Source organism: Sorex fumeus, unplaced genomic scaffold, assembly GCF_029834395.1.
Source record: "Sorex fumeus unplaced genomic scaffold, SorFum_2.1 ptg000019l, whole genome shotgun sequence".
NCBI lineage: Eukaryota > Metazoa > Chordata > Mammalia > Eulipotyphla > Soricidae > Sorex > Sorex fumeus.
In genome coordinates this window covers 31,853,246-31,911,897 of record NW_026606076.1, presented here as the reverse complement: position 1 = coordinate 31,911,897, position 58,652 = coordinate 31,853,246, and the positions used below count along the sequence as shown (strand labels likewise).

Genomic DNA, 58,652 nt, shown 5'->3' with positions numbered 1-58,652 from the left:
GGGTTGGCCCCAAAGCCAAATAAAACAAAACAAACATACACAAAAGCAGCTTCAAACACCAGAATGGGACAGTCCGATCAGAAGTCTCATCTTGGAATCCGTCCAAAAGAAACTCAAAACAGAAGGCCCAGGAAACCTGGGCACTCCTGATACTACCTCATGTCATTCTATCCATCTACTTCTACCTGCGGACGGTTTATCAGAAGCCGTGTCACCATCTTCTACTGTCACTATTGTTCTGAGTATCAGCAGGAGGCTCCGTGCAAAGACCTGGAGAAAACAGAACAGTGAGCACCAGAGAGGAGCACCTCCTCCCAATTCTGAGCCAGACCAGCCATACCCTCGGCACAGCCTCACAAATCCACCTCTGGGAGACAATGGAAGAAGCTCCTGTCTCCGCTGGGGATGCAAATTTTGTTGGCATCTGTGCTGTACTTCAGGAGAGGAGCCTGGGCCCAGGCTACAAGGGAGGAAAAGACAGCCTTCTCTGATTCCCGGATTCTTCTCTGGCTCCCACAGGAAAGTCCCAATAGGCCCTGCCAGGGGCTGACTCTCAGTCCAGGAGCTCCCAAATACTAGCGCCCCCCTTCAGGCTGGCAGCAGTGCTGCCCCCAGGGAACCGTAGCCTGGAATGTGGCTCCACCATGTGACTTAGACTGGACAAATCTTTGACACTCGTTTACAGGGTGGACAAGGACATGAACCTGGGCACTCTGTCCCCGGGACCTCAGTATTTACCACAATGTCAGGTGTCGTCTGCTCAGGGAGAGATGAAGAGTCAGGGTTGCTTTGCAGCTTGATGTGAGGGAGCTGAAATTCATGAACCTAAAAAAGATATACAAGTATTGTGGTTAGATGGCAATAATGTGAATTGGGCGCTTGACTAGATGAACCGATCAATCCTCTGCATCCCATATGGCCCCTAGCAGCGCCAGGGACAATACCTGAGCTTAGAGACTCGAGTAAGTCATGAGCATCTCCGGGTATGTGCCCTCTCTCCCCCCTTAAATATAAAGAACCAAAATAGCCCTGCCCAAATACATTTTCATTGGCAAACCTCAGCCACCTGCAGGCCAACTTCCCCCTCACATACCCCGCATGATCGCGGCTCTCATGGCAGACAATGAAAATGACCAGCAACAAGTCTCCTGCCATTAGGTGGAGGGGCTGAAGCTCTGCCCCTCAAATCTGGAGATTCCGCAGAAGCGAGCTTAGGGCCGATGGTTCAACCATGGGACTGCTGGGACGGTTGGAACAGCCAAGCCCTCGGATGATTCCCGCATTCAGCCACTGTTGCCCCATCCCGGAGCTGGAGACGATCGTGGCCAAAGAGGCACAATAGAATCACGAACTCAAAACTGTCACTCCTGAACCCTGAGAAAGGCCCCCTGCAACCCCAAAGCTCTGCGTCCCCCTAAATCCTCCAACACACCTCACGATCCACCTGGATGTTGGCTAACAAGTGAAAAACCAGTGAAAAAGTACCCCCCAAGTTGGCTCGGCCCCTTGTCTCAGAGTTTGGAAAAGGGAAGGCGCGGGGTGCACACAGGAGGTTGCTTGAGTCCTGCAACTAAATCCTTCTTCAGACTCCCCCTTCCAGGATGGGGCACAAATTTACTTGTCCCTTGGCAAGTGAGCAACAGTCCCAGTGTCTGATTCAGGGATGGAAAATGAACCATGACATTTATGACATCACTTATGACATCACTTCTGTTTCCATTAGGTACCTTAAAGAGCCAGAGTCTAGGCCCTGAGAACCTTTCTGCCACCCAGGTGAATCTGTGCTGCAAGGGGGATGGACTCGAATAAAGGAGTGGAGAGGCAAATGCTGGACTGGTCAGTCACACAATGGGGGCCTAGGGGTAAGGAGAAGTCCCCTGATCCTGCATTGTCACCTAACATTGAACCAATGATATCTAAACACAGAATGTTACCCTGACTCTTGTCAAATGATCCCTGAGCTCATAGACAAGAGTAAACACTGAGCACTGTAGGCTGTGGTGAAAAATTTAACAAGAAAAAAAGGCAAATTCGACCGAAGTGGGGGGAATGATGTACAAAGACAAATTCGAGAATGAAACATTAAAAGAGTCAAATTTCTGGTCCTTAAAAATCCCCTATTCTTGGGGCTGGAGAGATAGCACAGTGGGTAGGGCGTTTGCCTTGCACGCGGCCAACCCGGATTCGATTCCCAGCATCCCATATGGTCCCCTGAGCATTGCCAGGAGTAACTCCTGAGTGCAAAGCCAGGAGTAATCCCTGTGCATCGCCAAGTGTGACCCAAAAAAGAAAAAATAATCCCATATTTTTGATCTATCCGTGCTACAGAAAGTCACAGTTTCTCCTGAATCCCTGTTGTTCTTTCACCATTGTGCATATATATGTGTATATATAAGTGTGATTTTGTTTGATTTTTGTTTCGAGGCCACAACCGGCAGATTCAGGGCTTACTCCTAGCTCTACACGCAGGAATCACTCTGGTACAGACCATATGGGATGCAGGGCATAGAACCTGGGTCGATTGCTTGGATGGTTCCTTACCAACTGTACTATGGCTCCGGGTCTAAGTAAACGTGCTCCTAGCACACCCAGTGGGATTCCTGAGCAAATGTACTTACTCCTGGAAAACCAAAACTTTCTTGCTTAAAAAAAAAACAAAATCCTTTACCCTGGTTGGATTGTAGTTCTAAACAATTTAGGTTTAACATTGGTTCATCATTTCTCCTCTGCTACAAGGAGCTGAGGCTTACTGAGTAACACCCATCCCAATCACACCCATTTCCTTAGTATTCATCTTTAATTCCCTGTGCTCTGCTTCCCCTATACATTATTCACCCATTTTCCCTAATCACAACCTGTGAATTGTAAAGTCAGATTCTCCAGAGATCTCTGGATTTTGTATTTGTAAATAAAATGTTGACTTTCTCTTTCCTTTATATCCTCTACAGTTTACTTTAGAAAAATATCCTTTTTTGCTCCTGAGCAAGGACCAGTGCAGTCCCAAGTTGGGAAGATTGTGCTGGGAGGATTGGGATGGCCATGCCCCCAGCCCTCAGCTTTGTCTAGACAAAGGAAGGCAATATTATGCTTTTGTAACTTCAGAGTTAATTAACTGCAGATACTATATACTCCTGGGCAGTGTCATGTATATGAGACTTAAGCCTCATCTGCCCTTTGTTCTTAGCACCCCAAAAGCAAGAGACTGGATGGACCCAGGAGAGCTGTGAGCTACTCTGGCATCAAAAAGGGACAGGTAAGCACCATACCAGAGGGGTGACTGATCATTTACGCAGATAAACATTTGGCAGAGTAAATTCTCATGGGGAGATTTACCCAAGGAGACACTCTGTCTCCCAGGGACATCTACGTTGCTTTTATCTTTTCCTCTAGTTGTATAAGTTATCAACACTTGTAGTTGTTTGGATAAACACAGTAAGAGACAAATATCCCAACACTTATTTCTCTGGGCTTTGACAGCAAATAAGGCTTTTTTTTTCCTTTTTGCTTTTTTGGGTCACACCCGGTGATACAAGGGGATACTCCTGGCTCTGCGCTCAGGAGTTACTCCTGGCATTGCTCAAGGGACCATATGGGATGCTGGGAATCGAACCCAGGTTGGCCGTGTGCAAGCCAAACACCCTACTCGCTGTGCTATCTCTCCAGCCCCCAGAGCAAATAAGGCTTTTAACACTTACTTCTCTGGACTCTGAGAGCAAGCAAGGCTTTTACTGTAAATCCCAGACTAAGTCTTCAGGCCAGTTCACCTTGTCCTTCCCCATGGGGATCCTGTCTCTAATGTTGTAACTGTTTGCACCAAGACCATGCACACGTGCTTTCTAGAATGTTCCATTTCGAAGCTGGGGTAGTTTTCCCACTTGCCCCTGGTCCATACAAGTTCCACGGCAGAACCTCCCTTTTGGGGTGTTAGGAACTACAGTAACTGAAGCCCGAGTCAAGTAATTATGACCAAGCAATTATGCCCAGGAGTAGATATACTTGAGTCCATCTACTCCGAAATACTAGGAGTATAAGCATTGATGGTCTTTCTGTGTTTAACCAAAGAACAGTGCTGTAGAGTGAAAAAATAAAAATGCTATAGGGGAAACAGGAAAGCAGGTACAAATCCACAGCCACTTCAACTACAAAGCAGTACAAATACAAAGTTGAGAATATCCAGAAAGTTATGGCATATAAGTAATTAAGACTGGCCTGGGGAACTGAGACAACGCGAAGAAAAATACAAAGGAAATGTTAAAGATAAACTTTAACTAAATCAGGGATGTTAGCAAGGACATGATAAGCTTCTCTGGGAGGAGCAAAAGGGGCAATTCACAGATGAAGCCTAAGACACTTTGGGTTAATATCCAGCAGATCACCAACAGCCTGGCCCGTTTCCTTCTTTGATCCTCAGTTACCCTTCACCGGCCAGGGTGGGGAGACCAATCATAGCCACCAAAGGCATGCAGCGCATGTCCAGACATTATTTGAACACAACTCTCAGTGTAATAGCCGGGTTTTGCCTAATCAGGGAGAGATGAAGAGTTGGGGTGCAATTTTCAAATTGATTTTAGGATACAGAAATTCTACGTTAGAAAAAACAACAATGTGTAGTCAGAGATATTAAGCTGGGAGGGGCGTTTCCCATGCTGACCCTGATTGATATTCAGCATCTCACATGAAACCTAAAGAACTTAATATAAAAAGAATTCCAGAGTGCTGCTCCTTAAGGAAGCCCCGAGATTACATATTTGTGCCCAAATACAACTAAAAATAGCCCCAAAGTAAATTTTCAGTTGCAAACCGCAACCACCCCTAGAACCCCACCCAAGGGATGGTCTGGAAATTAAGGCTACTAATGAATAGTGACTGAGGGCTACAGTGTCATTTGCCATCAGGGAGCTGCCCCTCAAAAATGAACAGTCCTTTTATAGTTTTGGAGGCACCACCGGCGATATGGACGAGAAACTTCTAACTGCACTCAGGCACCCGTCCTGGTCGAGCTTGGAGATCGATCTTGGGTGGGCCAGATGCAAAGCAAACGCCCTAACCGCTGTGCTATCTCTCAGGTCCTCTAAGTGAACCTGCAGCTTCTACAGCAGTGAGGTTGGGGCCAAAGCGTCCAAGACAGGGCCCAGCGCAGTCCCGAGCTAGGAGCGTAGGGACGGTCCAGCGCCCGCCCCACCCACTCGGCCCCGCGCCCACCTGCCACCATCCCACGGCGGAGCTGCAGGGGATCCCCAGAATCACACACTCACACCCGCGACCCCTGCGCCCCAGCACAGCCCCCACTGCACTCACCAAAGCTCCGAGTTCCCCACAAAACCCCGCCGGGCGGCAGGAACCAGGAACCCCGTGGATATCAGTTGAAAAAGCTTAAAAGTGTCATTAGAACTGGCTTGGCTCCACCCCTCAGTGCAGAAACTGGGAGGCGCGGTGCGGGGTGCTCACGGGAGGCCGCTAGTGTCCCGCCACGAAACCGGCCTTCACAGACACCTTCCACGACGGACAGACAGCCTCTTTTCCCTTCACCTGCTTAACAAATGGAGGCCTGATCCAGCATCTTGCACGCAAACATGTAAATGCCCTGCTGTGAGGTCACTTCTGCTTCTGCAAGCAGCCTTAAAGGGCCAGACACCAGCTGTGCAGAGAACAACTAGGAAAATACAGGTAAATGTGGAAGGCTAGTTGGCTGGAGCGAGAGCACAGTGGATAGGGTGTTTGCCTTGTACGCATCTGACTCAGGTTCAATCATCTGGATTCTATATGGTCCCATTTTGGTGTATAAGAGATTGTTAGGATTTTACTGCTTCCAAAGTGTAAGTCTCAAAACATTTACCCTCAATGTTTGTGTAAATCAAATGGAAAACTGAATACAATGAGTGCAGATATGCTACAGCGAATGAAGTGCTTCCTTGCATGTGGCTCTACCTGGACACAAATTATGGACAGCACTGTGGGATGTGACTCCCAGAACATAACACAGAAGGGCCTGAAGAATAGAGGTTTGGCTGTGTATACAATGGCAAAAAAGGCTAACCACAGCGTCCTGGTTGATCTATGCCATGATCTATGCAAAGCAGGGCCTCTGAGCCAAGTCAGAGTCACAGCAAACAATGAAACCATGGTGAGTCGTGACAGTAACCAGCAAAATGCAATGTTAGTACCTATTTATTTCTTATTTAATTCCTTCCACCTTGCCTTATCACTAAGATCCATTATTTACCAGTTAACATACTGGGAAGTCCACATGCCAGGACATTGTCATAACCATGGTGCAGGGGATAATCAGCAACTACCTTTCATTTATGGTACTAGTATCACAGGAAACTTTCACGTATAACAGGATTATTTCCTTCCTTACTGTACTTTTGTATCTATCCCCCACCTACTTGTTGAAACTAAAATTGTTTTACCTAAGGGCCCTGTTCTGACTCCAGTCATTGTTATCATGGAAGTGATTGATCCAAGATAACTTTTAGATTTACTAAAGCTTGAGGGAACATGCAAGCTTTCCTATATTCCTTACATACAGGATTTTCTCCAGGATTGTCTTTAAAGTTACAGGTGAGAATAATTCCCTTTCCACGTTCTTACATAAATATATATATTCTTACATATATAAATATGTATATTTATATATAGCTTCTCTCCATTGTGAATTCTCCTATGCATAAGGCCCAAGGATCCAGGAAAGTCCTCCCCACAGTCCTGAAAGATGTAGTTTTTCACTGCAAAATGACTTTTCACATGCGCAGTAAGGGCTGGAGACAAACTGAACACCTTTCCACATTCCTTACACTTATGAGAGTTCTCTCCACTGTGAATTTTCCTGTTCAGAAAGCTATGCCAATTGCATCAAAATCTTCCTGCAGTCATTTCATATATAAGGCCTCAATCCAGGATAAATTTTTCTCACACAGCAAAGCTTGAGGATTGAGTAAAAATCTTCCCACACCCCTACATACGTCTTCGTCGAGAATGAATTTTCCTATGTTTAATAAGGAGTTAGGGGAAAGTGAAGGCTTTGCAAATGTCATAACAAACATCAGGTTTGTCTCCTAGCGATAGCACAGCGGGTAGGGTGTTTGCCTTGCACGCAGCCAACATGGCCGACCCGAGTTCGATTCCTCCGCCCCTCTCGGAGAGCCCGGCAAGCTACCGAGAGTATTCGATATGCCAGACACAGTAACAACAAAGTCTCCAATGGAGACGTTACTGGGCCCGCTCGAGCAAATCGATGATCAACGGGAGGGCCTTTACCTTTACCTTTACCTTTACCTTATGAAAATTTCAGTGTCACCAAAGGGTTGTGAAATAAGCAAAGGCCTTGCCACACTCCTTACATATATACATGGATTCACTGCAATGTGCGTTTTCTTATGGACAAAAAAGTTTGAAAAGTGAAGACCCTCCCACAGTAGTGACACGAATAGTGTTTCATTCACCTGTATGAACATTCCTATGCTCAGAAAGACCTTAGATGAAAGGACTTTCCACCAACCTCACATATATAAGGGTTTTCTACAAAACAGAATTTATGAAAACTAAGACTTCAGGAAGAAGCAAAGGCCTTCCTACATTGCTCCCAAATACAAGTTATCTCTCCAGTGTTCCAGTGTGAGTTTTTCTGTGTATTAAGGCTTGTGGAATAAGCAAAGACTTTCATTCTGTATATGCATATGGTTTCTTTCCAGTGTGACTTTTTCTGTGCATACTAAGATGTATGAGTCAGAGAAAGGCCACAGCACATTCCTTACATGCATACGGACTCTCCAGTAGGAAATCTCCTATGTATAAGGTATGAGGATCCATCAAAGGCCTTCCCACAGTGCTTAAACAGTTTCTCTCCTGTGTGGATGTTCACATAGTCCCACCGGGATCATGTTGCACTCAAAAGTTTGTCCACAGTGCTTACATTTCTGGGAATTCTGTCCAATATGGGCTTCTATGGGAAAGTGATAGTGCTGAGGACATGGGAAGAGTGATCTTCTGATCACCCTCAGAACACATCCCACCTGTCTCGGCATCCCTGTGGGGATGAGGACCAAATTGCTCACTTTATCACAGTGTGCAGGAAGAGACATTGACCAGGGCTGGCTACTGCCATGTAGAAGTACAGAGGATTGCACTCATTAGTCTATGCCATGAGAGTTTTCATGTCAAATTAAATTAAGCTCTGTAGGTAGGTAGCTGGTAGGGTTCGGGACAATGAGTTTCTTGGGGAAATAATAAATCCAGATGGGGATGAAAGCAGTGACTCCGAAGCCAACCCGGAGGATTCAGAGAGGAACTGGCTTAGTAGAAACCCAGAGAGCTGGAGACATGGAAGAGGAACAAAGGCTGGTAAGAACATCAGAGAGCAAGGTCTGGCCAACGCTCTACCCCTTGACAACACGCGAGCAGTGGACTCTCAGCTTCAAGGAAAACCCCAGGAGGCAGTTTCAGAAACATGATTTCAAACTGAGAGTATCACGCTAGTACAGTGCGCTGCATGCAGTCAATCTAGGTACAATGTCCAGAATTCCAAAGGGTCCCCTGAGCACCATTTGACTAATAGATGAATGGAATTTTCCTTTATCCAATCGTAAATGTTTCCTTTTTACCTCTATTATTTGTAAAGTAACATGGGTGGGATCCAGGAATGTGACCATCCTTGTGAGAAATCACAGGTAAACGGAATGGTCTCCTGGGATGTAGAGAGCTTGGGACCTGACCCATATTCCCACTTATAAAAGATTTCATCAAGGCGCCCCTTCTATCCTTTAAAACAACATTCTGTGCACAGTTACATGTATCTAAACTCTCCAACTGAGACCAGAGCAACTGTAGATCTGGGTAGGGCGTTGTTTGCACATGGCCAACCTAGGTTCAATCCCCAGGATCCTGTAGTTTCCAGGAACACCATCAGAAATAATACCTGAGTGCAGAGCCAAGAGAAACCATTGAGGATCACCAGGTATTGTAGTATAATAGTGGTCTGCCCTTGCTCCCTGGCAGGTGAGATCTTATGTTTCTTGATTGCCCATAACCTTTCAATTACCTTTGTCAACTGATCAGACTTTGACTTGTAAATATTGTCTTTCTCTTCTCCTTAGTGTCTTTTGCATGGGTAGCTATTTCAGAGCAATTGTTTTTTGTATGGATACAGGAAGACAGTTACAAAGAAAAGCCTGAGCTTGAGAGTTGGTCTCCAGATAATATTACCTCCTGGACATCTGCTCTCTATACTGAAGCCTCAGCTGCCCTTACTTCCTCAATCTCATAAAGAAGGGTCCGATGAGGAACTAGATTGACCCAGGGCAAGTGGTGAGCTACCTATGCTGGGATCGAAATGGGCCTGGACAAAGTACCATAATGCTTATCTATAAGAGCCTGGTCATGGACAAATTTTGTCACGAATCAAAAAGTAATAACTAGACTTGGACGCTGCTGGGATTGGGAGTGATTGATCCGGCCTGAGTCTGAATCTGTGGTGAGAAGTCCCCAGGAGAGTCACCAACAAGTCTAAAAGTTTCTATGACTATGTCCATACAGAATGGTAATCATTAGGAAGTAAAACTAAATATGTCAATTAAGTTGCTGGTCGAAGGAGAGGAGTAACACACCTTTAGGGCTGCTTTTTCTTCATGGGCTGCAGGTAATGGGGAAGTCTAGAAAATCATTTTTCATTGCGCTTCCCGTGGGGAGGCATGGATTGTGGTCGTGGTGAGAGAAGAAAAAGAGCAGCTTCAGGGAGACAGGGGGAATGAAGGAGACTGAGAAAAGAGATGGTCCTCCTCCACCCAGATCCCCTGTCTTCCAGTATATAGGCGTTACATCCACCAACTGCCCCCGGTGCTGTGTAATCCCATCAATGGCCAAGACCCAGAGACTATAAAACCCTGCTCCTGAAAGAAAACACGCAGTCTCCTGCCTCCGTGTCTGGCTTTCTCACTGGTGCCTTTTGGAGGAGGGTGTGCTGAGTTTCCCTCCCAACCCCGAGCAGAGCCCTGGCAGCTCACGACCTCTGGTTCGAGCCACAGCCATGCTTAAGACCACTCTCCACAAGTTCGGACAAGCCTCACGCATGAAGGAACCGGCAGAGGAACCCAGGTGTGCAGGACCTGGGGCTGAGATCTCCACGCTGCTCGTATTGGGACTGGGCCTCCTCCACCCAGATCTCCCATCTTCCAGTATGTAGGCGTTACACCCACCAACTGTCCCCGGTGCCGTGTAATCCCATCAATGGCCAAGACCCAAAGACTATAAAACTGTGCTCTGGGAAGTGCACGGTCACACAATTTTTTTTTTTATCTAGTCTTAATCTGGAAAAACTGGCAGGCTACCAGAAGTATCCTGCCCACACCGCAGAGTCTGGCAAACTCCCCCATGGTGTATTCAATATGCCAAAAACCAGTAACAATCATGGTTCTCTTTCTCCTGACCCTGAAAGAGCCTCAAATGTGGCACTTCTTAAAATCTCAGGGAGAGGATGGAGACATTACTGGGGCTTGCTTGAGTCAATCGATGAACAATAGGATGACAATGATACAGTGAGAGAAGAAGAGACACAGAGTTAGAGGACACGGCTGCGAATTAGAGAGAAGGCTGAGAGCTGATAGTAAGAGTGGCTGGGGAGATTGGAGAGGAGTCACAGAGAGCACTGGAGAATGAGTTAGAGAGAGGGTTGGATAGAGCTGGGAGAAACAAGAGATTGAATAAACTGCAACTAATCAGCAACCAGCCTGGTCCTCGTTCTACTTTCATTGTTCCAAAGCAACTGCTGTCCAGGGTGGAGAGTGCTGGGACACTGGCATAGGAAATAGTAATCATTACTATTATTATTATGATTTGCTATATAAGGTAACTCAGGAAGTTAATTCAGGTTCATAAGGAACTCAGGCCTTAGTAGGCATATGAAAATGCACAGTGGCAAGAACTCTTAAGGGTGTACAGAATGGGAAGATCTTTGTGTTTTCCTGAATTGCAATCATCAGCAATTCCCTTTCCCTCATAGTACTGAATTTACCAGTTTAATTTGAACGTGAGAACTGTAACATAAAGAATGAAATAGGAGTGTATATTTCAGACATCAAAAGGTTGAAGCCGAGTGTTTGCCGTAGGATCCCCCAAGCACCACACTCCCAGAGTAATTCCTGAGTGCATATTCAGGAGAAACCCCTGAGCATCACCCAGGTGGGACACAAAAATGAAAAAAATGGTGAAAGGGCAAACCATGAGGAACCCAGAGATAATGGAGGTATTGTGTATCCCACCCAGAGGCTGGGGGAGATTGAATGATGCATTCAAGGTAAATTGAAATTTAGATTTTAGGGACTACTGGGAGTTTGTCTTGCAGGGGATGACAGGATATAATCCCTTTCCCTCCCAGGCCCACCTGGAATTATCCTGCCTGGGGAGCCAGAAGTAACTCCATTTCTGGTTGTGCCTTATCCCCACCCCTACAAAAAAGTACTTGTTTTGTGTATTGAACAGAAAGCGCTATGTCAGGGGGATCAGGTTTATAAATTACAGATGTGAGTGATTTCAGTGATCCCTGTGATCAAGGCTTTCTCTGCCTGTAGATGGTTTTTCTGGGCTCACCTCCAGTATCACATGGTCCCCTGGTACCACAGTGAGTAATCAGCTACCTGGGAAGCACCGGGAACCTTAGGATTTGCATCTTTGGGGAGGGAGACATAGTCAACAGTGCTCAGGGATTATTTATTCCTGCCTCTGCACTCAGGAGTCACTCCTCTGGGGCCAGGGTTGAGGGCTCCTAACGTCCTAAGGTCCAGCAACTCCTAATGGTTTGGAGGGAATTGATGTAGGCATGCAGGCAGATAGGGATGGCTCCCCCTCCCAAGGTAAAGGCAGTAAATTTCCCGGGAATAGCTCTGAAGTTGTGAAGGCCAACCTTGAAGAAAACAGAAACTAAGGCCTGATCACACCCTCACCTATGGCCAGTAACAGACCCAGAGAAGCTCCTGCAGAAAAAAAAGGCCAGGAAAGGAATTTCAAAGAAGATCATCACCACTCTCAACCTGCCTAGGCAACCTCCTTAGCAATGGGACTTTGACCTAGGTAAAAGCCTAGATTGGATTCCCTTCTGTTCCAGGGAGACTTCTCATTGGCTTTCGCAGACATTTGCGGGAGCAGGGCAAGTGGAGGTTCCCTGAGTGTGGGAACCAAAGTCGAACTCCAGAAGGATGTGGGGCCCCCCAACACTGCTTCCGACCCCCTCACTTAAATAATATAGTCAGATCAGGAGGTGTGGACCAGGTGGGGTGGGGTGGGGATTGGGGGATGACCCCAGACGTCAATGGTGCTGCTTCATTCTCGTGGGGTCCGTGTGCCAAGAGCCACCTCTGATGGATTCAACTCTCATACACCCGCAAAGTAAGAGAGGGGATGAGAGAGTCCAGCATTTTCCGGCCCTGGCCGCGTCTGACTGGGCCTTGGGTCAGGGAATAAACTGGGGATCTGTGTCCGGGTGTCCCTGCTGCCTGAGGCTTGCCCCACTCACTCTATGTGTGGAAGGATACCCAGTTAGCAGTGCTCCAGAGCCAGCTACCCGAGAGCGAACAGGGTGACACAGGAGAGGCTTGCCTTCCTGCAGTACGATGTGTCCAACCAACTCAGTTCTAAAGGTCTCCAAACCCCACTTCCACATATCACAGCACCCCACATTGCTGAGAGTGCCATCTTCTGTCCTGAGTTTTGAGGTTCTTATACACATGAGAAGTCCCATTTCTTTTGTTCTCCATGGAGGAGAAGCCAGATTCAACTCCAGCATCTCCAGATGTCTGGGGAAAAGGTAACAGCAATCAGAGAAAGTAGGGTGTGTTAAGGAGAATTTTAATTAACATACGTGGGGAGAGGGTCACACCAGCATTGCTCAGAGATTCCTGCTGCTGGGACTCTCGGGGCCGAGAGAAATAACCACAAAAAAACTGCCTTTCTTCGAACACTCTTGAACTTATTCGCTAATGTGGCTTGGCACATGCCTCAGGCAACCGCAAGCGAACGTCCAAGCTGGCAAAACAATGCAGAGAAGCCATAAAGGATGACCTCAAAGACAGGAGAACAGCGATGCTGGTAGATGCGGCAGAAGCCATGAAAAGCCTTCATAATGCCCGCCTGTCCTTCACCAACTACAAGACCAAGATGACTCCCCTTCGACATCCTGATGGATCTATCACATCATCCAGAAGGGAAATGGAGAAGATTATTCATGACTTCTACTCAGATCTCTTTAATAGCCACGTCCACCTGCCCACATACCACATTCTGCACCATGGATATATCATTCTGAATGTTCTCCCTTCAAAATTCAACATGCTATCTCGTCGGTAAAGAAACAAAGAGCACCTGGCCCAGACAAGATCAGACCTGAACACTTGAAGAACTTACCATCAGTACTCATCAATACACTGGCTCGGCTCTTCCCACACTGTCTGAATGCAAGGTTCCATCCCAATGGAAAACCAGCAAGACCATACTACTATACAAGAAGGAAGGCATCCACGACATTGGCAACTATCACCCAATCTGCCTATTGTCTCTCATCTACAATCTGTTCACTCGAGTCATCCTGAATAGGATTAGCAGAATACTAGATGAAGAACAACCATGTGAACAAGGTGGGTTCCGAAAAGGATTCAGTACCATCTACAATATCCACACGATTACTAAGCTCATTGAGGTTTCTCAGGAGTTCAAGAAGCCGCTCTGTCTAACGTTCATTGATTTAAAGAAGGCCTTTGCTTCTATGGAGACGGAAGCGGTCATAGAAGCCCTAGCCAATCAGGGTGTACAAACTCAATACATCAGGATCCTCCGTGAGGTCTATTATGGATTCACTACGAGGATCTGATCACTCTACAAAGAAGTAATTATCCATGTCAAGAGAGGGGTTCGGCAGGGTGATACCATTTCACCAAAACTCTTCAGTGCCACCCTTGAGAACATCATGCGACGACTGGAATGGGAAGAAATGGGAGTGAAGATAGATGGTAGGCAACTATACCACCTCTGCTTTGCTGATGACATCGTTCTAATAACACCCAACATCAGCCAAGAGGCAGAAATGATGACTGACTTCGACCGTGGGTGTGGAAAGGTCGGACTACAGCTGAATTACAAAGCATCACAATTACGAAGACAATGTTTATGAGAAACAACCTCGTTTCTGATCCTCCATTCGCTTTCAATGGAACCACCATCTCCGAATGCAAGTTATATATACCTAGTTCGAGAAAGAAACATGATGAATGACCTGGCACCTGAGTTTCGCAGGAGGATGAGAGCATCTTGGAATGCCTTCAAGAGCGTTGAAGAAATAACTAAGAGGACAAAGAACCTCCAGCTTCAAGCACATGTCTTCAATTCCACTGTTCTTCCTGCATTAACATATGCCTTAAAGACCTGGGCCCTATGAAAACAGGATGAGAACGCTACTTGGGTCTCTCAAAGAGGAATCAAAAGAGCTATGCTTGGAATATCACGTATCACTCAAATGAGAGATAGAATCCGGAGTTCTGATCTCCATCAACGGTCAAGAATCAGGGATGCTGTCTGATCTTCCAAGGTATCAAAAATCAGATGGGCTGGACACGAAATGAGGTTTACAGACAACCACTGGCCTAGACCCATTACTGACTGAATTCCATGGGACGTCAAAAGACTGCGTGGATGCCCACCTACAAGATGTTCAGATTTCTTCCTCAAGACCCTGAAAAATCGGTTTGAGGCTCTCCATGTTCCTAGAACAGATGCCATTGGGCTACACTAGCACGCAACAGGCATGCATGGAGACGTTACTGACACCCACTCGAATAAATCGATGAATAAAGGGAGATCAATTGATATATTTTTTAGGTTTTAGAATTACTGCTTTTATGCACCAACATGGTTGGAACTGGAAGATACTGTCTTGAGTGAAGTTAGCCAGAAAAAGAAACAAAAACAGGATGCTGTTCACTCATCTGTGGAATACCGAACACTGGATGTGGAAATGTAATGTAAAGGGGCTGCTTAAATCATCCCTGATTCCAGTGTTTAGAGAGAAGCCGGACAAAGAAGGAAAGAAATTTGGGGCGGAAGAGACCCGGAAGTTTACAGGGATCAGGGATTCATTGATGCCAGTGACATGAGTGAGGGGTGTAGCCATTTACCCAAAACACAGATGCAACAGAACTGAAAACAAGAGATCTAAGCTGTAACCACTGAAACCTAGTCATGTGCTTGTCCAGATGACAGGTGGGGGCAGAGTGGGCAGCTGGGTGGAGAGGGAATACGGGAACACGGGTGGAGGGAAGTTGATGCAGGAATTGGTGGTCAATGACTGTACGCCTAAATACAACTATCAATAACATTAAAAATACTGGCATTTTAATGAAGACTTTAAAAAACAATACAATAAAATAAATTTCCAGATTTCAGCACCCACTGAGGTTAAAGACCCTCTAGTCCAGGCATTAGGCTCTGATATTTTTCCTGTGATGCTGAGACCATAGATGTGGTTGTGGGGATGGAGCTGGACCCCACCTTTGAAGTCGCATGCTCGGTCCACTGAGCACTCCAATGGCATAATAGTTTAAACAAGAGAATCTTACAGCACACTTGTATGCAATACCCCTGTTCCCTAAAGAAATTGCTGTAATGTCACATCATAAACCTGTGATTTGAGTTCTGAAATCAAACAAAATGCACAATGAGAATTAGTCTAATGTTGAATGGAATGCAGTTGAATAACCAAGCGGGTGGAGGACATCTCCATAGTTCTCACAGTCCAAGCAAGCCTACAGAAAGGGAAAATCTACAGGAAGTGTTGCTGGGAGGAGCTCGGCAATCCCAAAAAAAGCCTTTTGGGTTTTGTTTTTAATCAGACCCAGTGATGCTTGGGATACCATAGGGGATGCTGGACATCGAAGGTAGGCACCATCTGTAAGGCGAGAACCCACCGTGATGCACTGCTGTTCTCGTCCTAATTAACTTCACTATGGGCTCACAGTCACAATTTAACATACACACAATAAAACAGTTTTTGGTGCGTACAAGCGTACAGTAGGTAGGCATTTGCCTAGCATGAGGCTGACAGGGTTTGATCCTTGAACACTGCTAAAAAGCAACTTACGAGAACAACCAGAAATAACTGCTGAGCATCCCCAGGCCCCATAACAAAAGAAAACTCAATTTCTTCCCAAATTCAAAAAAACATGGCAATGATCCAAAGGCAAAGATATGCATGGTGTCAGATTGACTGAGAGGAGTCCAGAAAGGGCACCCGACCCTTTAGGTGTACAGTCTGGCCAGTTATACAACTGGGAAAACAAGAGCCTTGAAACACATGGACTACTTGACATACCTGACAGATAGGGAAGAATCACAATAAAGTCAAGAAAGGAAAGCACTGGATCTGTCCGTAATGAACAGCTCCAGGGAGAAGACACCCCTACCCCATGCCACACCCCCACATTACATGTTCTAGGAATGAGAAGGGGATGCTCAATGTCCAATGAGCAATGAAAAGATGTTGTGGACTGGAGGACTCCTGGGTTGGCCACATGCAAAGTAAGCATCCTACTTGCTCTACTATTACTCTGGCCATTTCTAAATAAATGGGAGAAAACAGGGGAAAATGGGAGAGCACTTAGAAAGCTTTCAGGTTTAAGTCTCGATCATACAATGAAACACCTGTCCCTTCACCGTGCCCATTTTCCATCACTAAAAACCCAAGTATAACGCCATTCCACAGCCTTCCTCTACCTGTGGGGCAGATAATTTCCAATTATTCTCTCTACTTTGATTACATTCAATATTTTGACACAAGACCCACCATTATTATTTGGGATTTTATTCCGGCACTTAGATCTGGTGAAAACGCAACAGTAGACAATTCTTTTTCAATTGCTGGTTATAAATAACATATGATTTTGGAATTATGAAATTTTAACAACAAAATCTGGAGGAATTTCTGCAAAAACCTGCTGGGTTCTGAGATTTGTTCCTGAGTCTCTGGGATTATGGCCATTAAACAGCTTTATCACGAGCCAGAGAGGTGGTTTGTGGGAATGACTTAGGCTCTTGTTGGGGTGAGGAGGAATTGGCCAGCTCCACACCCATCCAGCAAGGCCCCACGTATCTTCGTGAGTGTGGGCCCAAACCTGACTTTCCAAAGGCCTTTGGCGGATGGAGGCCACCGAGCCGCCAAGGAGGAGCAGTTGGGGGAATAGCACCAATTCCCCTTGGGGTGGACCTGGGACAGTAACCTACTGCAGGATCCAGATGCTTTTCTGCTAAAAGGCACTGGGTTTCGAGATTTGTCTCTGAATCTCTGGGATCATGGCCATTACTCCCCTTGATCACGAGCCACAGAGGTCAATCGTAGACGCCAGACAACTCGGGGTTTCGTTGGGGCGGGGGGAAAAGGGCCGGCTCCACCACCATCCCATTAGGCCCTGCATGTCTCCTCACTGCAGTCCCAAACCTAACCGTCCAGAAGCCCTAAGAGATGGCGGCCACTGAACCGCCAGGCACAAAACCTATTCCCACCTGAAATACCCAGCTTTGGTAACCTACTGTGGGGACAGAACACATTTCTTCTGAAAGCCACTGGGTTCCGAAATTAGTTTCTGAGACTCTGGGATCATGGCCATTAAACAGAGTGATCAAGAGCCAGAAAGTTCGTACATGGGCTGCGACTCAGGGTCTCATTGAGGTGGGGAGGAAAGTGCAGAGTCCAGCCCAATACTATGAGGCCTTGCATGTCTTGTCACTGCAGGCCCAAACCTGTCTGTCCAATGGTCTATGGAAGATGGTGGCCACCAAGCCACCAAGTGGGATCTGGCAGAGACACACACCCTTTCACCTTGTGGTGGTCTGTCGCTGGTAGCTCATTGCGGGTATCGGGCACATCTCTGCAAAAAGCTGCTGGGTTCCGAGATTTATCTCTGAGTCTCTGGGATCGTAGCCTTTAAGAGGTTTGATCAGGAACCAGAGAGACCTTGCCTCCAATTATATAGCTGAGCAGGAAATGGTTTGTTGTTGTGTCTTGCACATACCTAACTTTGGCTGTTTACTTTCTTGGAAGACTTTGCCCAAAGTTTTTGTTGTCTGGCCAAAGGCACAACATCTATTTCGGAGTATCTGGAAGTCTGATGGTGCCATCAGGCTGCTGATGCAGTCGCCTTACAGGCACAGATTGACCTGCTGGCGGTACCATAATCCCGTGTTGTAGAAATTCTATATATGGGACAAAAACACCAATAGTGGGGTTGGAATCATTGTGAAGGGACTAGGATGCTAGCCTCCCCATCCGATAGGTACCCAGCAGCACCACAGAATAATTCCTGAGATGCAAAACCAGAAGTAAAACTTGTGCATCAAAGAATCCCTTCCAACACCCCCGAATAAAAGCAGCTATTAAAATTAATCCAAAGAGGGGCTGAAGTGATAGCAGAGCGGGTAAGAGGTTTGACTTGCACGTGACCAACCCGGGTTCGAATCCCAGAAACAATATGGTCACCTGAGCTTAACCAGGAGTAATTCCTGAGTGTATAAGTCAGGAGAAACCCATGCGAAACGCTGAGTGTGACACAAAGAGCAAAAAAAAAATATAATCCAAAGAGTAAATTTTCAAGGCATATACCTCTCACTTGTCTAAACACACCCCAAAGTGCCAAACCCAGCACTGAATCCAATGAAAATGACCGACGGCAAAAGTGTCCCTTTCCTTTGGGGACTGCCCGTGAACATATCTGGAGTTTCGATAAGTGTTATTTCCAGTCCAAAGGCTCCAAACAGGGTCCTTCACAGTCTCCAGTAGGAAGGAACGAGATGACCAAGACCCCCACTCTTTGCAAGCTCCTCACACCAAGGCCTGAAGTCCATGTGCCCAACCTCCAGTGCCGTCTTGGACCTGGATCGATGGTGGCTGCAGGGGCCCTCAGGATAACGCACCTTCACGCATGGCACCTGAGCGACAGAACAACACCCAATGTACCCCTAAAAAGTTCCACATCTACGAAAGCCTGGATATCCAGAACAAGTAAGAAACAAGCTTGAATGCACCATACAAGCTGGCTAGACCTGGCGCTCAAGTTGCCAAACCAGGGTGCTCAAGCATTCCAAATCCTAACACAGGAAATACTGAAGAATGAAGGATTACCTATTTTTCCATTTTCAAAGTATTCAATGCTGCATCTTGGTTGATTTCTGCCATAATTCCCACTAACCAGTCCCACTGGGCCAAGCCAGAAGCATAGCAAACAATAATAGAGTAGTGAACCATGACAGCTCTGAGCAGGAGGTTGTTTCTGTACCTGTTTATTCAGTCAACTTCGTCCTTATTTTCATCACCATGACCCATTGATTACAAGTTAACACACAAGCAATTCCAAGCACAAGAATACTGGCATAGGTGCAGCCCGGGTGAAAATCAACAGGCTTCAGCAAAGTACTTCCCACATTCCTTACATATATACGGTTTCTCTCCACTGTGAATTCTCCTATGTATAGTAAATTGCGAGGATGAAGTAAAGGCCTTTCCGCATTCCTTACATATATTATGGTTTATCTCCAGTGTGAATTCTCCTATGTACACAAAGGTTTGAGGCTTCAGCAAAGGACTTCCCACATTCCTTACATATATTATGGTTTATCTCCAGTGTGAATTCTCCTATGTACACTAAGTCTTGAGGCTCCAGCAAAGGCCTTTCCACATTCCTTACATATATACGGTTTCTCTCCAGTGTGAATTCTCCTATGTATAGTAAGGCTTGAGGATTTAGCAAAGGCCTTCCCACATTCCTTACATATATACGGTTTCACTCCAGTGTGAATTCTCCTATGTTCACTAAGTCTTGAGGCTTTAGCAAAGGCCTTCCCACATTCCTTACATATATACGGTTTCTCTCCAGTGTGAATTCTCCTATGTACACGAAGGCTTGAGGATTGAGCAAAGGCCTTCCCACATTCCTTACATATATACGGTTTCTCTCCAGTGTGAATTCTCCTATGTACACTAAGTCTTGAGGCTCCAGCAAAGGCCTTTCCACATTCCTTACATATATACGGTTTCTCTCCAGTGTGAATTCTCCTATGTACATTAAGGCTTGAGGCTGTAGCAAAGGCCTTTCCACATTCCTTACATATATACGGTTTCTCTCCAGTGTGAATTCTCCTATGTACATTAAGGCTTGAGGCTGTAGCAAAGGCATTCCCACATTCCTTACATATATACGGTTTCTCTCCAGTGTGAATTCTCCTATGTACACTAAGGTTTGAGGCTTCAGTAAAGGACTTCCCACATTCCTTACATATATACGGTTTCTCTCCAGTGTGAATTCTCCTATGTACACGAAGGCTTGAGCCTTCAGCAAAGGACTTCCCACATTCCTTACATATATACGGTTTCTCTCCAGTGTGAATTCTCCTATGTACACTAAGTTTTGAGGCCAAAATAAAGGCCTTTCCACATTCCTGACAAACATAGGGTCTCTCTCCAGTGTGAATCTTCCAATGTTCACTAAGTCTTGAGGCCAAAGCAAAGGTCTTTCCACATTCCTTACATATATACGGTTTGACTCCAGTGTGAATTCTCCTATGTTCACTAAGTCTTGAGGATTGAGCAAAGGCCTTTCCACATTCCTTACATATATACGGTTTCTCTCCAGTGTGAATTCTCATATGTACACTAAGATTTGAGGCTTTCGCAAAGGCCTTCCCACATTTCTTACATATATACGGTTTCTCTCCTGTGTGAATTCTCCTATGTTCACTAAGATTTGAGGCTTTCGCAAAGGCCTTCCCACATTCCTTACATATATACGGTTTCTCTCCAGTGTGAATACTTCTATGTATACTGAGGCCTGAGGATCGAGTAAAGGCATTAGCACACTCCTGACATATATAAGGCTTCTCTCCACTATGAGTTTTCATAGGTCTATTAAGACTAGAGGTCTGAATAAAGGCCTTCCCACATGTCTGACATTCATGAGGTTTCTCTCCTATATGAATTCTCCTATGCATAATAAGATATGATGATTGATCGAAGGCCTTCCCACATGCTTCACATGCAAAAGGTTTCGCTCCTGAATTTATATTCATATGGTCATGATGGAGTAACCCTTGACTCATACTTTGTTCTTGGGGCTGACATTTCTGGGGATTCTGTCCACTGTGGTTTTCTAAGGGAACACCACAGTGATGAGAACATGGGGAGGCTCCCCCACATTCCTTACACGTATATGGGTTCTACTCATGGTGACTGTGGTTGAGGGTATGTTGCTGTGAGGGACTCACTATAAACAGTGCTTCTCTCCATAGCAGGTGCCCAATTGGGGAATTTTGTGTCTGTGAACTGAGAATAACACACTCCAAGGAACTTTTTCCAGGAGAGGGCTTCTTCAGAGTGAGGTAGCTCTCACCATTCTGATCACCCTCAGACAACATCCCGCCTGTCTCGGCGTCCTCATGGGGCTGAGGGCAGGATTGATCACTCGAGACATTATCATACAGTGCAGGATCAGAGACATTCCACTCGAGGTGGCAGCTTTCCTGTAGAACAACAGATGATTCTAATTATTGACTTATTCACTGAGTCTTCCTGTCAAAAAAACTGAGACCTTCAGATGTAGTTTCACACATATGCACCGCAAAAATGCAATTACTGACATATGAATTGTCTTACTATTGAATAACTTCATGTTACCGTAAGTTGGACGCACAACATTGATGGATAGAGAGTAAATTCTGTGACTTTCCCCCCTTTTAAATTAATGAAGGAATACAACTAGAAATAATTCCTTCTATAGAAAACGGACACATCCATTTCAGGAGAAAATGAATAGATCCACATGTCGGTTTGGTTAAAGTTCCGTGGGGAACCTGTGATGCAGTGGTGAAGACTACACTGCATCGTAACGCAGCTGAAGCAGACCACCTGGCCATTGAAATTCTCTCACCACAAGTGATGCCTTTCAGGATCAATGAAGTTTTTTTTCTTTCTTTTTTGTTGTTTCTATTTATTTGTGGTTGGGTGGGTGGAGAGGCACACCATGCAGTGTCTAGGATCAGTTCTGTGGGTCTATGCTGTCTATAAGGCGTGCTGGGTAAGGACCATCCATCCCTAAGCAAAACAAGTATATTTCTCACTGCACCATCTCTAGGGCGCAGAAATTAGCTTTCTAAACAACTACCACTGTCAAGCCAATCAAAACTCACAGTACTTTTTATACATGGTGAATTTCAGCACCTAGCAAAGCTAAGAGTCCTCTACTCCAAGCATCAGGTTTTGGAATTTCTCCCTGCCAATCCCAGCCTTCCACCTTTACAATCACATACTTGGTCCACTCCTGCTGGCATAATAATATTTATTCTGTATTCGTGAATCTTACCAACTCACTCGTACTTGCTGACCCCATTCCCAAATCAAAGTACTGTACTGCCAAATCCTGAAGTCGCGGTTTCAGTTCTGTAACTGAAGAGAACATGCAATTCACACATGTCACACATGTCACAATATGTAGCAAAATGATGCCATGTAGTTAAGAGTGCATCTCTGTGGTTCTCAAAGTCCAAAGAGTCCCACACTAAAGAAAAGATTCGGATAGTGGAAAACTGTGAGGATCTTGGCAATTCTACACTAGGTTATGTTTTTGTTTTTGAGCAGACCTGTGATGTTCGGGGAACCAGGTTATTAAACAGATTATTGAACAGGTCACATTCAGGCACTGCAAGGCGCTCCCTGCTGTACTATCGTTTAGATCCAAACTATCTCTGTTATGGTGTTATTTATTCGAAAGCCATGGAAGCAAATTACAGGATCATTCTGTGATTGACAGTCCAGGGAAATGAAGAGCAGCTTGAGTGCGGCACAGACCCAAGGATCCAGGACACCAAGGCCCCGGCCTCAGCAGCATGTTTCACACATGCTCAGGGCACCCATACACTGCACAGGGCCTGAGCCAGGAAGGGTCCTCAGACACTCACCCGCACACACGCCTCTCCAACCCGACCTCAGAGCTCCTCCTTCCAGCCAGGAGATCACTGCAGGCTTCATTCCAGTGTGCCCTGCCCCAACATAGACAGAGGCATGGATAAGTCACAGGGAAAAGGTGACAGGTAAATGCCCATGTTTTCCTGATATAAGTGGGCATATATCTGAAAAGCATGAACAGAATGTCCATTTCCAAAATTCCACATATTTCTAGTTATTCGAGAGTTATGACCCAAGAAAATATCACAAATACTCTAGACCTGGCCTTGTGTATGGCCGACAGGGGGTTGATTAGCACAGTATGTTTTTGTTTTTTGTCTTGTTTTGGGTCTCACCTGGCAATGATCAGGGCAGACTCCTGACTCTGTATTCAGAAATCACTGCTGCTGGTGCTCGGGGATGACATGGGTTGCCGGGAATTTAACCCACGTGCGCCGCTTGCAAGAAAATCACTTTCCTCCCTGTACTGTCTCTCTAGGCCCAGCAGCACATGGGGTTTCCTGAGCCCCTCATAAACTTTTCACGGATTTCAGTAAAACTAAGTGCATAATAAATCTGGAAATGACCAAGGGTGACAAGAGACCCTTATTTTTTAAGCTAAAAATGTATCCAGAAAGAGAGCACAGCAGGAGTTTCTCACGGACAATCCAGTTGCGATACCCGATATCTCCTAGGGTCCCTCATGCCAGCCAGGAGCGATCCCTGAGTGCAGAGTCCAGAAGCAAAACCTAAGTCTTGCTGAAGTCTCACAAGAACCATTAGAAGTAAATCAAAGCACTGAAATAGGGCTGCGTCTAATGAGTTGAGAGACGAGATATCAAATACCCTGTGGTGTGAAAGAGATAGTACAGCAGATAAGACAGAAGCGCTGCACACACATGTGGGTTTGATCCCAGGCAGCCCATATGGTCTTGGAGCAAGTCCAGGTGTGGATCCTGAATACAAAGGCAGGAATAATCCCTAATCCCTAAGGAAAAAAGAAAATGCAAAAACCGTCTGACTTGAGTGACTGGTGCAAAAGTACGGGGGATGAGGCACCGACAGTTTAACTTGCCAAGAGGTTTCAATATACGGTTCCAAATGGCCCCTGAACACTCTTAGGTGTCATCCTTTAGCACAGAGCCAAGAGAACTGTGGACTGTGCCCCCCAAACAAAGGAAACAGCAAAACCAATTAAACACACACAATTTTGTGTAGTACACAAAGTAAATTGTTGCACCAATGGATGGAAGTATTTAAAGGGACCTGAGTGATAACTGAGCAGATAGGGATCTTCCCATGGAGACAGTCGAAAACGGTTGATCTGAATCACCCCATACGGTCTGGCTACCCCACAAGAGTAATTCCTGAAGACAAAGCTGAGAGTAAGCCCTGAGTATCCACAGGTGAACCATAAAAAAAACGAGGGAGGGAAGAGCTACTGCACGCCAGTCACAGAGCTACTGTTGGACACACAGCTGCCGCCCAACCCCAGGGAGCCAAGCGGGTCTGTTCAGACATGGTTGGCTCCACACTGCTCTCACCGACAGCCTGCAGATTCTGGTAGGTCTCCAGCATCACGTCCCTGTAGAGCTTCCGCTGAGAGGCCTCCAGGCATGACCATTCCTCTGGGGTGAAGTTCACAGCCACATCATGGAAGGTCACTGCGTCCTGAGTCAGCACACGAAGAGGGTGGGAGTCAGAGTCTATCTTAGCCTCATTCCCACTACTCTGAGGCCAGGTCCCAGGGTCCTATATTGTCGCTGGGCCTCTCCACTTCGAATGAACCAGCCTCCATGCTCACGCATGACTGACGGGCCCCAAAAATCACATAAGGGAACTGGATCTGCTAAAGTGGGAGGACGTTATACAGAAGGTTCTTGGATGTATCTGCCTTTCCTGGTAACCACCGGCCAATTCGAGCACCACTGGTCCAGTGAGCACTGTAGAGAGGATCACCTGAACACAGACTTGTACGATCCAAAAGACTATCCCTGGGTGTAGCAAAAAACACTGCACGCTCACCGCTGCACCCTCACAGCTCATGACCACTAGGATTTAGAACTCGACAGTCCGTATAGACAACTACTCAGAGCAGTGCATGGCATGTGTGCCTGTAGGAACTCACTGCACTGTACCGCCCCAAATCCCGCTCAAATAAGGTAGAAGTTTCTTGACCCCAACATCTCTACTGGCCGCAGAGATCCTTGGCTCTTTCTCCTTGGGATCAGCGCATGCCCAGAAATCCACACACAAGATTATGTGAACGTAAGACTATATGACCAAGCAGGTAGTCTCTCTAAAGTAGGAAGGACAAAACAGGAGAAAAGCAAGTCTGGGTGCCCAAGTCACTGTAGTTGCCAGGGCGCAAACGGGGCCAGCACACCCCAGGGTGCTTTGAGGCCAGTCAGTTGTGAATCCAGAGCACAGAGTCAAGAGGACAGCTGATGACAAAAACAATGCAAAAGAAGCTGAAGCAGCAGGTTGGCGTAACAGGACAGCTGTTCCAGGGACAGCATGTAGGACTGGCGGTCCCCAACATCCCATATGGTCCACAAGCACTGCCAGGGGCAATGCCAGAGTGTAGCACAAGAAATGATTGCAAGAATCCTTGCTCTGCCACCCCAAAGAAAACAGAAAACCCAAGATGAAACCTTTGGACCTCCAGCATCCCACTGGTCACCTAGACCTTTCAGGAATGAACATTGAGCACTGAGATTTGAGTACTCCTCATGCACCACTGGGTCGCCCCCAAGGCTAAATAAAACAAAATAAACATACACAAAAGCAGCTTCAAACAGCAGAATGGGACGGTCTGATCGGAAGTCTCATCTTGGAATCCGTCCAAAAGAAACTCAAAACAGATGGTCCAGGAAGCCTGGGCACTCCTGGTACTACCTCATGTCATTCTATCCCTCTACTCCTACCTGGGGACAGTTTATCAGAAGCCGCGTCACCATCTTCTCCTGTCATTGTTGTTCTGAGGATCAGCAGGAGGCTCCGTGCAAAAACCTGGACAAGTAGGAACATTGAGCACCAGAGAGGAGCACCTCCTCCCACTCCTGAGCTGAGACCAGCCACACCCTCGGGCACAGCCTCACAATTCTGCCACTGGGAGACAATGGCAGAAGCTCCTGTCTCCGCTGGGGATGCAAATTTTGTTAGCATCTGTGCTGCACTTTTAGGAGAGGAGCCTGGGCCCAGGATACAGGGGAAGAAAAAACAGCCTTCTCTGATCCCCAGATTCCTCTCTGGCTCCCACAGGAAAGTCCCTGTAGGCCTTTTCAGGGGCCGACTCTCAACCCAGGAGCTCCCGAATACTAGCGCCCCCCTGCAGCTGGCAGCAGTGCTGCCCCGTGGCAACCGTAGCCTGGAATGTGGCTACACCATGTGACTTAGAGTGAATAAATCTTCGACACTCTTTTGCAGGGTAGACAAGGACATGCACCTGGGCACTCTGTTCTGGGGACCTCAGTATTTACCACAATGGCAGGTGTCGTCTGCTCAGGGTGAGATGAAGAGTCAGGGGTGCTTTGCAGCTTGATGTGAGGGACCTGAAATTCATGAACCAGAAAAAGATACACTGGTATTGCGTTTAGAAGGCAATAATGTGAACTGGGTGCTAGACTAGATGAACCAACCAATCTTCTGTATCAGATATGGCCCCCAGCAGCACCAGGGATAACACCTGAGCTTAGAAACTCGAGTAACTCATGAGCATCTCCGCATATGTGCTCTCTCTCCCCTTAAAATATAAAGAAGCAAAAATAGCCCCCGAAATACATTTTCATTGGCAAACCTCTGCCACCTGCAGGCCCCCTTCCCCCCCCCATATACCCTGCATGATCGCGGCTATCACAGCAGAAAATGAAGATGACCAGCAACAGGTCTCCTGCCATTAGGTGGAGGGGCTGAAGCTCTGCACCTTAAATCTGGGGATTCTACAGAAGCGAGCTTAGGGCCGATGGTTCAAACATGGGACTGCTGGGACGATTGGAATAGCCAAGCCCTCGGATGATTCCCGCATTCAGCCACTGTTGCCTCATCCCGGAGCTGGAGACAATCGTGGGAAAAGAGTCACGCCAGAATCACGAAATCACAACTGTCACACTTGAACCCTGAGACAGCCCCCACTGCACCCCAAAGCTCTGTGTCGCCCTGAAACCTCCATCACACCTCACGATCCACCTGGATGTTGGCAAACAAGTGAAAAACCAGCGCAAAAGTGCCCCCCAAGTTGGCTCAGCTGCTCGGCTCAGAGAGTGGAAACGGGAAGGCGAAGCGTGCTCACAGGAGGCTGCTCGAATCCTGCAACTAAATCCTTCTTCAGAGTCCCCCTTCCAGGATGGGGAGCAAATTTACTTGTCCTTTGCCAAGTGAGCAACAGCCCCAGTGTCTGAGTGAGGGATGGAAAATGAACCATGACATTTATGACATCACTTGTGACATCACTTCCGTTTCCATTAGGTACCTTAAAGAGCCAGAGTCTAGGCACGGAGAACCTTTTTGCCACCCAGGTGAATCTGTGCTGCACGGGGGATGGACACGAATAAAGGAGTGGAGAGGCAAATGCTGGACTGGTCGGTCACACACTGGGGGACTGGGGGTAAGGAGAAGTCGCCTGATCCTGCATTGTCACCTAACATCGGACCAATGATATCTAAACACAGAATGTTACCCTGACTCTTCTCAAATGATCTTTGAGCTCAGAGACAAGAGTAAACACTGAGCACTGTAGGCTGTGGTGAAAAATATAACAAGAAAAAAGGCAAATTCTACCGAAGGTGGGGGGGAAATGATGTATAAAGACAAATTCGAGAATGAAACATTGAAAGAGTCGAATTTCTGGTCCTTAAAAATCCCCTATTCTTGGGGCTGGAGAGACAGCACAGCGGGTAGGGCATATGCCTTGCACACGGCCAACCTGGGTTCGATTCCCAGCATCCCATATCGTCGCCTGAGCATTGCCAGGAGTAACTCCTGAGTGCAAAGCCAGGAGTAATCCCTGTGCATCGCCAAGTGTGACCCAAAAAAGAAAAAATAATCCCATATTTTTGATCTATCCGTGCTACAGAAAGTCACAGTTTCTCCTGAATCCCTGTTGTTCTTTCACCATTGTGCATATATATGTGTATATATAAGTGTGATTTTGTTTGATTTTTGTTTCGAGGCCACAACCGGCAGATTCAGGGCTTACTCCTAGCTCTACACGCAGGAATCACTCTGGTACAGACCATATGGGATGCAGGGCATAGAACCTGGGTCGATTGCTTGGATGGTTCCTTACCCACAGTACTATGGCTCCGGGTCTAAGTAAACGTGCTCCTAGCACACCCAGTGGGATTCCTGAGCAAATGTCCTTACTCCAGGAAAACCAAAACTTTCTTGCTTAAAAAAAAAACAAAATCCTTTACCCTGGTTGGATTCTAGTTCTAAACAATTTAGGTTTAACATTGGTTCATCATTTCTCCTCTGCTACAAGGAGCTGAGGATTACTGAGTAACACCCATCCCAATCACACCCATTTCCTTAGTATTCATCTTTAATTCCCTGTGCTCTGCTTCCCCTATACATTATTCACCCATTTTCCCTAATCACAACCTGTGAATTGTAAAGTCAGATTCTCCAGAGATCTCTGGATTTTGCATTTGTAAATAAAATGTTGACTTTCTCTTTCCTTTATATCCTCTACAGTTTACTTTAGAAAAATATCCTTTTTTGCTCCTGAACAAGGATCAGTGCAGTCCCAAGTTGGGAAGATTGTGCTGGGAGGATTGGGATGGCCATGCCCCCAGCCCTCAGCTTTGTCTAGACAAAGGAAGGCAATATTATGCTTTTGTAACCAGAGTTAATTAACTGCAGATACTATATACTCCTGGGCATTGCCATGTTTATGAGACTAAAGCCTCAGCTGCCCTTTGTTCTTAGCACCCCAAAAGCAAGAGACTGAATGGACCCAGGAGAGCTGTGAGCTACCCAGGCATCGAAAAGAGACAGGTAAGAGGGGTGACTGATCATTTACGCAGATAAACATTTGGCAGAGTAAATTCTCATGGGGAGATTTACCCAAGGAGACACTCTGTCTCCCAGGGACATCTACGTTGCTTTTATCTTTTCCTCTAGTTGTATAAGTTATCAACACTTGTAGTTGTTTGGATAAACACAGTAAGAGACAAATATCCCAACACTTATTTCTCTGGGCTTTGACAGCAAATAAGGCTTTTTTTTTCCTTTTTGCTTTTTTGGGTCACACCCGGTGATACAAGGGGATACTCCTGGCTCTGCGCTCAGGAGTTACTCCTGGCATTGCTCAAGGGACCATATGGGATGCTGGGAATCGAACCCAGGTTGGCCGTGTGCAAGCCAAACACCCTACCCGCTGTGCTATCTCTCCAGCCCCCAGAGCAAATAAGGCTTTTAACACTTACTTCTCTGGGCTCTGAGAGCAAGCAAGGCTTTTACTGTAAATCCCAGACTAAGTCTTCAGGCCAGTTCACCTTGTCCTTCCCCATGGGGATCCTGTCTCTAATGTTGTAACTGTTTGCACCAAGACCATGCACACGTGCTTTCTAGAATGTTCCATTTCGAAGCTGGGGTAGTTTTCCCACTTGCCCCAGGTTCATACAAGTTCCACGGCAGAACCTCCCTTTTGGGGTGTTAGGAACTACAGTAACTGAAGCCCGAGTCAAGTAATTATGACCAAGCAATTATGCCCAGGAGTAGATATACTTGAGTCCATCTACTCCGAAATACTAGGAGTATAAGCATTGATGGTCTTTCTGTGTTTAACCAAAGAACAGTGCGGTAGAGTGAAAAAATAAAAATGCTATAGGGGAAACAGGAAAGCAGGTACAAATCCACAGCCACTTCAACTACAAAGCAGTACAAATACAAAGTTGAGAATAACCAGAAAGTTATGGTATATAAGTAATCAAGACTGGCCTGGGGAACTGAGACAACGCAAAGAAAAATACAAAGGAAATGTTAAAGATAAACTTTAACTAAATCAGGGATGTTAGCAAGGACATGATAATCTTCTCTGGGAGGAGCAAAAGGGGCAATTCACAGATGAAGCCTAAGACACTTTGGGTTAATATCCAGCAGATCACCAACAGCCTGGCCTGTTTCCTTCTTTGATCCTCTGTTACCCTTCATCGGCCAGGGTGGGGAGACCAATCTTAGCCACCAAAGGCATGCAGCGCATGTCCAGACATTATTTGAACACAACTCTCAGTGCAATAGCCGGGTTTTGCCTAATCAGGGAGAGATGAAGAGTCGGGGTGCAATTTTCAAATTGGTATTAGGATACAGAAATTCTACGTTAGACAAAACAACAATGTGTAGTCAGAGATATTAAGCTGGGAGGTGCGCTTCCCATGCTGAGCCTGATTGATATTCAGCATCTCACATGAAACCTAAAGAACTTAAACTAAAAAGAATTCCAGAGTGCTGCTCCTTAAGGAAGTCCCGAGATTACATATTTGTGCCCAAATACAACTAAAAATAGCCCCAAAGTAAATTTTCAGTTGCAAATCGCAACCACCCCTAGAGCCCCACCCAAGGGATGGTCTGGAAATCAAGGCTACTAATGAATAGTGACTGAGGGCTACAGTGTCATTTGCCATCAGGGAGCTGCCCCTCAAAAATCAACAGTCCTTTTATAGTTTTGGAGGCACCACCGGCGATATGGATGAGAAACTTCTAACTGCACTCAGGCACCCGTCCTGGTCGAGCTTGGAGATCGATCTTGGGTGGGCCAGATGCAAAGCAAACGCCCTAACCGCTGTGCTATCTCTCAGGTCCTCTAAGTGAACCTGCAGCTTCTACAGCAGTGAGGTTGGGGTCAAAGCGTCCAAGACAGGGCCCAGCGCAGTCCCGAGCTGGGAGGGTAGGGACGGCCCAGCGCCCACCTGCCACCATCCCACGGCGGAGCTGCAGGGGATCCCCAGAATCACGCACTCACACCCGCAACCCCTGCGCCCCAGCACAGCCCCCACTGCACTCACCAAAGCTCCGAGTCCCCCACAAAACCCCGCCGGGCGGCAGGAACCAGGAACCGCGTGGATATCAGTTGAAAACGCTTAAAAGTGTCCTTAGAGCTGGCTTGGCTCCACCCCTCAGTGCAGAAACTGGGAAGCGCGGTGCAGGGTGCTCACGGGAGGCCGCTAGTGTCCCGCTACGAAACCGGCCCTCACAGACCCCTTCCACGACGGACAGACAGCGTCTTCTCCCTTCACCTGCTTAACAAATGGAGGCCTGATCCAGCATCTTGCATGCAAACATGTAAATGCCCTGCTGTGATGTCACTTCCGCTTCTGCAAGCAGCCTTAAAGGGCCAGACACCAGCTGCGCAGAGAACAACTAGGAAAATGCAGGTAAATGTGGAAGACTGGTTGGCTGGAGCGAGAGCACAGTGGATAGGGTGTTTGCCTTGTACACAGCTGACTCAGGTTCAATCATCTGGATTCTATATGGTCCCATTTTGGTGTATAAGAGATTGTTAGGATTTTACTGCTTACAAAGTGTAAGTTTCAAAACATTTACCCTCAATGTTTGTGTAAATCAAATGGAAAACTGAATACAATGAGTGCAGATATGCTACAGCGAATGAAGTGCTTCCTTGCATGTGGCTCTACCTAGACACAAACTATGGACAGCACTGCGGGATGTGACTCCCAGAACATAACACAGAAGGGCCTGAAGAATAGAGGTTTGGCTGTCTATACAACGTCAAAAAAGGCGAACCACAGCATCCTGGTTGATCTATGCCATGATCTATGCAAAGCAGGGCCTCTGAGCCAAGTAAGAGTCACAGCAAAGAATGAAACCATGGTGAGTCGTGACAGTACCCAGCAAAATGCAATGTTTGTACCTATTTACTTCTTATTTAATTCCTTCCACCTTGCCTTATCACTAAGAACCATTATTTACCAGTTAAGATACTGGGAAGTCCACATGCCAGGACATTGTCATAACCATGGTGCAGGGGATAATCAGCAAGTACCTTTCACTTACGGTACTAGTATCACAGGAAGCTTTCACATATAACAGGATTATTTCCTTCCTTACTGTACTTTTGTAATTATCCCCCACCTACTTGTTGAAACTAAAATTGTTTTACCTAAGGGCCCTGTTCTGACTCCGGCCATTGTTATCGTGGAAGTGATTGATCCAAGATAACTTTTAGATTTACTAAAGCTTGAGGGAACATGAAAGCTTTCATATATTCCTTACCTACAGGATTTCCTCCAGGATTGTCTTTAAAGTTGCAGGTGAGAATAATTCACTTTCCACGTTCTTACATAAATATATATATTCTTACATATATAAATATGTATATTTATATATAGCTTCTCTCCAGTGTGAATTCTCCTATGCATAAGGCCCGAGGATCCAGGAAAGTCCTCCCCACAGTCCTGAAAGATGTAGTTTTTCACTGCAAAATGACTTTTCACATGCGCAGTAAGGGCTGGAGACAAACTGAACACCTTTCCACATTCCTTACACTTATGAGAGTTCTCTCCACTGTGAATTTTCCTGTTCAGAAAGCTATGCCAATTGCATCAAAATCTTCCTGCAGTCATTTCATATATAAGGCCTCAATCCAGGATAAATTTTTCTCACACAGCAAAGCTTGAGGATTGAGTAAAAATCTTCCCACACCCCTACATACGTCTTCGTCGAGAATGAATTTTCCTATGTTTAATAAGGAGTTAGGGGAAAGTGAAGGCTTTGCAAAAGTCATAACAAACATAAGGCTTGTCTCCTATATGAAAATTTCAGTGTCACAAAAGGATTGTGAAATGAGCAAAGGCCTTGCCACACTCCTTACATATATACGTGGATTCACTGCAATGTGCGTTTTCTTATGGACAAAAAAGTTTGAATAGTAAGTGAAGACCTTCCCACAGTAGTGACACGAATAGTGTTTCATTCACCTATATGAACATTCCTATGCTCAGAAAGACCTGAGATGAAAGGCCTTTCCACCAACCTCACATATATAAGGGTTTTCTGCAAAACAGAATTTATGAAAACTAAGACTTCAGGAAGAAGCAAAGGCCTTCCTACATTGCGCCCAAATACAAGTTATCTCTCCAGTGTTCCAGTGTGAGTTTTTCTGTGTACTAAGGCTTGTGGAATAAGCAAAGACTTTAACTCTGTATATGCATATGGTTTCTTTCCAGTGTGACTTTTTCTGTGCATACTAAGATGTACGAGTCAGAGAAAGGCCACAGCACATTCCTTACATGCATACGGACTCTCCAGTATGAAATCTCCTATGTATAAGGTATGAGGATCCATCAAAGGCCTTCCCACATTCCTTAAACAGTTTCTCTCCTGTGTGGATGTTCACATAGTCCCACTGGGATCATGCTGGACTCAAAAGTTTGTCCACAGTGCTTACATTTCTGGAAATTCTGTCCAATATGGGCTTCTATGGGAAAGTGATGGTGCTGAGGACATGGGAAGAGTGATCTTCTGATCACCCTCAGAACACATCCCACCTGTCTCGGCATCCCTGTGGGGATGAGGGCCAAATTGCTCACTTTATCACACTGTGCAGGAAGAGACATTCCACCAGGTCTGGCTACTGCCATGTAGAAGAACAGAGGATTGCACTCATTAGTCTATGCCATGAGAGTTTTCATGTCAAATTAAATTAAGCTCTGTAGGTAGGTAGCTGGTAGGGTACGGGACAATGAGTTTCTTGGGGAAATAATAAATTCAGATGGGGATGAAAGCAGTGACTCCGAAGCCAACCCTGGGGATTCAGAGAGGAACTGGCTTAGTAGAAACGCAGAGAGCTGGAGACATGGACGAGGAACAAAGGCTGGTAAGATCATCAGAGAGCAAGGTCTGGCCAACGCTCTACCCCTTGACAACACGCGAGCAGTGGACTCTCAGCTTCAAAGAAAACCCCAGGAGGCAGTTTCAGAAACATGATTTCAAACTGAGAGTATCACGCTAGTACAGTGTGCTGCATGCAGTCAATCTAGGTACAATGTCCAGAATTCCAAAGGGTTCCCTGAGCACGATCTGACTAATAGATGGATGGAATTTTCCTTTATCCAATCATAAATGTTTCCTTTTTTACCTCTATTATTAGTAAAATAACATGGGTGTTATCCAGGAATGTGACCATCCTTGTGAGAAATCACAGGTAAACGGAATGGTCTCCTGGGATGTGGAGAGCTTGGGACCTGACCCATATTCCCACTTATAAAAGATTTCATCAAGGCGCCCCTTCTATCCTTTAAAACAACATTCTGTGCACAGTTACATGTATCTAAACTCTCCAACTGAGACCAGAGCAACTGTAGATCTGGGTAGGGTGTTGCTTGCACATGGCCAACCTAGGTTCAATCCCCAGGATCCTGTAGTTTCCAGGAACACCATCAGAAATAATACCTGAGTGCAGAGCCAAGAGAAACCATTGAGGATCACCAGGTATTGTAGTATAATAGTGGTCTGCCCTTGTTCCCTGGAAGGTGAGATCTTATGTTTCTTGATTGCCCATAACCTTTCAATTACTTTTGTCAACTGATCAGACTTTGACTTGTAAATATTGTCTTTCTCTTCTCCTTAATGTCTTTTGCATGGTTAGCTATTTCAGAGCAATTGCTTTTTGTATGGATACAGGAAGACAGTTACAAAGAAAAGCCTGAGCTTGAGAGTTGGTCTCCAGATAATATTACCTCCTGAACATCTGCATTCTTGACTGAAGCCTCAGCTGCCCTTACTTCCTCAATCTCATAAAGAAGGGTCCGATGAGGAACTAGATGGACCCAGGGCAAGTGGTGAGCTAGCTACGCTGGGATCGAAATGGGCCTGGCCAAAGTACCATAATGCTTATCTATAAGACCTGGTCATGGACAAATTTTGTCACGAATCAAAAAGTAATAACTAGACTTGGACGCTGCTGGGATTGGGAGTGATTGATCCGGCCTGAGTCTGAATCTGTGGTGAGAAGTCCCCAGGAGAGTCACCAACAAGTCTAAAAGTGTCTATTACTATGTTTATACAGAATGGTAATCATTAGGACTAAATATGTCAATTAAGTTGCTGGTCGAAGGAGAGGAGTAACACACCTTTAGGGCTGCTTTTTCTTCATGGGCTGCAGGTAATGGGGAAGTCTAGAAAATCATTTTTCATTGCGCTTCCCGTGGGGAGGCATGGATTGTGGTCGTGGTGAGAGAAGAAAAATAGCAGCTTCAGGGAGACAGGGGGAATGAAGGAGACTGAGAAAAGAGATGGTCCTCCTCCACCCAGATCCCCTGTCTTCCAGTATATAGGCGTTACATCCACCAACTGCCCCCGGTGCTGTGTAATCCCATCAATGGCCAAGACCCAGAGACTATAAAACCCTGCTCCTGAAAGAAAACACGCAGTCTCCTGCCTCCGTGTCTGGCTTTCTCACTGGTGCCTTTTTTTTTTCTTTTTTTATTAGTGAAGAACCATGAGGTACAGTTATAGGCTTACAAATTTTGTGCTTGGGTTTCAGTTATACAATGATCAAGTGCCCATCCCTCCACCAGTGCCCGTCATCCATCCCCGTGCCTTTTGGAGGAGGGTGTGTTGAGTTTCCCTCCCAACCCCGAGCAGAGCCCCGGCAGCTCACGACCTCTGGTTCGAGACACAGCCATGCTTAAGACCACTCTCCACAAGTTCGGACGAGCCTCACTCATGAAGGAACCGGCAGAGGAACCCAGGTGTGCAGGACCTGGGGCTGAGATCTCTAAGCTGCTCGTATTGGGACTGGGCCTCCTCCACCCAGATCTCCCATCTTCCAGTATGTAGGCGTTACACCCACCAACTGTCCCCGGTGCCGTGTAATCCCATCAATGGCCAAGACCCAAAGACTATATATGCTTATCTATAAGAGCCCGGTTATCCCCCTTTTTGATTCATGACAGAATTTCATTTCATGTATGTGTGTGTGTTTGTGTATGTGTGTATATCTAAATCTATATGTATACTTAATTTGTTCACTAGTCAACCTCCACCAACCAGTTTTGTAGAATGCAGGTTTGGATTTGGGCGCTACAGGTGGCAGAACTTTGACCTTACCTGAGTGGTGCTTGGGGAATCCTGCGTTTTACAGGAGACTACCATGGCAGACTGCTTGCAAGGACAGGTCCTGCATTCCTGGCCTATCTCTGACTGCAGGAATTCAAATTCTATATAAATAATGTGAACTTTGTGAGAAAGATACAGGCCGGGGGCAGGGATGAGGCCCAGCTGGTAGATAGAGGGCAGGGCAGGGTTGCTGGTACCTGGGGCCTCCTGGTGCAAACCTGAGCCAGAAGTACAGGCTACAATTTCAAAGGTCTGCAGCGGTCTGGAAGAGCTGAGAGTGAGTGGCAGGGCACTTGCATGAACGCAAAAGACTTAACTTCAGGACTTGAATTGCCAAGGAATGATCCCGGAGCACTGCTGGGTTTGGCAAAATCCCGCATAGCCAATCCTCCTCCTGCCCAAATAAAGGCAATGAGGAGTTACCTGACAACAGAAGATGTGTGAAATCTAGTAATATATTCTGAACGCTCAGACCTCTGGATTTGTTGTTTTGATTTGGGACCACATCCAGAAATGCTCAGAGCTTACAGGCCAGGTTTTCAGACTATGATTTTACTCCTATGGTTATGTGATTTTACAAAAGAAAAAGAGGATGAAATATTATATTTGGATCCAGAGTGATAGTACAGTTGGCAGGGCATATGTTCAATCCCTGGCATCACATACAGTACCCCAAGCACTGCCAGGAGTGATTCCTGAGTGCCAAGCTAGAAATAACACCTGAGCATTACCGCTGTGTTCCAAAAAGAAAAAAGAAAAAAGAAAATTAAATTTAACCCAAATGAGATTTTAAAGTCCATAATTTCGCTAAGAGCCTCCAACTCCAACTCCTTCATTTTCCCCTAACAGCCATCTGTTGAAAGGGCTCTAGAAATTTCACATGTAAGAACTTTCCATGAAGGCATAAACAGGAGAGAGCACACCAGATTGAAGCAGATGCCAGCCACCTGGAAGGCCAGAAGGCCTTCCCTTGTATCCAGTGTCCACTAGTCCCCTGAGCACAGAGCAGGATACAGACCTCAAGTACTACCAGGTGTGGCCCCAAATCTCACCTCATCTTCTCCCCAGGTAGTGAGATACCCCCAAGGAGAGGAGCTCAGAGGGCTGAGCACCTGATTTACCTTTGGGGGACATGGCATGGCTCCCCCTGCATCTCAGACACACAGACACAATAGGGGGAGAGTCTCTGACTATCTCCAAGTTTGTAGCAAATGAAGCGGGTGAGGGGGAGAGGGAAAGACAGGAGAAACACTCCAACTCCAAAAAGATGCATAAAAAATTCTCATGTGTCAAGACAAATTCTGAAGTGGGAGGGTTGGAGTCATACCTAGTGATGCTCAGGGGACAATATCACCTAGTGATGTTGTGCCAGGGATAACTCTGGTAACCACAAGAAAGACAAATGCCCTCCTGGCTGTACTACTGCCCCAGCCCCTAAGAGTGAGACATTTAGAACCTATTGCAGCTGGTCCCTGGAAAACCCCTTTCTTCAAGTACTCACTTCAACAGCAGGGCACACTCCTGGTCTTGGAGAGATGGACAGTGGAGATGCTTGGAATCTGGACAGGTGAGGCAGAAATTCTTTTTTTCTGAGGAAATATAATCACATAGGGTTAGCAAAGCTAATAAGTTGGTAGGGTGCTTTTCTTTAAAGCAGCTAAGCTGGGGTCAATATGCAACAGGACATAGGCTCACTCACTCCAGCACTTCTAAAAATGATGCATGAACTCAGAACCAAGAGTAACCCTTGAGCACTGAGTGTTGCTGTGGCCAAAAAAAGTATAATAAATCAAGTAATGAAGACATTTCTGGGGCCGGAACGATGGTACAGCAGGTAGGGAATTTGCCTTCCATGCGGCCAACCTGGGTTCGATTCCCAAAGTCCCATATAGTCTCCCAGTATTGCCAGGAGTGATTCTTGAATGCAAAGCCTGAGTAAACCCTGAGCATCGCTGGGTGTGACCCTAAAAATCTAAAAAAGAGAAATTTCTGTGGAAAGAGTTTGGAGACACAGTATAGCAGGTGAGGTGCTTGTCTTGCACTCGGCCAAATCAAGTTTGAATCCTGGCATCCCATACGGTGCCCTGAACCCCGCCAGGAGTGATCCCTGAGTGCAAAGGTAGGAGAAGTAACTGAGTCTTGCAGTTGTATTTCCTACAGACTAAATAATTATTTCATTAAACGAATAAAGTTGTGGTGGCCAATAGTGATCCTAAATTGCATTATTAGAGGGGTTAGGGCACACTCTGGAAGTGCCCAAGCTACTTCCTGCTAAGATTGCATATTTGGCTGCAAGACCCACTGTAGCACCACCCTGATGCACCCCTCCAGACCGCAACCTGAGTTGGCTTAAAGTTCCACACCTTGGGGCCTGAGTGACAGCATAGACAAATGAGCATTTCTTTTGAAGGTGGCCAACGTGGGTTTAATTCTGGCCATCGCTTTTGGTTCCTAGCACAACTAGGAGTGCTTGCTGAATTTAGAACCAGGAGTAACCATAATGCCTCGCTTGGTGTGACCCAAAATGCAAAATAAATTTAAAAAAGAAAGAGAAGCTCCCCACCTCCCTGAACTCCCAGAACCCACTGAATGCACAAGGACCAGTGAAAATCATAGACTCTGCCAAATGCTTTTAAGCCCCAAGCATATGAAGAATGTGCTCAGTCCCACCCCCCATCCAGACCTGACACCCCCAAGAACGACGGGACAGAGGGTAGGGTATTTTTTCCTTCATGCTGCTGACCCAGATATGGGGTACTCTGAGCAACCCCAGGAGTGACCCCAGAGCACAGCCAGGTGGGGCTCAACACCCCCCCCACGAGGAAAAAGAATGCGCCCCCAGGTCCCTTTGATGAGGGAATCCCACTCTTTAGCACTACTCCACAATCAGCCTAAGGAATGAAAGGGGGCCAGTAACGGGATGTCCTGGGGACACTGCTGGGATGATCCACCCACCCCTGTGACTGACCAGGTGCTGGTCGTCGCCCTGAAACTAAATTAACACTGAGGTGCCCTCACCCGCCCCATCAGATCTGGGGGAGACTGAGGCTCCCTCTACCTCTGACTCTTTCTCCTTTGTGAGGGGCCCGAGCAACGGGTCAGCAGGGAGGGCGCTGGCCCCACATCCCGACACCCCAAAGGGTCCTCGGATCCCCAGGGAAAGAGTCCTGAGCGCCACCGGGTAAGGGGCTAAAACACATAAAAAAATTAAAACAACTTTTGTTTCCACTTTTCTTCATTCGGTTATTGTCCTTGTTTCTGGAGCTTTCAGAATGAAATTAGCGCATCAGATTCATTTTTCTCCTCGAACACGTGCTTCCTCTACCCACCCACCTTTTTGGGGAGCTCTGGGGGACTTTGGTCAGGGGTTACTCCCGGCTCTGGGCTCACTCCAGGCCGTGATCGGACGCTGTGAGGTGCCAGGATCGAACCCAGCCGGCCGCGTTCCCCCCTTACGCATCTTTCTAAGTAACTTCTACTCAGTAAAAACGATCGTTTTTCCCCAAAAATCAATTTATAAATAAGATAAACCTTTCGGCAGCAGCTCTCTGTGCGACCTGGGTGAGGGGCCGCCACCCCGGGCCACCACGGAGCGACCCCGCCGCCCACAAGGCGGAGAACACGGAAGTTCAGGCGCTAAGTGCGACCACTCGGGCGGCCGGCGGGGAAACCGACCTTCCTGGACCCCTCTGGCCCCCTGGGAGCCCCCTCACCCGCTCCTCACCTTCCGCACCTAAGCCGCCCGCCAGCACATCCGCCAACTTCCAGGACGCGCAGGGAAAGAGGGTCCCCACTCTGTGACGTCATAGGCAGAGCGCCCAGAGCCTTAAAGGGCCAGGCTTCAAATATTCCTGACCAGGTACTTGCCTGGTCAGAAAGGTTCATTTTTCCCCGTTTCTGGGATAGGATCAGGTGATCAGGACATCTGATGTTTGCAAGGTCTGGGATAGATGGAGAGTGACGGACTGAACAGATAGCACGTCAATCAGAAGTCTTTGTTTTGACAAAGGAAATAAAATTCACATTCTTTGCAAACAGCCATCCAGACCTCTCTGAGTCCCCACGTTTATTTATATCACACTGAAAGTATAGGTCTTGAGTAGCTTCAACTGTTTATTTTCACAATGATAGGAGAGATTCAGAAACTAAGTGAATCACGTGGCTTAGAAAGCGGTCAGGGGTAGCCCAGAAGGGGACTCAAGAATTGTTGATGACTGGGAAGACATTTGTGTATGCAAAAATTCCTGTTTCTGTATTTGTGAGTGTTCAGAGCAAACGGTGCTCTCCAGTTATTCCTTGAGAGCTATGCGCAGCAACTCTTCAAACAGTGCTCAAAGTCTACATAGCAGTGATTCTACATGGATCAGACAAATGAATAGAAAGTCCCTTAACTGCTGTGCAGCTAAATAGTCTTTTAATATTTTAGTACTTGCTGATTTATTAAGATATAATTCTTCAAAATTTGAACCAGTGGGAAAGAATAACTGTACAGTAGTAGTACAGGAGAAAGCCTCTTTTTCAGACATGTTGATCTATTGATCTGTTGTTTGGCTATGATGATTTGGTGCTTGTTACCGTAAGAATATGAAATTAATTTAGTTTACAAGTTTACTTTTTAGCGGAGTTATTACAAAAACATACTCAATTTCTTGTAACCATTCCACTAGGGTGCCAGATCGTCACAGAGTGCAAATAGGAAAAATAGGTTAGGGTCCCCCCAAAGTGAGGTAGTAAACATCAATAGCTGATTTATTTCTGTATTCGCTTTCTTTGCTTCGGTAACTATGCTTGCCTCACTATGCTTAGATAAATTTACAGGGTACCCGGATGTGGGTCTGGTGAATTTAATTTTGTGGGTGCTTATGAAATGGACAGGTGAGTCAGGATGTGCTTTTTTCTAACCAACAGACTGTGCTTCTCTTGGGAGGCTGCTGCTTCGCCTGGCAGAACAGCCTGTAACCTGGTGTGAACAAACAGTCCAAATTTTGGAGTTCATTCGATATTTGATGGGGTGGGGGCCCAACATCCCAAACCCCTTGGATGTCCGCGGAAAGCCTTCAAAGGACCTGCTAGTACTGGCGATCTTCTCTCTGGTCCCGAGAGTCAGCTGTGGGATGATGTAGAAGGCTGGATGCAGCACAACCTCCCCTATCTTCAACTTCCCCTATCTTCCCACTACCACACTGTCCTCCCATTGTTCATCGATTTGCTCGAGCAGGCCCAATAGTGTTTCCATCGTGATGCTTGTTGTTACTGTCTTTGGCATATCTAATATGCCACGGGGAGCTTGCCAGGCTTTTCCGTGTGAGTGAGATACTCTTGGTAGCTTGCCAGGCTCTCCGAGAGGGGTGGAGGAATCGAACTTGGAGCAGCCTCAAGGGCCACGTGCAAGGCAAACGCCCTACCCGCTGTGCTATCGCTCCAGACCAACTACTACACTGTTCTGTTGAAAATATAGCTCTAAACATTTTACGTTTAACACTCGTATGTCCATTCTCCCTTGTGACAGGGAGTTTAAGTTTTATTGGATTACACCCATACAATGCTCCTGAGGCACTCCCATTCCTCTATTTCTTGGAATATAGCTCTAAACACTTTAGGTTTAACATTGGTATGTCCTTCCTCCCTTGCCAGAGGAAGCTTAGGCTTACCACAGTGCTCCTGAGGCACTCCCATTATTCTATGTTTCTCTGTAACCTCCCTCTCTGTGCTTTGCTTTCCCAACTGGTCTGTCACATATTTCTCTTAATCAGACTCTGTTAAGTTGTAAGGTCTGAATCCTCAGATATCTGAGTGAAAAACTGCTTTTCTCTTCTCCTTATGTCCTTGGCATAATTATTTTAGAGCAACACCCTTGTTGTATAGACATAGGAAGATAGTAAATACTCTGACATTGTAACTTGGGAGTTAATTGACACCAAATAATACTTCATACCTGGGCATCTGCTTTCTCAATCTAAGCCTCAGTTGCCCTTAGTGTCTAGCACCGCAAAGGCAGTGTCATGATGAGGGACTGGATGGACTCACGGCTAGCTGTGACGTACCCTGGCATCGAAATGGGCTAGACCAAAATGCCATATGAGTTAAGAGCATGATCATGGACAAATTCTGTCATGATCCAAAGAGTAACAACTAGATTGGTACCATGCTAGGGTTAAGAAAGACTAATCTGGCCTGAGCACTGTAATCTGAGATCTATAGTAAGATGTCCCCAGCTTAATGTATCTATTACTGTGTCCATATTAAATGACTACTAATTTTATTAAGGAGTAGAATTAAGATGAATGTTTATATGGTTCCTGAACTAAGGGAAAGAAAAACGCACCCATAGATGGCATTGCACCTTTAGGTGGGTCTTCTTGCTGAAAGAGTTTGTCCTAGAAGAAGTTTCCTCTGAGAGAGGGACCATACATCCATTGATTGTATGACCTCGCCTATGTGTAATTGCTACCCCAACTCCCTCATGATTTGGGGGATAATTAATGCTATAAGAGTTGGCAAGGGAAAAAATCAAGAAAGAATCTGAGAGGGAAAATCCAAGAGAAATGAAGGAGATTCATGGGAGGAGAATCAGAGGAGAACTGAGAGGAGATTGGAAGAAACTGCAATTGATACCAACCAGCCTGGCCCTCATTCCTTCCGTCATCCACCCATGGCCGTCAGCTGGCCAAGGGTGGGGAAAGCAGCCTGAGACCATGAAATTCAGGCGTCGGTGGGGGGGGGAGGGGAGAAGAGAGAGAGAGGAGAGAGAGAGGGGGCTTCATATTCATTTTTTGTAAACATAGCATGAACTGACAAACGAATTCTTTGAAACAATTACCACTTGTGTTTGCTTTCAGTAGAAGAAAAAATTAAAGTACTTTATTGATATGAAAAATAATAGAATTTTTTTCAGTTTCAGTACCCAGTAAGGCTAAGTGACTTTTACTCCCAGAATAAGACTCTGGATTTTCTCTTTGCAGTGTCCAGAGACCACAGATGTAATGGCAGGGAGAGAGCCCAGAACCCCACCTTTCCAGTCACATGCTTGCTCCACTGATCTATCCCGCTGGGTATAATGATATTCATTTTTGAATGTGTGAATCTTACCAGCTCACGCATACTCAGTGACCCTATTCCCAAGTCAGATTGCAGCTATGCCAAATCCTGAGGCTGTGATTTGAGTTCTTAAGTAAATCACAGCAAGTCAGGTAAGAATTAGTCAAATGACTCTTGGGTGAACAGGCCGAGCAGGTAGATGACATCTCTGTGGTTCTCACAGTCCAAACAGGCCCAGAGCAAAGGGACGATCCTTTGGGATTATTGCTGGGAGGAGCCTGGCAATCACACACTAGCCTTTTGGCTTTTCTATTTTAGTAGAACCAGAGATATTTGAGGATCCTATGGGAACTGCAACTCAAACCCTGTGCAAGACAAGCACCCTCCCCACTATACTATGACTTCAGCACAAACTAGCTTTATTATGGGCTCACTCAATGACTTTTTAACATAAAACCGAAAGAATATTTCATAGTGGGTCAGACAGAGAATAGCAGGTAGGGCACCTGCCTTGCATAAGGCTGACAGGGGCAGGATTCTGAGCACTGCCCAAAGGAACCCCTGAGCACCGCCAGGAATAAACCCCTTGGCAACATCAGACCCCAAACCGATACAAAACAAAATGTCTTCGTATACTCAAAAAACATGCAAATGACCTGAGGGCAAAGACAAGCTTAGTGACAGAGAGGGCGGGGTGCAAGGTGGTTCTGCTGCTCCTGAAAAGGGCACCCCAACAATACAGGCTGTGCAGTCAGGCTGATAAGGGAAAGGGGTACAAAGGACCCTGAATCTCATGAACACATGACTAATGAATAAGACTGGAATGAGCCAAGAAAGCAAAGCACAGGATCACCCCAGGGGAGCGAAGGGTTGTGTGAGTAGAGCACAGATGCCTGCATCCAGGAGCCCGAGGCCCCCTGGGGTCAGCAGCATGTTTCACACACACTCAGGGCACACCCACGATGCCCGGGGCCGAGCCTGGGAGGGTCCACAGACACTCAGCTGCATACACGCCTCTCCTCCCTGGCCTCAGGGCTCCTCCTACCATCCAGGGGATTACAGCTGGCTTCACCCTAGAATACCCTGAACCCGATAGAATCAATTTAGAGATTAGTGCCAATGAAAAGGTGAGAGTCCTAGCCCATGTGTCCCTGATATAACCAGCCAAGTTACTGAAAGTATGCAAACAACACAACCTTCACTTTTGCTGCCTTGCACGCAACTGGTCCAATTCAATCCCCGGATCCCATATGATCCCCCAAGCAAACACCAAGACTGATAAGTGAGTGCAGAACCCAGAGTCACCCCGAAGTATCATGGCGTGGCTGAAAAATGAAACTAAAGAAAACAAAATTGGACGCATACAAAATATAATGTTAGGTCCTTGAGAAAATTTTATTTGGGAGAGTTTTGAATTATTGAGTAAATAATGTATTATAAAGGTAACTTTAAAAGTATTGTGTATTTGTGTTGTTTTGTTTTGCTTTTTGGGTCACAGCCGGCGATGCATAGGGGTTACTCCTGGTTCTGCACTCAGGAATTGCTCGTGGCAGTGCTCAGGGGACCATATGGGATGCTGGGAATCGAACCCGGGTCAGCCGCGTGCAAGGCAAACGCCCTACCCGTTGTGCTATTGCTCCAGTCCCCTGCCTTTTCTAAATAATTCAAGCACACCAGCAGTGATCCCTAAGCAAAGCTCCTATTCACCAAATAGTCAAATATCTTCCTTCCAGTATATTACTTTACCAGTGTTACACAAAACAACAGCGAGGGAAGCCTGCTAAGGGAGAGATGAAATGAGAAAGGTGCTTTGCTCCTTAACATATTCCTACATACTCTTTTTTTTTCTTTTTGGGTCACACCTGGCGATGCTCAGGGGCTCCTCCTGGTTCTGCACTCAGAAATCAATCTTGCAGTTGCTCGGGGGACCATATGGGAAGCTGTGAATCAAACACGGGTAGGCCACATGCAAGGCAAATGCCTTACCTGCTGTGCCTAATCAAAATAATCAATCAAAATAATCAAAATAAATCGCTCCAGCCCAATCAAAATAAATCTTCTATTTTATTTTTTTGGAGGCCACACAGCTGATGCTAAGTGGTAATTCCTGGCTCTGCACTCAAAAATCAATCCAGGTTGTTGCTAGCAGGATGGAACCTCAGTCTGCAATGTGGAAAACAAGGGCTTTCAGTGCTTTGATGTAGGTCCCTCACCCCAAGATCTGCAGTCCCCCTGCTCAACCCTGCTCCCACACGCCTCTGCCTATAGCTGACCTGGAGGCGATTGTGGCTGCAGGGCCCCCCCCCAGGTCATGCACTCACACCCATGCACCCTGCACCCTGGTACAGCCCCCATCATACCCCTCAAAGCTGTGCCCCCGAGAGCCTCCACCGCTCCCCAGAAACCACCTGGATATCAGGGAACAAGTGTAAAAATGTGTGAGAGCGCTCCCCAAGCTGGAGCAGGTAACCCTCTTATAGTACAGAGACTGGGAAGTGTGGAGTGCTCACAGGAGGCCTTGTCTCCTGCCACAAAATTGGCCTTCACAGTCAGCTTTCCAAGAAGATACTCTACTGTGTCCTTTATCCACAAGAACAATGACTGCTGGGCCCTGTGTCCAGGACACCAGCAACTGGAGGGTCCTGAGTTCACTCTCACTGAGCGCAGAGTCAGTAGTAAACCCAAGCATCCAACAAGGACAATGATGGAAATCCCCCCAAATTTATATTAAGCTAAAAACAAAGGGAAAGACGGAGGGTAGCAGGTATTACAGCAGGTGGGGCAATGGTCTTGCCAATGGTCAGACCAGGTATGATGCCCGACAACCCCATACTGTCCACCACCAGCCAGGCATGATCCCTGAGTGCAGAGACAAAGATCAAACCCTGAGTCCTGCTGGTTTGGCCCAAAACAAATTTTAAAAAACCTAAAAGATTCCGATGAAGGCAGGGCGACAATGCAAAGGATTCAGAAACATGCTTTGCATGCAGGAACCTCTGATTTGATGCTGGGTGACACCTGATCACCGAAGATCACTTGAAGTCACCCCAAGCACTGAGAATAAGAGAAGATGAGGGGGTGAGACTCTAAGAAATAAATGATCTTAAGGGCTGTAATGACAGAATAGCGGGCACGGCTTGCATGCAAACCACCAGAGTTCGAATCTCAGCATCCCATATGGTCCCTGAGCACTGCCACGAGTAAATACTGAGGGAAGAGCCAGGAGTAACCCCTGAACACCACTGAGTGTGGCCCAACAACCAAAAAATAAATGAATGGAATTTAAAAGTTACAAATGAAAGAAAATAAAAATTCCTAGTGTGTCCCCGAAACAATACCAAGAGCAAAAGCAAAACACCCAAGTTAAATGTGGAAAGAGAAGTAAATTTATTTCGTTTGTTTTGAGTCACATACAAAGCAACGTATAGGGTATATTCATGGCTCTGGGCTGAGGAAATACTCCTGGCCATTCCTGGGTTCCATATTGGATGTCAAGTATCAAACTAGTAGTGATTCCTGAGTGCAGAACTTGAAGTCACCATGTGCATTTCCAGCTGGACCCCAAAATGAAACAAAGTAAAAAAATAAGTTGGACTCATAATAAATAAGGCCCACAACTGGGGAGATACTCCAGCAAATTGGGGTTCACCTGTTCCTTGCACATACTTAGCATTCTCATTCCCGTCCATTCCTCTGGGGTGAAGCTCATGGCCACATAGGGGAAGATCACCATGTCCTGACCGACATAAGGGGACAGGAATGAGGCCATCCCACCCCATACTATGGTGTAGGGCCTGACCACAGCTCCCTCAGGCATAAGACAGCGAGGTGGGAAGAATAAGAATTGCCTGATTTTTGATTCACAATAATTTTTGGCAACATTATGGTGGATCTCTGCCATAAACCCCTTCAAAACAGGGCCTCTGGGCCAAGCCAGAATCAGAGCAAAGACTGAGACAATGGTGAAACTTGGTAGTCCAAAGTGAGGGGTGGTGACATATGTATGTATTTAATTTACTAAAGAGAAAAATCCCCAACTGCTAATAAAATTTTAGGATTAAAATTGATAAGAAAACAAACTTGCAATATCAATCGATGTAGTAATAAATTTATGTGAACATTGTTATATTTGATTGCAGGATTTTAAGACTCGAAGAATCTTTGAAGCTTTTTGTTGCTTCAATAGGTTTTTACATATTGATTTTTAATTTTTATTTAGTCAGCTTCCTATTGACTTTCATTACCAAAACCCATTATTTACAAGTTAACATACACGTGAAGTCCAAATGCTGGGACACTGCTAAAGCCGAAGCCCGGGTGATAATCAGCAAGAACCTTTCCCTTATTGTACTGATGTCACTGGAAGCTTGTAACCTGCTACCTGGATTACTTCCTTCTTGGCTGCACTCCTGTAGCCCCCTAACACTCCTGGTCCAAACAAAACTTGTCTTCTCTAGGGGCACTCCTCTGAATGTGGGAATAGTTATTAGGGATCACTCATCCAGTGTGCATTTTATGATGTCTACAAGGCTTGAGACGTATGCAAAGGCCTTCCCACATTAACAAACATAAGATTTCTCTCCAGTATATGTTTTGATATGGCAAGTAAGCGCCATGGGTCGAGTGAAGGTCTTGGATTTTTCTTACATATTTAAGACTTCTCTCTACTATGACTTTTATTATTTTTTTTACTTTTTCTTTCATAATTTTTCTTCTTATATTTATTTATTGAATCACTGTGGGAAAAGTTACTAAGCTTTCAGGTTTGTCTCGGTCATACAATGATCAAACACCTTTCCCTTCACCAGAACTCATTTTTCACCACTAAGAACCCCAATATACCCCCCTCCCAACCCTCCCAATGACTGTGAGGCAAGAATTTCTACTTACCTCTTCTCCACATTGATTACATTCATTATTTCGACAAAAGATGCACCATTATTGTTTAGAATTCCCCCCCCAACAATCAGAATTGTTGAAAAGGCACTGTGAAATAGTTTGTTTTCTATAGCTGGTTATGAGTATCATATAATGCCATGGGGCCACGATTATGTATTTCTCCAAAGAGCCAGATGATTACGAGATTGGTTTCTATGCATCCGATGTTATGGCTGTGCAGGAGAGCCACTCGTGGGGGGCAACTAGTGACCTCGGTAGGGCGTGAAGGATGAGCCGGTACCAACCCCCTCCCCATGAGACTACAGTTGCCCTTTCACCGCTGGCACATACTTGGCTTTCCAATAATCTCTGAGACGGCGGCCACATTATATGGGATCCAGATGCATTTCTGCGAAAATCCACTAGGTTTCGAGATTTGTTTCTGAGTCTCTGGGATCATGGCTGTTAATAAGCTTGATCAGGAGCAGGAGAGGCCATTTGTATGCGGCGACTCGGGGTCTCGCTTGGATGGGGAGGAAAGGGCCGGTTCCAATCCCATCTGGTGAAGCCCCGTGTGTCTCATCACTGCAGGCCCAAACCTGACTGTCCAGTGGCCTCTGGAGGATGGTGGTCACCAGGCTGCCAAGGGGAACAGGCCAAGGCATGAAACCTATTCCCACCTGGAGTGGCCCAGTGCCAGTAACCAATTGCAGGAACAGGATGCATTTCTGCCAAAAGTCTTTGGGTTCCGAGATTGGTTTCTGAGGCTCTGGGATCAGGGCCATTAAGTAGTTCAATTAGGAATCAGAGAGGCCATGTCTCCAATTATATAGCTGAGCTGGAGGTGGTTTGTGCATGTGTCTCCCACATACCAAACTTTTGGCCGTTTACTTTCTTGGTAAACTTTGCCCCAAGTTTTTGGGGTCTGGCCAAAGGCACTGCAGCAATTTTGGGGTATCTGAAAGTAGGACAGTGCCATCAGGCTGCTGATGCACTCACCTCACAGGTACAGATTGACCTGCTGGCGGCACGATAGCCCTCTACTATGACTTTTAAAATGCATAGTAAGGCTACAGGGTAGAGCGAAGACGTTCCCACATGTCAGACATTTATATGGTTTCTTTCCAGTGTGATTGTTTTCTGTGTTTAGTAAAACACCAAGCTTGAATGAAAGCCTTCCCACAGTTCTTATATATGTAGAGTCTGTCTCCACGACAAATTTTGCTATAATTATAAGGCTTGAGGGCATAATGTAGGACTTTCCGCATCATTTACACATGTAAGTTATGTGTAATAAGGAGGAGTAACTGAATGGGTTCCCACAGTCCTAACAAATATAACGGATTCCCCGAATTCATCTCAAAGATGGTAAAAGTGATTCAATCCTAAGGTTCTCTGCCCCAAATCCCTGGGACAGGCGCATGCCCAGAACTGCACACACAGCATCATCTGAACATGAGACTGTGTGACTGAGCAGGTGAGGCTCTCAGAGCAGGAAGGACAAAATAGGAGAAACACATGTCCTGGGGTCTGAGACATTTGTAGCCATCAGGGTACATACATAAGTAGCACACCTGGATTCCCCTGATGCCTGTCAGAGGTGAATCTGGAGCACAGAGCCAAGAGGATGCCCTGAGTATCTAGAGTGAAGCACAAAACTAAACATGAAAGAAAACAAAGCAGCAGGATGGAGTAACAGAACAGTGGGTCTGGGACAGCATTAAGGGCTGGTAATAACGCCGTCCCTTATAGTTCCTCAAGAACTGGCAGATAGAAATCCTTCGTACAGAATCAGAAATAACCTGAGAATCACTGGGTATGGCCCCTCCCCTTAAACATCTTCCAAAAACAAACAAACAAATAAGTCTAATCAGCGTTGGACCCCTGGCACCCTATACAGTTGGTACCCCAGTCTTGAAAGGGATGATCCTTGAGCACCACTAATAGCACAGCGGTAGGGCGTTTGCCTTGCACGCAGCCAACATGGCCGACTCGAGTTCGATTCCTCCGCCCCTCTCGGAGAGCCCGGCAAGCTACCGAGAGTATCTCGCCCGCACGGCAGAGCCTTGCAAGCCACCCGTTATGTATTCGATATGCCAAACACAGTAACAACAAAATCTCCAATGGAGACGTTACTGGGCCCACTCGAGCAAATCGATGATCAACGGGAGGGCCTTTACTTTATTCAAATCAACAAAAAAATAAAACAGTGGCCTAAATCAGAGCTGATCAATCAGGTCAGGAGCCGGATCCCCAGGCTCCTTCCTAAAACAATCAGAGACGATCAGCCTGGGAAGCTTGTGCTACATGTCACTGCACTGCGTTGTCTTCTCACTCTCCTGCCTGAAGATGGTGTGGCAGAGGCCATCTCACCATTTCCTGCCTGTTTTTCCTGTGGACCAACAGGAGGCTCCATGCAAGTACCTGAGCCGTGGGTACCAGAGAGGAGCACAACCAGCCCCGGACCCCACCTGACCAGAAATCCCTGCATTGGAGCCAGAAAGGTAGTGACCAGCTGGATGTTTGGACACTGGCTCACAGAAACATCCATGGCGAGACACTAACAGATGTTCCTGTCTCTCGGGGGAGAGAGAAATGGTTTGTGACCCAGCTGCTGTCAGGACAGGAGTGGTTGAGGCCTACAGGGGAGGAAACCCCGGTGCTGCCCAAGCCCGGGATTCTACCTAGGGAACCACACAGGAAGGTCCTAAAGGCCAGAGACTAACTCTGAGGCCAGGAGCTCTCACGTAGCTGCAGCCCCTGCAGGCCCCAGTGACCACAGCGCCATTATTGGCTCTGCCGTGGGGCCAGTCACAGGGACTTGGGGTGGACAAAACTTCAGCTGCCCTCTTACAGAGTGGATAGGACACGGGCCTGGGAGCTCTCTTTCAGGAACCAAGGTCACTTCTGGGCTCGAGTAGGCCCCAGGCAGTCCCAGCTCTGACCCTCTGGACCTGGACCCATCCTGGTCTTGATTTACTGTAATCCCCAATTAGCACATGAGCCTCATCCAGCACTTGCTCCTATTTTGCAAGAATCTCTCTGAAAACCATGTAAAAAGTGTGTTGTACCACAAAACTATCCAAATAACTAGGGTGTTTACTATGACCCATGATGTTATGTGTGTCTAACAACAGGAATTTCTAGAGTGAATCTACTTTGAAACCATGAATATTATATCTTGGGGCCTGGAGTGGTAATACAGTGGATAAGACATTCAGCTTGCACTTGGCTGACCCAGGTTCAATATACTAGAATATATATGGGCCCCTGATCCTTGCAGGAAATGATCCCTGACTTCAGAGGCAGGAATAAGCCACGGACAATGAATGGTGATTACCAAAAATACTGCAACTTCAAAAGGTAACTCTAATGAAACAAGAGAACAACAACAAAAAATACGCAAGTGTCAATTCTTAGGCATACACACCAGGTTGCCAGATGTGAAGAATAGTGAGTTGGTAGGTCACATGGCAACATGTTCAATGTTCTGTCTCTGCAAAGAAATACAGACACAGGGACCACAACAACTGATAGCCAATGGATAGTGCATAGTCAATCTTTAATTCAGAACCGAATAGCATACTTATAGAACATCCGAGAAGTTCTGAGGTACAGAACTTCACGTATTGTGATTTACCATTTACAGAGGTCAAGCGTTTCAACGGAGATAATTCTTTGCGGGGGAATTAACTCAAGGAGACGTTCTGCGGGAGACTTTGCTGAGAAATTCCCTCATGGGCTATATGCATCTGTGTTGCTTTTCTCCTTCCCTGCTCGTACATACTAAACAATTAAGTTTACTTCTTATTAATATTTGAAATTATCAATACACACAGTAGAGAAACATCCCAAAACTTACTTCTCTGGGGTCCAGGAGCTAAGGTTAAAAGCTGGCTGGCATCCAGCTTTCTGGGGTTAGCGACTACAGTAACTGAAGCCTGAGTAAAGTAATTATGATTGATGGACAGAAGTATATATATTTTAGAGTCAATTAACTCATAAATATTAAGAGCTTATCATGAAAGGTTTTTCTGTTTTGAAGCAAAGAACATTGCTCTATAGTGATAGATTATAGATTATACAGGTTACAGCGGAAAGAGAAATGCAAATAAATGACTGCAGATACAAAGTCTAGAGTCACCAGAAGGTTTGACTTTATGATTTAAGGATAGATTAGGAGGCTCATAAGAGCACTATAACCATCTTTGGAGGGAGCAAAAGTGGAAATTTACTGATCAAACCTAATACACGTAGGGTAAAGACAAATTCTAGAGTGAAACATTTAAAGTGGATGCTTAAGCCACTTTTTCTGTATTTTTCTTTTCTGCAGAAATTCGTGTTTTCTCGTGAATACTACTCTTCTCTCTCAATGCTCTCATATTCTCTCTGTGTGTATGTGTGTGTGCATGCACATGTTTCAATTTTAGACCACAACTGGCAGTGCTCAGGGATTTGCAGCTCTGGGATCAGGGTTCTGTCCTAGTGGGGCTCAGGGACTATATGGATTACTAGACATAGAGAGACCTGGGTTGGCTGCTTGCAAGGAAAGTACCCTACTTGCTGTACTATTGCTCTGGCCCTTTCTAAGTGAATTATTTCCACCATATCAAGAGTGACCCTGAAAAAGATTCCCCAACAACACCCCCCGCCCCGAAAATCAACTATTTCTCTTAAAAAAGGAAAACAAAACTTTACCCCCAGTACTCACAATAGCTGGGGGTCATCTGGTCAGGGAGAAATTACATGTGTGGGGTGCTTTGCAACTGGACCTCAGGATAGAGAAATTCTTTACCTAGGGAAAAATACAAAAGCTGGGACCAGAGACAGTAAGTGGGTACGAACTTGCCTTGCATGAAGCCAACTGAAATCAATTCCCGGCATCCCTTATGGTCCCCTTGTACCACGAGCAGGAATTCCCGACTGCAGAGCTGAAAGTAAACCCTGACCACCATCAGATGTGGTACAAGAGCCAAACCAAAATGATAATAATGAAAAAGTTTCATTTGCAAACGCCACCCACCTGCAAGGACTGAGACACTGGGTGGCCCCACCGCATTAGGACAGTCAAACAAAGGACAGAAGACGACTGGGTCCCCTGCTGCAGTGGGGTGGGGGCCCCACCCTTCTAAGTGAACCTGAAGGTGCCACACTAAGGATGCCAGAGCCAAAGGCTCCGGACAGGGCCAAGCAAAGTCCGGTGCTGGAGGTTCGGGAGGGCTAAGCCCCGCCCTCTGCAAATCCCGCAGCCCCAGGCCCACTGGACTCTGACCCTTCCAGGAGCTGGAGGAGATCTTGGCCAAGGGGAACCCCAGGATCACTTGTTCACACCTGCGACCCCTGCGCCTGTCACAGCCCCCACTGCACCGCCCAAAGCCTCTGAGTCCCCTGAAAGATTTCGCTTTACCTCATCTCAGGAACTGCCTGGACATCCTGAACAGAGGAAAACAAGCATGAAAGCACCCCCCAAGTTGGCGTAGCCCCACCACTCACAGTGCCAAGACGCGGGGTGCTCACCTGAGGCCACTTGCGTTCTACCACAAAAGTGGTCTCACAGTTTCCCCATCATTCCAGGCGCCAGTTTCTCCTCTACCCAGGAGACCAATGGCGGCCAGAGCCAGGCAACCACAACAAGAACAGAAAGGATTTCTGAAGGGCCCATCTATGACATCATTTCAGCTTCTGCCAGGAGCCTTAAAGGGCCATGGTCCAGATGCAGAGACCCTCTGTGCCCACCCAGGTGAATCCGTGCTGCAAGGGGGATGGACTGAATAAAGGAGTGGAGAGGTAGCTGCTAAAGTGTTTGCTCATACAGTGGGGGTCTGGGGATAAGGGGAAGACCCCTGATCCTGCACTGGTCAGTCTTAACATTGAAACAATGCTCTCACACACAATCCATCAGGAAAAACACATGTGGGTTGATTCAAGGACAAACAGGCAGGTTGGTACAAAGCACCTGACATTGAGTTGCGTGAGGAAGTCATCAAGAAGGGGTGAAAGCAGTGGAAATGGCAGCCTTCTATGATCCTCAGATTCCTCCATGGAGCACAAAAAAATTCCCTAGAGACCCAGCCAGGGGCCTCAAGAGTTCCTGAGTACCAGCACCCCCTGCAGGCAGGTAGCAGTGCTGCCACTGGGAACTACAGCCTGGAATGTGGCTCTGCCATGGGGAAAGTCACTGGGGCGTAAGGTAGAAAAACTTTCAGTCACTCTCTTGCAGGGTGGACAAGGATATGTGCCTGTGCACTCTGTCCAGGGGAACAAGGTCACTTCTGGGTCCAGATAAGCCTGAGGCACAGCCATGCTCTGTCCTGCTGGACCTGGGCCCATCTGAGTCCTGATTTACTCTAATCCTGCATCAGCACATCTGCATGAATCTCATCCTATGCTTGCTCCTGTTGTGCAGGAATATATTTGAAAACGATGCAATCACCCAGGTTTATAGAAAATAAATCCAAATATCCAAGGCATTTATTTACTAAGGACCATAATATGAACTGTGCCTGTCATTTGGAACTTCTCAAGACTACTTATACTGTAAATATTCTATTTTGGGGGCAGAGTGGTCTTAATCTCAGCTGACCCAAGTACGATACTTGGCCACGCTGGGCCCTGGCTGCAGTGATCCCTGAGCTGAGTCAGAAGTAAGGGCAGAGCACTACAGGGAGTGGCTAAAACTACAGCAACAACAGGACAACTGTAAGGAAGCAAAACAAACAAACAAAAATCATGTGCAAAGTCAAACTAGAGAGGAACATTTAAATAGCAAAAGAGTGGGTTCTTAAAACTCTTTTTTCTGGCAGTTCCATAGTTTCCCAGAATCCTTATTATTCTCTTTTTTCTTGCAATCACGTTTTCCAGTGTGTGCAAGTGTGTATGTGTGTGTGTGTGTGTGTGTTTCTTTGATCCAGAACAAGCATTGCTCAGGGGGTATTCCTAAGTGCACTCAGGGTTTCACTCTTGGAAGCTTTGGGGATCACTAGGATGCAGGTGACCGAACCCAAGTTGACTGTGTGCAAGGCAAGTATTTGCTGTGCTTTCGCTCTGACCGTTCCTACATAAATTTCTTCCAAAAGTACCAGGAGTCCTGTACAAAGTCCCCCCTCCCCCCACACAAATAAACAAGTATCTTCCTTCAAAAAAAGGGGGGGAAATTTAAAAATGACAACAAAAATCTTTACTCTCAGTATTTATCCCAATAGCCACGGGTCACCCGCTCAGGAAGAGATGAAGAGTGGAGGGTGCTTTGCAACTTGACATGAGGGAGTTGACACTCGTGATCTGAAAAAAAAAAACACCAATATTGTGGTTGGACAGACAATGAAGTCTGTAGGGCACTTGCCTTGAGTTTGTAAATTCTCCCCGTACCTATGTCCCGCAGCAACACCAGCAGGAATCATACCTGAGCCCAGAGCCAGAGGAAGCCCTGAGCATCTCCGGGGATGCCCCCTCCCCCCAACGCCCCACAAAACAACCCCCAAACCAAAAAGAGCCCCAAGAGAACATGTTCACTGGCAAACCCAGCCACCTGCAGGTCCACTGCCCCCGAATGTCACAGACCAACACGGTGGCAATGAAAGTGATGTACAGCAAGGGGACCCTTGCCATCGGGGGGCAAAGGGGGCTTCGGCTCTGCCCTTCAAATCTGGAAGTCCTACAGCTACGAGATTAGGGCCAAAGGTTACAATATGGGACTGCCGGGAGGGTCGGGACAGCCAAGACCCCCGCCCTGTGCAGGTTCCGCACCCCTGTGCTCACCCCCAAGCTCAACCCCGTCCCCCACCCGCCGCTGCCCCATCATGGAGATGGAGGCCATTACGGCCTCATCGGCCTACAGGGACACACACTCACACCCGCAACACTGCGCCCCAGTACAGCCCCCACCGCGCCCCCCAAAGCTCCGCATCCCCCTTAAAGCCTCCGCCACACCTCAGGAACACCTAGAAGTCGAGGAATATGTGAGAAACCAGCGCAGAAGCGTCCCCCACACTAACGCATTGCTCACAGTGCAGAGATGGAGAGTTGCCCCTCTCCTGCCCCAAAATCCGCCTTTAAGAACCGCTTCCAGCCAGTTCCAGGCCATCCTTCACCCAGGTAACAATAGTGAGACTGACTGAAGCATCTCTGTCAGCAAGAACACAGGCACCTGGAAGGCCCTGTCTGTGATGTCACTTCTGTTTCCACCCGCAGCCTTAAAGGGCAAGCTCCAGGTGCAGAGAGATCCTTTCGGGACACCCAGGGGATCCTGTGCGGCCTAAGAAGGTTCGAATCCCATCATCCCATATGGTCCCCCAAGAACCGCTAGGAATAATTCCTCAGTGCATAGCCAGAAGTACCCTCTGTGCATCGCCGGATGTGACCCAAAAGGCCAAAAAAAAAGAATAGAATAAAATTTGAGATAACAAATTTGCAATATTAATATCAATAGGTGGAGAAAACAAATTCATGTGAACATTGTTATATCTGGTTTTAGGGTTGGTAAGATTGTCTCATTAATTTTTAAAAGCTTTTGTTGCTTCAAGAGCTTTTTCCTTTTATATTTGGTACTTATTTAGTCACATTCCTCCTGGATTCCATAACCAAGACTGTTATTTACAAGTTAACACACTGTGAAGTTTAAATGCCGGGACACTGGCATAACTATAGCCCTGGTGATAATCACCGGGTACCTTTCCCTTATAGGATAATGTCACGGGAAGCGTTTCATGCTGGATTCTTAGCTTCTGGGCTGCACTTTTGTAGCCCCCTCCTAACCTTCCTGGTCTAAATAAAACTCGCCTTCCCTAGGGGGATTGTTCTAAACTTGGGGACAGTTCTTTGGGGTTAACTCATCCCATGTGCATTTTACAAAGACTACAAAGGCTAGAGAGGCACACAAGGGTCTTCCTACATTTACAAACATGAGTTTTCCCTCCAGTTTGTTTTTTCCTATGGATCTTAAGAGTTGAGGGTTGAGTGAAGGCCTTCGCACATTCCTGACATATGTCAGACTTCTCTCCACTATGAATTTTCCTATGCATACTAAGGCTTGAATGTAGAGCAAAAGCCTTTTTAACATGTATGGGGTTTCTCTCTGGTATGAAATTTTCTGTTTAGTAAGACATCAATTTTGAATGAAGGCCTTCCCACAGACCTTCCATATGTAAGCTGTCTGCCATATGAATTTTTCTGTGATCAATAAGGCTTGAGGAGATAATGTAGGCCTTCCTGCTTGCCTTACATACATAATGTTTCTTTCCAGTATGAATGTTCTTATATGTAATAAGGAGTGAGAGGTAAGTGAATGCCTTCCAACAGTCTATATATATATATATATATATATATATATATATATATAATGATTCTTTTCAGTGTGCATTTTCCTGTGCTTAGTAAGTTCTGAGTACAAAGTAAAGGTCTTCCCACAGTCCTTACATGAGTAAGGTTTCTCTCCTGCATGAATTTTCTATGCACAGAAACCCCTGAGAAGGAAATAAAGGTCTTCAAACATTCCTTATCCTTACATGAATAAGATTTCTCTAAATGAATTTTCCTATGGTTACTAAGTCTTGAGGTCTTCTCATATTCCTTGGATGAATAGCGTTTCTCTTCTGTATGAATTCTCCTATGTATAATCAGGTATGAGGATCGATCTAAGCCTTCCCACATTTTTTACATGTTTACAATTTCTCTCCTGTGTGGATATTCAGGTGATGACACTTGTGTGGCGGCTGACTCAAATTGTGTCCATGCTGCTAAGAGCCCTGGGATTTTTCCAATCTGAAGAATTCCTGCCTGTCTCAGAATCCCCACAGTGATGCATGCACTACTGCTCACTCGAGACTGTGATGGTGCACAGGATCAGAGACATTCCGCTGAGGCTGGTTGCTTCCCTAGAGAACAGCAGAGGAGGTTTACAATTATTTCTTGATTTCTTGAGGGTCTCCATGTCAAAAAAAGTCAAACCCTGCAGGTTTGATGTCTAACATTTCCACCATGGAAATACAATTATTGACACATATATGGCTTTTCCTGGAATGACCAAATAGTTTTGCAAGAAGTTCATGCAAAATTGACAGAAGTGTTGTTATTAACATGTATCCATTTTTTTCTCAACTCAACGAAGAACACATTAAGTGGAAATTATTTCTATACAGAAAAAGGAAGCACCAGTTTCAAGCAAAAAAATACACCCAAGTCTGGGTTCGGTTGTAGCTCAGTACAGAGCTCGGGATGCAAGGCTGCGTCCCCACAAAGCTGAGAATGCAGGGACCATTGAAATTATCTAACCTAATTGAATCAATGTCAGGATCAATGAGGAATTGGGTTTTTTTATGTTTATATGTTGGGACTCTGTCACACGAAACAGTGCTCATAGTGCATTGCAACTGGCACTTAGGAAGCAGAAATTCTTTTTTTTAATTTTTTAAAATTTTTTATTTTTTTATAATTTATTTATTTATTGAATCACTGTGGAAAAAGTTACAGAGCTTTCAGGTTTAGGTTTCAGTCATGTAAATATCAAACATATTTCCCTTTACCAATGCTTATTTTTACCCGCAAACCCAAATAGAACCCCACCTCCCACCCCTCCCAATTCCTGTGAGGCAGATGAGTTCTAGTTAACACTCTATCTACTAGATTTATTGTTAAAATAAAAGATGCACCATTATTATTTAGAGTTTACAACCCCCCCCCCCAAATCAGACATGCTGAA

At 46.1% G+C, this 58,652-nt stretch overlaps 1 protein-coding gene across 1 annotated transcript; it reads right to left on the bottom strand.

Annotated features, from left to right (window-relative positions):
- Positions 1-19,632: 19,632 nt before the first annotated feature.
- Positions 19,633-21,006, bottom strand: LOC130022339 (zinc finger protein 420-like; the record flags this gene model as incomplete). Its single annotated transcript, XM_056113088.1, has 1 exon — positions 19,633-21,006. A coding segment is annotated over one exon (1,374 nt), but the record flags the coding sequence as incomplete, so codon positions are not given.
- Between the last annotated feature and the right edge of the window lie 37,646 nt (positions 21,007-58,652).